At 41.6% G+C, this 71,745-nt stretch overlaps 2 protein-coding genes and 1 long non-coding RNA gene across 9 annotated transcripts in view; 2 read left to right on the top strand and 1 right to left on the bottom strand.

The window, feature by feature from the left end:
* LOC118896019 overlaps positions 1 to 8,242 on the bottom strand; it is a 9,099-nt gene extending 857 nt beyond the window's left edge. The window contains exons 1-2 of the long non-coding RNA XR_005020063.1: positions 8,006 to 8,242; positions 465 to 516 (exon numbers count right to left, since the gene is read on the bottom strand). This is a non-coding gene — a long non-coding RNA (uncharacterized LOC118896019). The remainder of the gene's footprint in view (positions 1 to 464; positions 517 to 8,005) is intronic.
* A 139-nt stretch (positions 8,243 to 8,381) lies between these two features.
* On the top strand, positions 8,382 to 17,694 carry FAM200B (family with sequence similarity 200 member B). 4 transcript variants are annotated; one of them, XM_036853997.1, is made up of 4 exons: positions 8,382 to 8,523; positions 9,332 to 9,482; positions 14,793 to 15,240; positions 15,608 to 17,694. In XM_036853997.1, the coding sequence occupies exons 3-4, from the start codon at positions 15,197 to 15,199 to the stop codon at positions 17,553 to 17,555; spliced, it is 1,992 nt and encodes a 663-aa protein (XP_036709892.1). In that variant the 5' UTR covers positions 8,382 to 8,523; positions 9,332 to 9,482; positions 14,793 to 15,196; the 3' UTR covers positions 17,556 to 17,694. The 4 variants fall into 4 exon arrangements, with proteins under 4 accessions (XP_036709892.1, XP_036709891.1, XP_036709893.1 ...); XM_036853996.1 differs by lacking the exon at positions 9,332 to 9,482; XM_036853998.1 differs by lacking the exon at positions 14,793 to 15,240.
* A 13,622-nt stretch (positions 17,695 to 31,316) lies between these two features.
* On the top strand, positions 31,317 to 60,129 carry BST1 (bone marrow stromal cell antigen 1). Of its 4 annotated transcripts, XR_005019909.1 has the most exons (11): positions 31,317 to 31,643; positions 32,785 to 32,911; positions 33,996 to 34,131; positions 37,615 to 37,697; positions 40,520 to 40,596; positions 41,331 to 41,423; positions 45,538 to 45,624; positions 48,713 to 48,772; positions 49,352 to 49,512; positions 54,212 to 54,299; positions 58,770 to 58,816. XR_005019909.1 is itself a non-coding variant. In XM_036852092.1 (9 exons), the coding sequence occupies exons 1-9, from the start codon at positions 31,441 to 31,443 to the stop codon at positions 49,413 to 49,415; spliced, it is 927 nt and encodes a 308-aa protein (XP_036707987.1). In that variant the 5' UTR covers positions 31,317 to 31,440; the 3' UTR covers positions 49,416 to 49,439. The 4 variants fall into 4 exon arrangements, 2 of the variants coding, with proteins under 2 accessions (XP_036707987.1, XP_036707985.1); XR_005019910.1 differs by lacking the exon at positions 54,212 to 54,299 and having other exon boundaries at positions 31,318 to 31,643; positions 49,441 to 49,512; positions 58,770 to 60,129; XM_036852092.1 differs by lacking the exons at positions 54,212 to 54,299; positions 58,770 to 58,816 and having other exon boundaries at positions 49,355 to 49,439.
* Positions 60,130 to 71,745: the final 11,616 nt, after the last annotated feature.

Raw genomic sequence — 71,745 nt, 5'->3', positions numbered from 1 at the left:
AAATTCAACTAGACAAATGACCCAATCTCTACAACAAATAAATGTCAAGGAAAGAGAGGGGAAGAGAGCTTGTTGAATATTAAAAGAGACATAAGAAATATCAAATGAAATGTATAGATATAGTTTAGATCCCAATTCAAAGAAACAAGCATGAAAAATAATTTTTTTGAGAAAATTAGAAAAATCTGAACACTGGATATTAGATGAAATGACAGCTAAGATTTGCTTTAAAATAATTCTGGCTGAGAGTGGGTTGGGGTGTGTGAAGTGTGTTTACTTCACACTTGTGGCCTGGGTATGTGGCCTGGGTGTGAGGAGGGGAAAGGAAGAGAAACAAAACTGGCCAAATATTCATAATGGCTGAAGTTAGGTGTTGGGTTCATTTTACTGTATTCTCTTTGAAAAATTTCATAACAGTAACAAAAAGTATGACCTTCAAATCTATTAACTTTATGTACATTTACCTGATATATCATTAGGCCTTACTGAAGAAATGGAATTCTCTGAGTACAAAATCTTAAGAAAACAAAAAGACAAAAGTAGTCATTAAAGGCCCAATATAATTATCTAGCAAGTGATACATTCTATATTTATTAAGAAAAGAAACCACTGAAACCTATAAAATTAATATACCCAACTAGCCTCAACAACTATCAACTCATGGACCACCTTTTTCCACCTAAAACCCCATCCATAATACCCCACAAACCCTGGTCTCATATTAGAAATGGCTGTTTTAAAGGCTCATTGGTTTGATTTTGAGTTGCCTTGAAAAGAATTTTTTTAGTCTTTGGAGCAAAGACCATTTCCTATGCTTAAACACACCTAGCTCTATTCTCCACATTTGACAGGTTCAAGATCATACACATATCAATTGTTAAATATACATATGTATATATATAAAATTTAAAACAAAAAAATCCACTTACTACCAGATATTAAGATTTATTATAAAACCATAGTAATTAAGACAATGTGATGCTGGTCTAGAGGTAGACAAAAATCATAATTAGAGACCAGAAAGAGAACCACATCATTGGCAGACGTGATGTATAACAGAGCTGCCAAAGACTATTCAATAAATAGGACTAAGACAACTGTTATTAGCATGGGAAAAAAATGACACTATACATCTACCTCAAACCAAACTTTAAAAAAAATCAATTCCAGGTACATTAAGGATTCAAATGTACAACATTCAGAAAAAAAATGAGAGAATATATTCTTTTACTCTGGAGGTTGGGAAGAATTTCTTAAATAAGACATAAAAGAAGACAGGTCATTAAAGGATAAATCTTACTTTCATTAAAATTAACTCCTACCCATCAGTAATAAAAAAACAAATAACAGAACAGAACAGTGGACGAAGATATAACAGGCATTTTACTGATACAGAAACAAGAAACACATGAAGATATTCAACTCTCCTTAATTATCAGGAAAATGCAATTAATATGACAATAAGATTCCATTCCTTTCCAACAGACTGGAGAAAGTAAAGTCTGACAATATCAGGTTCGGGCAAGGATGTAGAACAAGAATTCTCATACATGCCAGTAGGACTGTAAATCGGTCCAAGTACTTTAAAAATATATTGGCGTTACTAACTAAACTGAACTTGTGCATAATCCTACCATCTAGCAATTCTAACTGTATTTGTTTGCTAGGGTTGCCATAACAAAAATACTAGAGACTGGGTGGCTTAGACACCAGTTTATTTTCTGAGTTTTGGAGGCTAGAAGTCCAAGAATATAGTTTGGTTTCTTCCCAGGCATTGCAGATGTCTTCTTGCAGTGTCTTCGCCGGCCTTTCTTCTCTGCATGCACATGTCCAGCATTTCTCTGTATGTCCTAATCTCCTCTTCTTATAAGGACAACAATCAGACCAGACTAGGGCACCCCCGCCACTCCACCACCATCAAAGGTCTCATTTTAACTTAATTACCTCTTTATTAAAGACCCTATCTCCAAATGCAGTCACATTCTGAGATATTGGGAGGTATTAGGAGTAAGGGCTTCAACATTTGAATTTTGGGGAAACCCAATTCAGTCCATAACACCACCTCTAGGCATATTAGCCAGAGAAACTTTTGCACATGTTTGAGAATGCTAAGTTTAGTTCATAATAGTAAACAATATAGCAGATAACTCAAGTGTGTTGCATTTCTAATACAAAATATTATATGGTAGTGAAAAGGAATGAACTATAGCTACATGCATAAATTTGGATTACTCTTAGAAACAGTGTTAAATGGAAAAAAAAATTAGTTACAAAAGAATACATGCAAAATAACTACATTCATAATAAGGTTAAAAAAAAGCAAAGATACAGTGCATATTTTGGGGATACACCTAGGTAGCCTTATAATAAACTCAACTCTAAAGAAAAGCAAGGTAACGAATAATATAAAATTCATGATAGTGGTTTCCTCTGGGAAAGAAGGAGGGGGAATACATTAAGAAAGAGACATAAGAGACTTAAAAAGGTACCTTGGTATTCTATTTCTTAATTAGGTGTTGGGTATATGTGTTCACTTTTTTATTCTCTTGTGGTATAATAAAAAAAGTATTTGATCTTTGTCCCTGGTCCCTGGTAGAGTTCCTGAAACCTCCTGAATTTGCTGAGTGATAGAAATGTCATTTGTCATTCCTGAGTCCCTTTCAACCACACTTGAGTTTATGCTAATGAGGTGACTCTTCGTGGGTTGGGAGACGCTAGATAGCTTCAAGATAGAAGCTGGTCACCAGAAAATCCAGCCAGGTGATTATAGAGTTGTAACTTTCAGGGCCCATCCCCCAATTTCCAGGGAGGGGAGAGGGACTAAAGATTTTCAGTTAAATAGCCAATGATTTAATCAATCATGCTTACTCAATGAAATCCCATTAAAAAACCTTGAAACAACCAGGCTCAAGAAGCTTCCAGGTTGGTGAACACACCAATGTGCTGAGAGGGTGGCACACCCAGGCAGGCCATGGAAGCTCTGCACTCCCTGCGTCCCATACTTTGCCCCTTTATAATAAAACTGGAGTAGGTAGTATAGCGCTTTCCTGAGTCCAGTCAGTCATTCTAGAGAATTATCACAGCTGGGGGCGGGGGGGTGAGGAGTCATGGGAATTATCACATCTGGGGGCGGGGGGGGTGAGCAGTCATGGGAATCGCTGAATTTGGAGTCAGCTGGGTAGAAGTGTAGGTAGCTTTGGGATACTTTAAACTCCTGGCTGGCATCTGTTGTGGAGGCAGTCTTGTGGGGCTGAGCCCTTGACCTATGGGTCTGTTCTAACTCTAGGTGTCAAATTATAGGACATCCAATTGCTGTCACAGAATTGCCGTTGGAACTACATATCTTTAAATGGTGTGTGTGTGCGCGCACGCACAGAAGTGTGCATGCATCGTATACACTCTTTTCTCTTACTGTATATTATATATTTAATAAGGAAAAATTCAACTACTGTGTATTTAAAGTTAAAGAAAGAAAAAAATATGAAGTAAAAAAATAGGCATGTCATATATACCTTTAACCATAGGGAATAGTCTTAAGTACTGAAAGAGCCAGAATTGCCTGTATTTGGAAATTTATCTTTCAGTCTAATAAGAATGGCTTAATTAATTTTATACACAAAACATTATCAATCTGGGCATTTTCTGGCATATTTCCCAAGAACTTATTTAGAATCTGGCACCCTCAAAATTGAACTTCATTGCTATTTGCCTCAGTCCTTAAAGAAAACACTGATCAAACTTATCCCCAGGTGGCATTATAATGACAACCATTTGATTTCCTCAAGTTCACAATTCAAGACTTTAATAATAACTCATAAAGAAGGTACAATTCATGCAAAAAAAAAACCCAGAAGCTATAATACTAATTTCATACATACGTGTACAAAATGTACATTTAACATAGTCTCAAAATAATCCTTGTCTGAAATATTTACTAAATAATAAGAATGAAATAATTTTTGAACCAAAAAAAATGGTCTTTTAACTTCCTTGCTAAGTAGAGCACTCATTTAAATATATTTACCTGAAACTGTTCTTAAATTTTTTAAATTAAAGCTAGCATTATCTATTAAATCAGCTTTTAATCACGATCATAGTTTATCCTACAGAAAAAGGTATTATTTATAAGGTCACTTTAATATGACAAATATATGTGTATGTAGGTATGTGTGTGTGTATACTATAAATTAATTTATTTATATTATATATATATTTGGAATCCTAGCTGTTTTTTCTCTAAATTATACAAGTCCTTAAGGTTTTCAATCTGGTAAATTTTTAAATGATATACTCACTCCCTGTGAATGTTAATAAAAACTGGCAAAATTTCCGGAATACTTTCAAGAAGAAAGTAAAATAATTAAAATAACTTGAAATGTCGCTGTCTTCATCTTCCTTCTGTTTGGTTAAAGAAATAATAAACTGCTGCAAATTCTATTTCTCACTCTGCTGCAGGTTCATATTTACACAACATCATAGCATATTTAAGGCATAAACAAATGCCTCTTGAAAAAATGTTTTATTGACAACCAGAAATACAAAACAAATCCTTCACAAACTACATTGATAAAAGACTTTATTTCTAGCACTAACCTAAGACTCTCAGTAATATGAATAATTTTCATTAAACTAAAATCTTCACTCTTTAATAACTCTTAATCGTCTATCCAGAAGAATAAATTGTTGAGAATAGACTTGAGTAATCATTCACCCATGTCTCCTGTTTTTTAGTTACTGCTGTCATGGAGCAAGGCAGCATAGATTTTAAAATATCACATAAGATTCTTTTGATTCTTCTCTACATCCTTGAATCTATTGAGAAACACGTATCAAAGGCACAGTTCAGTTAAAAACAACAACAGCACTGGTCTGAATTCAACACTGCCTTTTACAATTGACCCTTCCCATCACACAGCAATTTCTTTTTTACATATATGTTATCATTCTAACTCCTATTCTCAAACTGTTCAGGATTTTACGTAGAAATTTTCTCGTCTATCAGAAAACATCCCCCCAATCACTTTCTAGTTCCTCCCAATCCACCTAAAAAAAAGCAATATCTCTCATACGCTGCTGATGGGAGTGCAGAATGGACCACTCTTTAAAGGCCAACTGTCAATATTTATCACATTTACAAAAACATTTCCTCTTTAGACCAGCAATTCTCTTCAGAGGATCTAAGAGTTACCCCTGCAAATGTAAGAAATGACATTTATTCATTAAAGCATTGTTCCTAATATCCAAAGGCTGGAAACAACACAAGTGTCCATCTATAGGAGATTGGCTACAAATCTGAGTATATCCACAAAATGGAATATATGACAGCCGAAAGAAAAAAAAAAAAGAATGCGTAAGTTTAATTAAATAGTGACAAGAAGGAATATCCAGAATATACTGTTAAGTGAAAAAAAAAACAAAGTGCAGAACAATGCAGAGCATATGGAAGAATCTTTTTGAAATCCTGCAAGTAAAAAAGGTAGTAGCTTGGGGCTTCCCTGGTGGCGCAGTGGTTAAGAATCTGTCTGCCAATGTAGGGGACACGGGTTCGATCTCTGCTCCAGGAAGATCCCACATGCTGCGGAGCAACGAAGCCCGTGCGCTACAGCTACTGAGTCTGCGCTCTAGAGCCTGTGAGCCACAACTACTGAGCCCTCGTGCCACAACTACTGAAGCCCACAGGCCTAGAGCCCATGCTCCGAAACAAGAGAAGCCACCATAATGAGAAGCACATCCACTGCAACGAAGAGTAGCTCCCGCTTGCCGCAACTAGAGAAAGCCCGCGTGCAGCAAAAAAGACCCAGTGCAGCCAAAAATAAATAAATAAATAAATAATTTTAAACAAAAAGGTAGTAGCTTGAGGTAAAGAAATGCTTTTTGATTTTGTCAAAGTCATGTAAAGTCTTAGAGTTGAAATTAAAACTATTGTATTTAACTCTTTTTCTATTTCTTAAACTAAATTATAATAAAAGGCTAGGAATACAGGTTTTCCTCCATATCTGAAAGTAGAATGTTTCTATGAAACCTTTCGTAAGCCAAAATGGTATAAAGTGAAGAAGCAATTACCATTAATTTATATGGGGAAAGTTTGAGCATTTCCAGACTCAAAAAATAACCTACCAAATCATACCAAATAACACATAAAACCTAAAATAACACTAGCATATAGTAAAAGCAGGTATGATATGATAAACACACTGCCTGGATAAAGTAGAAATAATGTCTGTACAGTATAGTTTCACTTAGCAGAATCGACAGGACAGCGAGCGGCACACTGGAAGGCTGAGAGGTGGTGATGAAAGTGTGTTAGGCTGTGGTGGGGGCGTGTGGAGACGGGGACGTAGGAGACAGAGGAAGGGGGTCACCTATTAACATCTCACCGTTGTTTGAATCCGTCAGGGCAAGCAGGTCCCTAATGTCTTCACCTTCTTCTATAACTGCCTGCCTCAGTGTCAAATGTTGAGGTTCATCAGCTGTGGCTGATGTGGAAGGCTTGAAATATGACAGTATTGCTTGACTGCTTATCCTCATGCATTTTTCTATCATGCAGTTGTTTGCAGGCACTCAAAACATCCTGCAAACTTGCCCTAAACCTACATGCCCTTTCAAAATTAGTCATACCTCCTCTGCTATCATTGCAGCACTGTCAATTACAGTGAAAATCTCATGCAAGTGCTTCATGTTGAGTTCCTGGAGGGCTTTACTTTTAGGCTGTTCACTACTGTGTTCGGTTTCAATTAGTATTCTAATAGCATCCTTTCCTCTTGCAATGGCATCACCCCTTCATCTGTCAATTCTTAGTCATGGGATGCCAAAACCTCTTCAACAACATCTTCAGGGTCAAACACTTATACAAATAACCACCTCCTGTAATTATTTTCTTCAGTTCCGGGAACTTTTTGGCAGCTTCAGTATCAGCGGAAGCACTCTCTCCAGTAACTTTTAAGCTAAGAACCTGCCCTCACCAATCAAACCATCCATGACTACCTTCAAATTCTACTGTTGCAACACTTTCATCACCGTGGTCCAAGTGCTTTCTGTTTCAGCTTATTGGAAAGACTGACCGATTTCTCCATAAGATAACTTAAATACCTCGCTTTGTACAACCATCAGTCCACTCAAGCAATAGACTTTCCAGTTTATCCACTGCTGGATGCCAACTGAGACCACTTTGCTACTAACAGAAGCAATAGTAACTTTGGCAGCTTTCAAGATTCTTTCTCTCTGCATGGAAATGGTGGACCCAATCAAGTTCAACTCACACACAATGCCCAGTTCGTTCACCCCAATCAAAACACTTAAAACTACATCTGGTTTTATGTTAAGCTTTTCTGATACTTTAGGACACTTGCTGACGGATGCACGAAATAAATCGAGATGCAGCACAGATGCTCACAGACACAGTTCCAAGCTATGGGGGCTTGATACTGAGACGCTGAGTGTATTTCCAGGGAAGGAGCCTGGCTGTGCCACTCAGGCTGCCGGGTCTGCGCGCTGCCTCGGTAAAGGATCCCTGCAAAAAAAACCGCTGAAGGCTAAGCATACCAAGTACTACCGCCTTTTGCCGTTTTTTCGTAAAAGTGAAAACCCTCCAGATTTCCTTCAGTTACGAAAACAGGTACTAATACAATACAGGTCTTTTGTAAAAGCGAAGTGGCCTAAATCGAATTTTTGAAAAGTGGGGGACACCTGTATATTAACCTGAAAAACAGTTCGTAACAAAAATGAACTTCTTTGCACTGACTTATTCTGTTCCTAAGAAACGTGTTTTGTTAAAACCATTACAGGGCAGAAATACATATATATATATTTAATATACATTTTATATCTATTTAATGAAATGCAGATTTATGTTAAAAATCGGTGAACTTCTAACCTAGAGACACAAGCCTACTATGATTACAAAGAACAATATGGTTCTCTAAATAAGTAAACAAGGTAAATGATAGCAGAATTGAAAAACATCTCTGTAATTCCCTTACAAAGACTGACAAATTAACGTGCTCACGGGTGTACCAGCGGGGCGGCGAGGGGTGGCGGGGACCGCCGAGCCGTAGGTGCGGCTCAACGCCACCACCAGCTTCGCCCGGTTCTGATGCGGCTGCTGCGCAAGCTGGGAGGCCTCCTTAATCGGCAGCAGCCTCTTGGCCCCCACGGCGCCAGAACCCGGCCGGGACGAATGCGTCCGCTCTCGGCTGTATTTGGCTCGACTGACCACAGCCAGATTTTCAGCAGACAAAATTCACACTCCGGTCAGCCGGCCGCGGACAGCCGAGGGCGTGGTTACCGCCAGAAAGCTCAAATAACTCTCGCGGGAAAAGGCAATACCGCGAGACGACCGCGAGGGCAGGGGCGACTCGTAGCTCCGCGCATGCGCAGAGGATCGAGTCAGCCCTTTCCCGGCTGGAAGTGTGATTTCTGTTGAGCGTTGAGGTTAGACTGGAAGTGGTGTTGTGTAGAGAATGGGGGGCGAGGCGCACCGCGGGTCGGCAGGCGAGGCGCGAGGCTCGCGGCGTGAGGCTGGAGGTGAGAAGGAAGAAAGGCAACCTCTGGTGGGAGTGGTCCGGCGTCCACTAAAGGGAGACATTCCGGGGTTCGTTGGCGGGAGGCACGTTTTGCTTTTGCTCAGGGGGCGAATGGACGTCTACCGGGGGAAGGGGTCAGCGATCCGCGATCCGAGGGAAGATGTTCTCGGGTCAGCTGAAGGGGTCAGGCTGAGGTTCTTAGGCCTAGTTAGGTCCCTGGAGAACTGGAGCAAACGGGAGTCTCCTGGGAAGAGGGTTACATTCTAATCTACTTAAAGCTCGTACCTGCAAGTTCCTACTCTTAAGGCCTAAGTATTACTGATGTGTGCACAATGGCAATACAGGAAACAAAGGAGAATACCAGAGACAGAAAGAACATAATTTTAAATTACTCGTTATGGGACAGGTTTGCAATGCCTTCAGGAAGGAATCACGCTTTAACCATCCCTTTTAAAAATAGAATATCTTTAGACAGACAAAAAGTAGAAATAAAACTATAACTAATACATATGTACTTGACACCCAACTGGAGAAATAGTTATTATATAACTGATGTCCTTTGTCTGCTCCACCCAATCCCGTTATGTTCCCTCTTGACCAAGGTAACCACCCTTTTAATTTTTGATTGCATATAGTGCTGTTTTGCATAGTTTTAACAATCAGAAATGTGTATATCCTTTGGCAGCTTTCTTTAACGTAATGTAAGATTTGTCAGTGTTATGTAACTCTAGTTCATTCCTTGTAACAGCTGAACAGGTGTTCCCTTATATGAATATATCACTATTCATTTTCTTGCTTTGTATCCCCAGGACCTGGCACATTGTAAATACTTGCATGTTAGTTGATTGGATGAATGCTGTAGCATTTGAGCTAAATCATGAAGAATGAATAGGATTTCAAATGACTTAAGGCAAGGGGAATACCAGCCAGAACGAAAGCAGAAGCATGAAAGTGCATGAGGTATTTCAAGAACTCCCATAGTCTTAGCGCTTAAAGTGTAGAATAGTATGGAGATATGGGATGAAGGAGAAACCTAGAGAGATAGGATGAGGCTTAGATTTAAACGACATTATCCTGAGGAAATTACACTGCTCAGAGCCGATAGAGGTTTTTGAATTATGAGGAAACTGATCAGAGCTGTATTTTTAGAAGATAATAGCACCATGGAAATATGTCTGAGAGGTAAAAATTCATGGCAGGGAATTAAAGACCACACCTATCAAGCATCATAGCAATAATGATCATTGCATTAAGCATGTAAGGCAATCATGCAGACCTGCTTAAAATCCTAACACATTTTCCTAGTCCATTCGTAGCACCACTTTTGTAAACAACTATTTCATACCTTCTTCTGTCAAGCTTGCAACATTTTCTACTTCTGATTCCCATTTAGCTGTTACCTTGCATCCTCTTTCAGTTAGAAAAGGACTTCCCCATGCTTTCATCCCCACGTCTATCAGGTCTATACCCTAATATACTATGTCTGCTATTATTGTAGGTGAATTGTCTGCTTGAGGAGAGAGAGTAAGCCCTTTAAGAATACTTTTTGGATATAACAGTCTGAAGTATAGCCGATTATGAACGCCCACAGAGAACTGGATTGAAATGAGAATAGTAAAAATGTAAAAGAACAGAATGATTTAAAGACAATTGTTTTTGTCTAAAAGAATAATTACTTATTGTAATACAAATGAGATATTAGTTTTTTTTAATGTGTTTCTTATTTTCAGGTAGATTTAAGTGTTAGGCTTTATAAGATAAATCTGAATATAGTTTACATTTATGTTTTTATAAGACCATTGTTTCTACTACTTAACATTATAAGCAGTTTATTTTGAAATAGAATATCGTTGATCCAATTTTAAAGAATAGGTCTTACTAACCTTTGTCTTACATATTACCAAATTGTTCAAATATAGTTTGGTAACTTATTTTTCATTGATTAATAAAAACAATGTACATGGTACAGTTTGCTACAGTTGTCATTCTCTCATTCAATCTTTCAAATACATTTACTGAGTACCTACCATTACAACAAACACTGTTCTAGGAATAGGTCATTATTATTGCACCTTGGTATATAAGAAACTTTCAGCTACAAGTATTTGGTCACCTTAACTGAAATTCTCTCCTAAAGAATGGCTAAGATAGATGCACACCCAATTAAAGAACATTATTGCTCTGAAATGTGGTTATATATCCACAGCAGTCAGCCTCAACACACACATCTTAAGCATCAGTGCACACATCTATAGATTTTTGAAGTTTTGGCCAGAAAGGACCTGTCCCAGCAGAACCCATCTGGGTTATGGAATCACACATGTAGTTATTCATGTTAACATATGTATATGCTCTGATTTACATTGAGTTCTAATTGAGAATATCTCTGTTTAAAGTTCCAAAACTTACGGTTAGACCAAAGCCCTCAGGTTTGAACCTGTCCCTCCAAACTCCTGTGACTTGCCATTAAGGCACCTTTCAGAGACATAGATAAAGAAAAGAGAGGGCAAACAAAAGACTTTGGAGAGCGTTTTAACACTGTTTTTCTTTAACTGTATAAGGTAAATGTCTATAAAATATCTGGGGAGAGGTGGCATACAGGATAAAATTTGAGTGGTTTGAAATTTCATGTGGAGGGAAGGAACATTAAAAACAAGTGAGCATCCTTCACTATGACAGGAAGAATCAATAAATGTTCTCTTTCAGCTATTAAGGGCAGTTATATATCTGAGTCAGATTGCTTCAAGGCTGTTGTGAATTGCTCTCCAACTCTTCTTATTCATCAAAGAGATTTAGATGCAGTTGCTTTTTCAGCAGTTTAGTTCTGATTTAATATATTGATGTTGTCCACAATGCTGTGACATCCAGTAGGCATCTGCCATAAACTCTTTAGTCCTACTAACTACCTTGGCAGACAGGACATAAGACCTCCAAAGAAAAGCTTTGCCCATTTCTCAGACCAGGCCCTGAATTCCCCCCAAATGTACTCTTTTTTAAGTATAATCAGGTACCATATACATTAGATCTCTAGCAACTGGTCCTAGTTAAAGCATTCATAATATAATAACTAATCAAGTTGATATTTTCAAGCCCCTCCTAAGGCAACCAACACCTAAAAATGCCACCATCCTAATAAACCCTGACCTTTGCCCCTATTTGTAGGTCTTCCGGTTGACACCAATGCTTTATGTTACTAAACACGGAAAACTATGCCAAGAGACTGCTAGCCTAGAGACAAGGTTATACATTTTGATCTCGTGCATATTACAACTTAACCCTACTCCCTATAGCGAAGTTTTCTCAGATGGCTCCTGCTGCCACCTTCCTGGCACATTCCTGAAGCTGCATTCCAACAGCATTGTTCTAGAATGCCCTTTAAAACTTTTAATCTCATAAAATATCTGCTACTAAATTCAAGATTTAGTATTTGTCCAATGCCAAACTGACCAAATAGTCTTATCTTGACAGCTCCCCATGTCCCTCTTTCTCACTGAATTATACTAAATTGTGTAACCCATCTCACCAGCCACCTTTACCCCTCAGTTCTGACTTGGTTCTGTTTATTGGCAGTTCATTTCAGAGACATCAACAGAATAACTCAGTACCAGAGTAGGCCATCACAACTCAGGAAATCCTAGAGCAGTCCCTTTGGCATTATTTGAAGTCTGTCAGCGTGTGTGAGTTATGTTAACAAAAGCTGGCACCATTTCAAAAAAAAAGTTGAGCAACATCTATGCTTTATCTATAAAGCATAATCTGTGCCCACAATATTGACAAGCTCCAGCAACAAAAGGATACACAACCTTTGCTGGGATCCTCTTTAAAAATGTACTTGTACATACGATGCAGCAGTCAGGTTCCTTAGTATTTACCCAAAGGAGTTGAAAACTTTTGTCCACACAAAAACCTATAACCAATGTTTATAGCAGCTTTATTCATAATTGCCAAAATTTGGAAGCAACTAAGATGTCTTTCAGTAGGTGAATGGATAAATAAACTGTTACAGCCAGACAATGAAGTATTTTTCAGTGCTAAAAAGAAATGAGCTATCAAGTCATGAAAATACATGGAGGAACCTTAAATGCGTATTACTAAGTGAAAGAAGCCAATCTGAAAAGTCTATATACATATAATTCCAACGGTATGGCACTCTGGAAAAGGCAAAACTGTGGAGCTAAGCTGGTAAAAACAAACAAACAAAAAAATTCAGTGACTATTAGAGATTGGTGGCAGAGAGAGTGGGGATAGGAAAGAAGGGAGGCAGAGGCACAGGATTTTCAGGGCAGTGAAAATACTCTATGAAACCATAATGATGGATACATGTCATTATACATTTGTCAAAATCCATGGAGTGTACAACACGAAGAGTGAACCTTAATGTAAAGGGTGGACTTCGGGTGATTATGATGTGACACTGTAGGTCTATCAGCTGTAACATGTACCACTCCGGTGGCGGGTGTTGGTGATGGCGAAGACTGTGCATAGGTGGGGGCAGGAAATATATGGGAAATCTTTATCTTTTGCTCAATTTCACTGTGAACCTAAAGTTGCTCTTAAAAAAAATAAAGCTTATTAAAATTTTAAAAAGTGCAGTATACATGACATAATGTAAGTCCCCTTCAAGTTTACTGTTAAAAATAAGTAATGAAGTCTCAGGGAAGAATCTCACTAAGGCCTTCTCCATCTGGCAACATCTTGTTTCAAGGTCACCATCTGCTCTGATGCCTCTTTCAAAGCTGGCTTTATTATTAAAAGATTAGGCCCCCACATAAATACAGTGGTGACAGGCTGGTGAAAATTGATGGCATTCAGATAATTTGTAACACATTTTGAGTGCTGCCTGGTATTCCTGAAACCTATACCTTACTTGTGTACTGTATGATACTGTTTCACTCACAGGTGAAGGATGGGTGATAGCTAGAATGACAAATATTTAGTATGTCCCCAAAACTGAAGGATTCCAATCTTCCTCTCAAGTGATTGGGGGAATCCATTCACCAGGCAAGTAATAAAAGTAATCTCGAGATACGGGTGTTTCAGCTTTAACACTATGACTTAGAAGAACTCATGGAATGCAAAATTTATGCTAAAAAATAACAGACATTATGTGGAAAATAGGATTAGGGCCAAACTATGCAACTTTGTAACTTTGTAACCAGAACAAAGATGAAGTAAAAATGATTTACCTGCGATTTGTTTTAATCAGGTATGATAAGGCAAACAGACTTGAAATGGCTGTCATGACGTAGGTAGTTTTTATACTCACGGATCCCTAGATACAGGAGGTAGGGCATGCTGTGCCATGCTATACAGGGTGGCCACATGGGAAGCACCAGGGTTGGGCAGGAGGGAGAGGAGGTGGAAGGGGAAATGTGGAAAAGCCTGTATTGTGGTTTTCTCAGGAAGGAATTGGCCAAGCAAGGTAAGCAGGTTTCAGATTGGCTTTCTTAACAGTTTCACCAGGATTCAGGGCATGGGGGCTGTCCCTAGTTCATGGTTACCTGGCCCTGGGGTAAACAGGGCAGGGGAATATCTGGAGAATAAGAACCTGATTTGGGAGGGTGGGGGAAGTGTGGGTAAGGCTGGCTCTAAAGTTGTGTTCCTGGGTTGAGCTATCAGTCAAGTTGTTTGCTATCTCTAGGAATTACCCAACCCTGGGAGGATTAGTTCCCTCTCTGATTAGTGAGAACCCAAATGCCAGAGCATCAAGAATTACAGAAAATAAAATCTAGTTAGTGCAAACAATCCTAATAAAACTATTAACACTGTTAAAATGTTTAATTTCTAATAAACACTACAGTAAATGTAAGACTTTACCCTTCCTCTCCCACCTCCCCGAAGTGGCATTATTTGATGGAGTGGTTTGTAAGGAAGTGCTGTATTGTGCTGATAAGACCCAAATATCCTAAGTTCAAAGAGAGCAGTGCGGGAAGTACTTACGAGATGGGCATGGCCAGACTGAACTAAGAGGAAGTATATATAGTGAATGAACTGTGCTCCTCCATGGTTTGCTGTGTTTAGCTTCGTCAATGTACTTTGCATCTCCTGATGCCAACTCCCAGGTCTTATATCATTTTTTCTATCTCCCAATCTTGGTTGAGGTGGTTTGCCTTACAGAAAAAGGCCTAAGCCTATATAACATTGTGTTGAGAGCTACCAGCTTTTTGCTTCAGCACCCATGACCTTGGATTCTGTAAAGGTCCCTATAGCTGGCAACACTATTTCTCTGTATTGTAATGCTTAATATCATATCTCTGGTCTTATTCCCAGGTCAAGGATGCATTCCAAGACAGTTCTAAAAATATGTCACCAACTCCAACCTTATAGTTGACCTAGCCATGGAAAACCTCATTGGAACCTCACAAGATCAGACCATACTGGCACTCTTAAAAACCCTTCCCATCAAAAAGTATCAGGAATGAAAATCAGGAATGATATATACCTACCACTTCAAGAAAGTTTCTGTATCAGCCAACAGTTTAGCAGATCAGCTAGTTTCTTTGATCATCAAGCAGACGTAGTCAAGCCACTAACACAAAAGAGGAAAACGTCTCTATATCAGTGTTTTTCACATTATGCATGTGACCCATTTAGTAGGTCATGAAATCAATTTTGTGAGTCATGACGAACATTTTTAAAAACAAAATAAAATATAAAATATCAGAGTGCTTTACATGAATCCTTTGCCAGAATTATACACCTTGCAAGGAATACTAAGGTCAGTTTCAATATGTGGAAAGATATTTGATGGAGGGGATATGATGAATAGAATGTACATTGATTGCCTAAGAAATGGTTTTTAAATCATTGTCCGCTGATGTCTTATTTGGTTTTCATAATAACAAGGTTGATCTGCAGTCTAGTTGTATATTACCATGACTTGCAAATGGATATAAAGTCTGAGATGTTCCACTGAGATTCAGTTGCAAACTGCATTTTTTGGAAAGATGTTATCTAGGCAGTAAAAAAAAAAAAAAAAAAAAAAAAAATATATATATATATATATTAGTGACAATTATAGTTAGTGGCAATTATAATATTTTATTCAAAATCGCTTTTAAAATGGATCATTTCTTTTTTAAAAGAAAGAGGAATAATGAAGCAAAGTATGCAGAAGCATGTTCAAGTTCTACTGCTGGATCTGGAAGTATGAATAGTGACAATATTGAGAAAACTATTGACTCTAATCTGCAGACATCAACTTCGTTTGAGCCACGTTTCAAAAAGAAAAAAGTAACTGCAAGGCGTTATAATGAAGATTATTTAAAATACGGTTTTATCAAATGTGAAAAACCCTTTGAAAATGACAGACCTCAGTGTGTTATTTGTAATAATATTCTTGCAAATGAAAGCTTAAAACCTTCAAAATTAAAAAGGCACTTAGAAACACAGCATGCTGAACTTATTGATAAGCCTCTTGAATATTTTCAAAGAAAGAAAATAGATGTAAAATCATCAACACAATTTCTTAGCTGCTCTACTACTGTTAGTGAGAAAACCTTATTATCATCATATTTAGTTGCATATCGTGTGGCAAAAGAGAAAATGGCTCACACAGCTGCTGAAAAAATTATTCTTCCAGCATGTTTGGATATGGTGCGTACAATTTTTGATGATAAATCTGCTGATAAATTAAAAACGATTCCTAGTGATAACACAATATCTCTTCGAATTTGTACAATTGCCGAACATTTAGAGGCAATGCTTATTACTCGGTTACAGTCGGGAATAGATTTTGCAATCCAGCTTGATGAAAGCACAGATACTGGAAGCTGCACAGCACTTTTAGTCTATGTCAGATATGCGTGGCAAGGCGATTTTATGGAGGACTTTTTGTGTTGTTTAAACTTAACCTCACACCTAGGTGGATTAGATATTTTCACAGAATTAGAAAAGTGCATTGTTGGTCAGTATAAATTAAACTGGAAAAACTGCAAAGGAATTACAAGTGATGGAACAGCAAACATCACTGGAAAACAGAGCAGAGTAATTAAAAAATTGCTAGAAGTTACTAGTGGGGCGTGGAATCATTGTTTTATACATCGTGAAGCGTTAGCATCCAGAGAGATTCCACAGAAGCTCATGGAAGTATTGAAAAAGGCAGTGAAAGTTGTTAACTTTATTAAAGGGAGCTCACTAAACAGCCGACTTCTTGAAACGTTTTGTTCGGAGATTGGAGCTAATTATACCCACTTACTGTATCACACCAAAGTTCGTTGGTTGTCTCAAGGGAAAATACTGAGCAGGGTTTACGAACTCAGGAATGAGATCCACGTTTTTCTCATTGAAAAGAAGTCTCATTTGGCAGCTATTTTTGAGGATGATATTTGGGTAACGAAACTGGCATATTTAACTGATATTTTTGGCATCCTTAATGAACTACGTTTAAAACTACAGGGGAAAAACAGTGACATATTCCAACAGGCCGAACGTATCCAAGGATTCCAGAAGGCGTTACTGTTGTGGCAAGCGAGGCTTAAAAGCAACCGTCCTAGCTACTACATGTTTCCAAGGTTTTTGCAGCACATTGAAGAGAATGTTATCAATGAAAACATTTTGGAAGAAATAAAACTAGAGATATTGTTGCACCTCACTTCTCTCTGCCAAACCTTTAACCATTTATTCCCAGAAGAGAAATTTGAAACATTAAGACAGAATTGTTGGGTAAAAGATCCGTTTGCTTTTCGAAACCCAGAATCAATAATTGAGTTAAACTTGGTGCCTGAGGAAGAAAATGAATTATTGCAGCTCAGTTCTTCATATACATCGAAGAATGATTATGAAACACTAAGTTTATCAGCATTTTGGATTAAGATAAAGGAAGACTTTCCTTTGATAAGCCGAAAGAGTATCCTGCTGCTATTACCATTCACAGCAACTAGTTTGTGTGAACTAGGGTTTTCGGTCTTAACCCAGTTAAAAGCAAAGGAAAGGAACGGATTAAATGGCGCAGCAGATATGCGAGTAGCATTATCCTCCTGTGTTCCAGACTGGAATGAACTTATGAACGGGCAAGCACACCTACCACGTTAAATAAATCTTTTTTTTTTTTTTAATTGGAGTATAGTTGCTTTACAATGTTGTGTAAACAAATCTTACCTGGTTTTTGTTTCTGCAGTTCTTATTTTGTGATTTTTTATCTGTTGTATTTAAATGTTAATACAGCAGTGTATGTGATAACTTTGTTTTTATTTTTGTTATATTTTAATACTAATAAAATCATAATGTAATTTTATGTTCATTGAACAAAAATTTAATGAACTTCTATTAGAGGTCAGGTACCGTTCTAGACACATTTGGGATACAAAATGAAGAAAACAGACAATTCTCTAGTGGAGCTTATGTTCTGTCAAGGAGAGAGAGAGAGACAATAAACATAATAAATAACCTTTATAATATTTAGAAGATAATAAGTGCTATAGAAAGTAATAAGAAAGGAGGTCAGGGAACTATTTGGGGACCAAATCATGAAGGGCTCTAGACCATAATAGGGGCTCTGGCTTTTTGTCAGTGAAATGGAGAGCAGTTGGGTTCTGTGGAGGAAAGACATGATGTGAATTAGGTTTTAAAAAACTCACTCTAAAAAAAAATAAAAAATAAAAAAAATAAAAAACTCACTCTGACTTCTATTTTGAGAGTAGATTGAATTATATGTTACTTCTTTAAAGAGGTCTTTCCTAACCACTTTAGTTTGGGTACATCCTTCTTTATTCTTCCTTTTATTTCTTTGTTTTCTTGGTAGTATGTAATTTGTAATATTTGTATTTATTTATGTGATTACTAGTTCTGTCAACCTGCCACCTTGGAATGAATGCTCCATAGGAGCAGAGATCGTGTCATCTTGCATGATACGTAGCAAATGGATATTCCATTTACCTTTGCTGGAGAAAAAAATCAATAACATCTAATACCTGTAACATGAGGTCATATTCCCAGGAATAATAATTAAATGTATGGCAAATTTCTTCGCCGTTTTTACGTGTTAAAATCTGATTTTGTCAGATAATCTCTATAAGCATCCCAAAACGGCATTGATTGATGTTGCTTCCTCACATCATTGCTGAAAATTAAGCAATTTAATTGCTTAATATGTCTTCCTCAAACTAATTTCAACTTCTGCCTCTCTTTACATATTTCCTGACCCCACTGGGTGATGTTTCTTTGGGTGTGGTCTTTCTCTAAAATCATATAGGTTAGCAGAAATATTTGATTTTTCAGATTTTCTATTCTATTAAAGGTAATAGATTTTCCCCCCTTCTTGGTGCTTAAAATACAGTTGGAAGACAATTTTCCATGAATAGCTCACATTTCTGCACAGTCTGGATCCTCTGATTGAAAGTACTTGCATTTAAGTTAAGAACACTTGTGTAAGGGGACATTCCAGAATGGTGAAACTAGAGACATTTTCCCAAGAAACATCCCAGGGAAATAAAGCCTTTTCCTACCTCCCTGGAGACATTTGCGTGCATTCCAGGAGTAATGAGTAATCTCCCTGTAGGGAAGGGTGAGAGGATGTACCAGCAGCCCCCACTGTGTGCAGAGCTAACACCTGTGGGAATTGGGGCATGGGAAACCAACCCACAATGCTGCTCTGGCTCCTTTTTTTTTTTTTTTTTTTTGGCTACGAGTAATAAATTGTATCTCTGACCCAAAGGTCTTGTGTCTTTATGTCAGTATATGTCACTTCTACAAAATCCCTTTTACTATGTACAACATATTCACAGGTTCCAGGGATTAAGACTTGGCTATCTTTATGGGGGACCATTATTCAGCCTATCACAGTCCACTGCCAGTCCTCAAAGACTCATACATCCCACATGAGAAATACCTTCACCCATTCCAAGGCCCCCCAGAGTCTCAGCCCATTACAGTATCAACTTAAGTCTAAAATCTCATATCCAATCATCTAAATTATGGGTGCAGTTCTGGATATAATGTGTCCTGGGGCAAAATCCTCTACCTGTGGAGCTGTGAAACTAGAAAGCAAGTTTGTGCTCTAGAAATACAGTGGTGGGACAGGCATAGCGTAACAGATCCATTCTCATTCAAGAAGGGAGAAAATGAAGAAAAAGAGTCAGTTAATCACTTTTGAAGTCCACCTAGGCAAACTCCATTAAGTTTCAAAGCCTGGAAATAACTTACATGGCTCATGCCTCTGCCTTCTGGACCCCTGACTCCACTCTTTGGAGCTCTCCACCCTTGGAATCATCCTTTTTCATGAAGAGTAACACATGTCTGCCACTGAGTAGTTTTTCTCAGCATGTTTTCTGCCTGTAAAATTTTGAGAGTCTTTTCATTTTTGTCCTCTGTCCCTTTTAGTCCAACTTGACAATGTTTTTGTTGGTATAGCATTCTCAAAAACTTTGTGGGTCACGGAGATTCACTTTATTAAAAAACAGGCTACTCCTCAGATCTTTCCTGAATAATTTCATCTGTTTTTGGCTTCTGAGTCTTACACCCCTTCAAAGAGCCCTCTATATACTTGAATGTGCTAACCTTTTGTACTTTCCAAGTACGAGCAAAAGTCTATCCACACTTAAAAATGGTTAAGATGATAACTTTTATGTATATTTTACTACAATTTAAAACATTTTTGGGCTTCCCTGGTGGCGCAGTGGTTGAGAATCTGCCTGCCAATGCAGGGGACACAGGTTCGAGCCCTGGTCTGGGAAGATCCCACGTGCCGCGGAGCAACTAGGCCCGTGAGCCACAATTACTGAGCCTGCGCGTCTGGAGCCTGTGCTCCGCAACAAGAGAGGCCGCGATAGTGAGAGGCCCGCGCACCGCGATGAAGAGTGGCCCCCACTTGCCGCAACTAGAGAAAGCCCTCGCACAGAAACGAAGACCCAACACAGCCATTAATTAATTAATTAATTAATCAATAATAATTAAAAAAAAAAAAAAACAAAAACATTTTTAATCAAAAAGAAGCTGTGCAACTACATCATTGGTTTACTCTCCAGAGCATGCTTTCCTGGCAGTGGATCTCTTAACTTCAGCATTGTTTGCAATCTGTGTAGGCTGAGAATTTCCCAAATCAAATTCTGCTTCCTTTTTGTAACAGTTCTCTCCGTTCCTCTCTCACATTTTACTAAAAGCAACCAAGAAGAAACCAGGTCACACCTTCAATATTTTGCTTGGAAATCTCAACCAAATACCCAAATTCATTGCTTACAAGTTCTGTTTTCTGTGTAATTATAGGACACAATCTAAGCTTTGTACCATTATATAACAGAACCCCCTTCTCTCCAGTTTCCCAAATCACGTTCCTCATTTCCTCTGAGACCACACCAGCAGTCTTTAACACCCATATTTCTACTAACAGTCTGTTCAAGGCAATCTAGGACTTTTCCATCATGTTCCTCAAAATTCTTCCAACTTCTACCCATTACCCACTTCCAAACCACTTTCATATTTTTAGTATTTGTTACAGTAGAGTTGCCATAGTTTGGAGCTAGAAAAACATCTTTCTTCTGATGACTGAACTCACCTCACTCCTTCTCCAATCTCACTTCTTCTTTGGGGCAACCTCCTTGCAGACTCTGGCCAAGATTAGCGAAGAGTAATAATCCTGTGCTAATGATGTCCCAAGCTCAGTCTTGGAACTGAGGACAAAGGGAGGCAGAAAGAGGGATACTTTCAGATACCAAAATCTGTACTTATTTCCTACGGCTGCTGTAACAAATTACCACAATATTAATGGCTTAAAACAACATGAATTTATTCTCTTTTGGAGGTCAGAAGTCCAATGATAGTCTCATTGGGCGAAAGTCAAGGTGTCAGCAGGGTTTGTTCCTTCTGGAGACTCCGGGGAAGAATCTGTTTCCATACTTTTCAAGCTTCTAGAGTCTGCCTGCATTCCCTGCCTCACATCTTCAAAGCCAGCAGCAAATCACCTTCAAATATCTCTCTGCTTCCATCATCACATTGCCTTCTCTGTACGATCACCTCTCTGGGTGATTGCCTTTCTCTTATGATTACATTGGACCCATCCAGACAATCCACTGTAATCTCTCCATCTCAAGATCCTTAAATTAATCACATTTGCAAAGTCCCTTTTACTATGTAAGGTAATGTATTCACAGGTTCTAGGGGACTAGGACATGGACATCTTTGTGGGGCCATTACTCAGCTTACCACAACCCAAAATAAGCACAAGGAACAAATAAGCTGATGATAAGTATTTGAAACATTCATTGAGAGGACACTACGAAACACTGTTTAGGAACTTCAAATTCATGATCTCTCTTGCTTCATCCTCAAGCAAGCAAAAATGCCAACCAACAAACAAGACAAAATTTTCGATAAGGAAGTTCAGAAAGTATTGAAAGCTCTTGATGTTCAAGAGCATAAATTTTGGAGAGCACCAAAATCACAACTAACTGCTGAACAGTCATCAACAGGAAGACACTGGAACTCACCAAAAAAGATACCCCACATCCAAAGACAAAGGAGAAGCCACAAAGAGATGGTAGGAGGGGTGCAATCACAATAAAATCAAATCCCATAACTGCTGGGTGGGTGACTCACAAATTGGAGAAAACTTACACCACATAAGTCCACCCACTGGACTGAAGGTTCTGAGCCCCACGTCAGGCTTCCCAACCTGGCGGTCTGGCAATGGGAGGAGGAATTCCTAGAGAATCAGACTTTGAAGGCTAGCAGGATTTGATTGCAGGACATTGACAGGACTGGGAGAAACAGACACTGCACTCTTGGAGGGCACACACAAAGTAGTGTGTGCATCGGGACACAAGGGAAGGAGCAGTGACCCCATAGGAGACTGAACTATACCTACCTGCTAGTGTTGGAGGGTCTTCTGCAGAGGCAGGGGTGGCTGTGGCTCACTCTGGGAACAAGGACACTGGCAGCAGAAGTTCTGGGAAGTACTCCTCTGTGTGAGCCCTCCCAGAGTCTGCCATTAGCCCCACCAAAGAGCCAGGTAGGCTCCAGTGTTGGGTCACCTCAGGCCAAACAACCAACAGGGAGGGAACCCAGCCCCACCCATCCACAGACAAGCAGATTAAAGTTTTACTGAGCTCTGCCCACCACAGCAACAGCCAGCTCTACCCACCACCAGTTCCTCCCATCAGGAAGCTTGCACAAGCCTCTTAGATAGCCTCATCCATCAGAGGGCAGACAGCAGAAGCAAGAAGGACTACAATCCTGCAGCCTGTGGAAGGAAAACCACATTCACAGAAATATACACAAAATGAAAAGGCAGAGGACTTTGTACCAGATGAAGGAACAAGATAAAACCCCAGAAAAACAACTAAATGAAGTGGAGATAGGCAACCTTCCAGAAAAATAATTCAGAATAATCATAGTGAAGATGATCCAGGACCTCGGAAAAAGAATGGAGGCAAAGTTTGAGAAGATGCAAGAAATGTTTAACAAACATATTAGAAGAATTGAAGAACAAACACCTAGAAGATTTAAAGAACAAACAAACAGAGATGAACAATACAATAACTGCAATGAAAAATACACTAGAAGGAATCAATAGCAGAATAACTGAGGCAGAAGAACGCATAAATGACCTGGAAGACAGAATGGTGGAATTCACTGCCATGGAACAGAATAAAGAAAAAGAATGAAAAGAAATGAAAACAGCCTAAGAGACCACTGGGACAACATTAAATGCAACAACATTCACATTATAGGGGTCCCAGAAGGAGAAGGGAGAGAGAAAGGACCCGAGAAAATATTTGAAGAGATTATAGTCAAAAACTTCCCTAACATGGGAAAGGAAATAGCCACCCAAGTCCAGGAAGTGCAGAAACTCCCAGGCAGGATAAACCCAAGGAGAAACATGCCAAGACACATAGTAATCAAATTGACAAAAATTAAAGACAAAGAAAAATTATTGAAAGCAACAAGGGAAAAATGACAAATAACATACAAGGGAACTCCGATAAGGTTAACAGCTGCTTTCTCAGCAGAAACTCTACAAGCCAGAAGGGAGTGGCATGATATATTTAAAGTGGTGAAATGGAAGAACCTACAACCAAGATTACTCTACCCAGCAAGGATCTCATTCAGATTCGACAGAGAAATCAAAAGGTATACAGACAAGCAAATGCTAAGAGAATTCAGCACCACCAAAGCAGCTCTACAACAAATGCTAAAGGAACTTCTCTACATGGGAAACACAAGAGAAGAAAAGGACCTACAAAAACAAACTGAAAACAATTAAGAAAATGGTAATAGGAACATACATATTGATAAGTACCTTAAACGTGAATGGATTAAATGCTACAACCAAAAGTCACAGGCTCGCTGAATGGATACAAAACCAAGATCCATATATATGCTGTCTACAAGAGACCCACTTCAGACCTAGGGACACATACAGACTGAAAGTGAGGGGATGGAAAAAGATTTTCCATGCAAATGGAAATCAAAAGAGAGCCAGAGTAGCAATATTCTTATCAGATAAAGGAGACTTTAAAATAAAGAATGTTACAAGAGACAAGGAAGGACACTACATAATGATCAAGGGATCAATCCAAGAAGAAGATATAACAATTATAAATATATATGCACCCAACATAGGAGCACCTCAATACATAAGGCAAATGCTAACAGCTATAAAAAAGGAAATCAACAGTAACACAATAATAGTGAGGGACTTTAACACCTCACTTACACAAATGGACAGATCATCCAGACAGAAAATTAATAAGGAAACACAAGCTTTAAATGACACAATAGACCAGATAGATTTAAATGATATTTATACGATATTCCATTCAAAAACAACAGATTACACTTTCTTCTCAAGTGCACATAGAACATTCTCCAGGATAGATCACATCTTGGGTCACAAATCAGGCCTCAGTAAATTTTAGAAAATTGAAATTATATCAAGCATGTCTTCTGACCACAATGCTATGAGATTAGAAATCAATTACAGGGAAAAAAACGTAAAAAACACAAACACCTGGAGGCTAAACAATACGTTACTAAGTAACCAAGAGATCACTGAAGAAATCAAAGAGGAAATCAAAAAATGCCTAGAGACAAATTACAATGAAAACACGATGATCCAAAACCTATGGGATGCAGCAAAAGCAGTTCTAAGAGGGAAGTTTATAGCAATACAAGCCTACCTCAAGAAACAAGGAAAATCTCAAATAAACAATCTAACCTTACACCTAAAGGAACTAGAGAAAGAAGAACAAACAAAACCCAAAGTTAGTAGAAGGAAAGAAATCACAGACATCAGAGCAGAAATAAATGAAATAGAAACAAAGAAAACAATAGCAAAGATCAATAAAACTAATAGCTGGTTCTTTGAGAAGGTAAACAAAATTGATAAACCATTAGCCAGACTCATCAAGAAAAAGAGGGAGAGGACACAAATCAATAAAATTAGAAATGAAAAAGGAAAAGTTACAACAGACACCGCAGAAATACAAAGCATCCTAAGAGACTACTACAAGCAACTCTATGCCAATAAAATGGACAACCTGGAAGAAATGGACAAATTCTTAGGAAGGTATAACCTTCCAAGACTGAACCAGGAAGAAATAGAAAATATGAACAGACCAATCACAAGTAATGAAATTGAAACTGTGATTTAAAATCTTCCAACAAACAAAAGTCCAGGACCAGATGGCTTCACAAGTGAATTCTATCAAACATGTAGAGAAGAGCTAACACCCATCCTTCTCAAACTCTTCCAAAAAATTGCAAAGGAAGGAACACTCCCAAACTCATTCTACGAGGCCATCTTCACCCTGATATCAAAACCAGACAAAGATACAACAAAAAAAGAAAATTACAGAAAAATATCACTGATGAATATAAATGCAAAAATCCTCAAAAAATACTAGTGAACAGAATCCAACAACACATTAAAAAGATCATACACCATGATCAAGTGGGATTTATCCCAGGGATGCAAGGATTCTTCAATATACGCAAATCAGTCTATGTGATACACCATATTAACAAATTGAAGAAGAAAAAGCATATGATCATCTCAACAGATGAAGAAAAAGCTTTTGACAAAATTCAACACTCATTTATGATAAAAACTCTCCAGAAAGTTGGCATAGAGGGAACTTACCTCAACATAATAAAGGCCATATACGACAAACCCATAGCAAACATTGTTCTCAATGGTGAAAAACTGAAAGCACTTCCTCTAAGATCAGGAACAAGACAAGGATGTCCACTCTCACCAGTATTAGTCAACATAACTTTGGAAGTCCTAGCCACGGCAATCAGAGAAGAAAAAGAAATAAAAGGAATCCAAATTGGAAAAGAAGCAGTAAAACTGTCACTGTTTGCAGATGACATTATACTATACATAGAGAATCCTAAAGATGCCACCAGAAAACTATTAGAACTAATCAATGAATTTGGTAAATTTGCAGGATACAAAATTAATGCACAGAAATCTCTTGCATTCCTATACACTAATGATGAAAAGAGAAAGAGAAATTAAGGCAACACTCCCATTTACCACTGCAACAAAAAGAATAAAATACCTAGGAATAAACCTACCTAAGGAGACAAATGACCTGTATGCAGAAAACTATAAGACACTGATGAAAGAAATTAAAGATGATACAAACAGATGGAGAGATATACCATGTTCTTGGATTGGAAGAACCAATATTGTGAAAATGACTATAGTACCCAAAGCAATCTACAGATTCAATGCAATCCCTATCAAATTACTAATGGCATTTTTTACAGAACTAGAAAAAAAAATCTTAAAATTTTTATGGAGACACAAAAGACCCCGAATAGCCAAAGTAGTCTTGAGGGGAAAAAACAGAGCTGGAGGAATCAGACTCCGTGACTTCAGACTATACTACAAAGCTACAGGAAACAAGACAATATGGTACTGGCAAAAAACCAGAACTATAGATCAATGGAACAGGATAGAAAGCCCAGAGATAAACCCACGCACCTATGGTCAGCTTAGCTATGACAAGGGAGGCAAGAATATACAATGGAGAAAAGACAGTCTCTTCAATAAGTGGTGCCGGGAAAACTGGACAGCTACATGTAAAAGAATGAAATTAGAACATTCCCTAACACCATACACAAAAATAAACTCAAAATGGATTAGAGACCTAAATGTAAGACTGCACACTATAAAACTCTTAAAGGAAAACATAGGAAGAACACACTCTGACATAAATCACAGCAAGATCTTTTTTTGATCCACCTCCTAGAGTAATGGAAATAAAAACAAAAATAAACAAATGGGACCTAACGAAACTTAAAAGCTTTTGCAGAGCAAAAGAAACTACAAACAAGATGAAAAGACAACCCTCAGAATGGGAGAAAATATTTGCAAACGAATCAACGGACAAAGGATTAATCTCCAAAATATATAAACAGCTCATGCAGCTCAATATTAATCAAACAAACAACCCAATCAAACAATGGGCAGAAGACCTAAATAGACATTTCTCCAAAGAAGACATACAGATGGCCAAGAAGCACATGAAAAGGTGGTCAACATCACTAATTATTAGAGAAATGCGAATCAAAACTACAATGAGGTGTCACCTCACACCAGTTAGATTGGCCATCATCAGAAAATCTACAAACAGCAAATGCTGGAGTGGGTGTGAAGAAAAGGGAACCCTCTTGCAATGTTGGTGGGAATGTGAATTGATACAGCCACTATGGAGAACAGTATGGAGGGTCCTTAAAGAACTAAAAATAGAATTACTATATGACCAGCAATCCCACTACTGGGCATATACCCAGAGAAAACCATAATTCAAAAAGACACGTGCACCCCAATATTCATTGTAGCACTATTTACAATAGCCAGGTCATGGAAGCAACCTAAATGCCCATCGACAGACGAATGGATAAAGAAGTTGTGGTATATAGATACAATGGAATATTACTCAGCCATAAAAAGGAACGAAATTGGGTCATTTGTAGAGACATGGATGGATCCAGAGACTGTCATACAGAGTGAAGTAAGTCAGAAAGAGAAAAACAAATATCGTATATTAACACATATATGTGGAACCTTGAAAAATGGTACAGAAATAGGGTTTTCAGGGCAGAAATAGTGACACAGATGTAGAGAACCAATGTATGGACACCAAGGGGGGAAAGTGGCTGGGCGAGGGGGTGGTGGTGTGATGAACTGCAAGATTGGGATTGACATGTATACACTAATATGTATAAAATGGATAACTAATAAGAACCTGCTGTATAAAAAAATATATAAAATAAAATTCAAAAAAAAAGAAAAAGAGCACAAAGTTCAAATTATTACTGTGTCCAAGGTCTTTAGGATATAATATATAGGGGTGGGATAGGGAAGGTGGGAGGGAGACGGAAGAGGGAGGAGATATGGGGATATATGTATATGTATAGCTGATTCACTTTGTTATAAAGCAGAAACTAACACACCATTGCAAAGCAATTATACTCCAATGAAGATGTTAAAAAAAAAAAAAAGAAAAAGAAAAAAAGATATATGACCCTAGGAATTCCCTGGAGGTCCATTGGTTAGGACTCCATGCTTTCACTGCCAATGGTATGGGTTCAATCCCGTGTCAGGGAACTAAGATCCTGCAAGCTGCGAGGCATAGCAAAAAAAAAAAGGTATGACCCTAACTTATTTTGTCAAGTCTCAACCTGTACCCTATTTATCAGTCAAAATAAAATTGTACGTTTTTCAGGAGAAGCCCCATGCTTTCCCATTATTCTGTCTTTGCTCAGGCAATTGGTTCCATCTGAAATCTCTTTTCCCCCAATTCTGTATATCAGCATCCTATTCCTTCTAGAACTTCATGTAAGGAGAATAATAAAGTGTGTATTATTTTACATCTAGCTTCTTTCATTTAGCATATACATTTTTCTTACATTCTTCAGTGTATCAGTAGTTCATTCCTTTGCACTGCTTAGTAGTATTTTATTGTAGACTATATCACAATTTGTTTATTCTTCTCTTGTTGGGTATTTGCATTGTTTAGGGGTTACTATGAATTAAGCTGCTATGAACATTTCATGTATAAATCTTTGGGTAGACATATTTTCATTTTCTCTTTGGAAAATACCCAGTAGTGGAATGTCTTTTTTGGTGAGGTACCTGCTCAACTATTTTAAAAGCAGATACCATTTTAAAATTTGGGTTGTTTTTCTTATTTTTGAGTTGTTGAATTCTTTCTATTTTCTGGATATAAATGTTAAAGCAGTAATTGAAACTGTGAACCTCAGACTGCGACTCGAACCCACGCGGCTGGGACTTGAACATGGCCAAAACCCTGCTTGGGACTCGGACTCACGGTGTTTTAATTAGAATCACTCACCAGGTGTCTGGACTTACTGAGGCTCATGTTCTTTGTGTCTCAGGTGGAAAGAATCCAGTGAGAGACAAAGTGATAGGTAAGAAGCAGATTTATTTAGAGTGAAACACACTCCACAGACAGAGTGTGGGCCGTCTCAGAAGGTGAGAAAGGCACCAGGGTATGAGGTTGTCAGTTTTTATAGGGTGGGTAATTTCATAGGCTAATGAGTGGGAGGAGTATTCCAACTGTTTCAGGAAGGGGCAGTGATTTCCAGGAATTGGGCCACCGCCCACTTTTTGATCCTTATCGTTGGCCTTGGAACTGTCATGGCACCTGTGGGTGTGTCATTTAGCTTGCTGATATGTTACAGTGAGCATATACTGAGGCTCAGGGTCTAGTGGAATTTGACTTATCCGCCATCTTGGACCCATTTGGTTCTAATCAGTTTATGTCATGTCCTCTGGCTATGTCATTGTTTCAAAGGTTGTGCCCTGCCGCCTTCCCTCCTGTTTCATAATCAGCATTTACTTTATTATGACTTGTGAATATTATTCATGGCTGAGCTTAGAGTATTATATGACTATATATATTTTTCTTATAAACTTGCTTAACTAGAGGTAGTAATCGCCTCCCTCCCCCTCCCCCCCCAGCTTATTTGTTTGATTGGTATTCTACATACATTTATGATTATGGTTAAATTCTCTGCAAGACATATAAATCTCACAATGCATTCAAAAGCATCAGTCAATACTTCAGGTGGTGTGTGTGTGATTTCTTTCTCTCTGTCTCTCTCTCTCTCTTTTTTTTTTTGTTTCTTGGAAGCATCCTTCCTAGAGCTGTCAGCACAATGAATGGAAACTACTTGCTCTCAAGTTCATCTCTGAAATTTCATACTCTTGAGATTTATCCTAAAAACTTCCAGAGAGAAGGTCCAATAAACAGGATTAGGAAAAGGGCTCTAGATTTTTCAATAGTAACATAGAAATCAGAGAACAGTGGAGCACTGCCTTCAAAATTGTGAGGGAAAATGATTTGCAACTTAAAATTCTCTCTAACCAAACTTTCAATCAAGCATGAGGGTAGAATAATGACATTTTACATTATTATGCAAAAGTCAAAAAATTTAGCCCCTATGGCATCTTCTCAAGGAGCTATTGGAAGGTGTGCTCTAGACATGGGATCTAGGAAACAGGGCATCAATCCAGGAGAGACAAGAACAGGCATCTTCCTGGGTCACTGCAAGACAACTACGCAGCAAGTTGAGAGTAGACTGGGACAGTAAACTGGACAAAAAAGGGTGTTTCCAAGAAACAAAAAGAAAAGAGAGAGAGAGAAAGAAATCACACACACCACCTGAAATATTGACTGATGCTTTTAAATGCATTGAAAGATTTACATGCCTTGTAGAGAATTTGACCATAATCATAAGTGTACATATAATATCACAAACAAACAAATAAGCCAGTGGTAGGGGATGGTGGGAGGGAGACTATTATTACCTCTAGGGTAAGCGTGAAGTTCACAAGAAAGGAAACAGAATCATAGAATACTACAACTCAGCCATGAATAATATTCACAAGTCATAATAACGTAAATGCTGATTACTGAGTTAAAGCTTTTGATAAAGAGACTTGGACAATGAAGGGTGCAGAAGGATGCCTTTTGAGGATGTGTGGGGTTAAAGATAAAATTTCCTTTGACGTGGTGGGAAGTCAAAGAATACTATCCAAAATGGAAACATCAAGAAACAGCATACAGGCATATTATTTGGAAATGTGGAAGTAAATGCCAGGAAAACAAAAACAAAAAACCTGTTGAAATAATTTAAAATGCTTATTTCTGGAAAGTGGACTCGAGTTAGGGAGGGGCTGGACAGGACAATGAGAGTTTTGGTTATAAACTTTAAAAATAGAAAAGAGAGATTAAAATAAAATATTCCAGAACCCTCCACCCTACCTCCCACAGGCCTCCCACATTTATCACGTCTGCCAGGCACATAGCTATCACTACCGTAGAAATTGACGACTTGACCCTCCAGTGAGTTCTGTTAATCTCAGATCTCTACACTGATTGTCTCTGGAATTTTGCATCTATCTGGAAGGGAGATTGTGACCTCCGACAACCTACTTAACTTCCCTGAATTCACTCACCTGTAAATGGGAGTGATAAACCTAGCTCGGAGGGATATTGTGAAAAGGCAATGAAAATTATGCTTGTAAAGCGGTTGGCACATAGTAACAGCTCAATACACATTAACTTTTGTGGTTATTATTTCCTGAAAACAAACACCGTCCACTCATCATTAGCCAGTGAGAAAGAGGGTGGGTGTCTGTTAAAGTTGTCATAGTTTGAAGCCAGAAAAATCTTCCTTCGGGGGACTGAACTCGCCTCACCCCTTCTCCAACCTCGCTTCTTCTTTGGGCCTCCCACCTCGTGGACTCCGGCCGTGATTAGCCGAGGGCAATAGTCCTGCCCCCGGTAATGTCCCAACTCAGTCCCGGAGCTGAAGCAGAAAGAGAGACAGGAAGTGAGCGCAGGTTCCGGTAGGGCGAGAATCTTGCCCAGCGGCAGCTCGGGGAGCCACCTCAGCGCGACGGGAGGAGGCGAGTCCGGGAGGCACCCCCAAAGTGCCTGCGATGGAAGCCCGGGGGTGCGCGCGGTCCCGGCGGCCGCTGCCGGCGCTGCTGCTGTTCGTGCTGCTGCCGCCGGCCGCGGGCGCTGCAGGCGCTGCAGGCGCTGCGGACGCGCGCTGGAGCGGGCAGGGCACCACCCCGCACCTGCAAAGCATCTTCCTGGGCCGCTGCGCGGAGTACATTGCGGTGCTGAGCCCCGAGCTGCGGTGAGCGCGGCGGCTGGGGAGGGAGCCCGAGAGGGAGAGGAACGGAGGGGGAGAGGAAAGGGAGGGGGAGGGGAAGAGGGAAGGAGGATGGGGAATCTACTGGGGAGGGTGCACTGGGTGGGATCTGGAGGTGAAGGGTGTGTGTGTGTGTGCGTGTGTGTGTGTAAAAATGCAGCAGGTGTTGCGGGGGGAGTGGATGAGGATTAGGTAGCGGTGAGTTTGGACGACAGCCAGCGTAAGGTTAACCAGAACCCATCAGACCCAGGAATATGGTCTCCAGCTGCAATTCCCCAGGTACTTTGGGAATTCAAATTTCCAGCTGCAATTCCCCAGGTACTTTGGGAATTCAAATTTCAGGTCTTCTAATTTAGAGGACTTTTAAAGTTTGAGTCTCTCTTGCCAGCACTGTGCTTCTTACTAATTTTTGTTCCTTCCTTGGACACATTTTTTCTGTTTTCATAAAGTCCCTCTCTTGTGCCAGTTGTTTTTATTGTGACAGATTTTAGGCCAATAAAAAAGAACGGAAAATAATACAGGGAACACCCATGTTACCACCCAGCATAAGAAATAAGTTACAAATGGGGTGGGAAATGGTTTTAGAAAGCTAGGTTGGACTTAAGGAGTTGCAGCAGACCCTGGAAGTCATACTTTCTGCCTTAGCAGGAGGTGGAACAGTCTTTTTCCACACTCTGTGCTCACTCCTGATTTTACAGGGTCTTGCATGTCCACTTGATCTCACCTGGCCCCCAACCCCAGGATGGACCTGTGTCTAAATGAAGGGGCACCTGAAGCTGGCAGCCCATGTGGTTTATTGGAATTGTCACCGTCTAGCTCTGTGCATTTTCTGCTGTCTCTGTGAGCCTGTTCTAAGTTCTAAGAAATGTGTGTTGCACCTCTGAAAGACACTTCCACTGTCAGATTTCTAAATCCATCACCAAAGTTATTTTTCTTCCTCTTCTGAATTGGGGTTAATGCAAGAGTTATGACAATTTCTTGTCTTTTTTGTATGCCCAGTTCTGAAGAGTTGATATTTGACAAAATCACTAGTAAAAAACTTGGAGAAACGGAAATATATCACACTGGAATGTGGTCTTTTTTTTTTTCTTTTCTTTTTCTCTTTTAAACTTGTACTTTTCCGCAGGGACAAGAACTGCACAGCCATCTGGGAAGCCTTTAAACTGGTGCTGGATAAGGATCCCTGTTCCGTGCTTCCCTCAGATTACGACCTTTTTATTAACCTCTCCAGGCACTCCATTCCCAGAGACAAGGTAACTCTACCTTCGCCTCGGTAAAACGTTGCTCTGTCTCTATAGAGACAGACAGTGTCCAGGCCAAGCAACCAACTCACAATGTGCGCCAGGCTCTCTGGTGGGAAAGTGGCTCTGTCTTCAACGGTGCTCCTGGGTCTCCTGCCAGTCCTGGGCAGAAGGAACTTTCGTAAGTCAAGAAGTCAGTGCAGAAACCACAAGAACATCAGTGAGTCACCACACCTTTCCCACGGGGCCTCTGCACCTGGCCAGTTCTGAACAATCTCCATCCTAACTGGCTCCAAAGGCCTGAACCTTGAGTACTTCAGAAAACCCTCTATGTCAGTAGCCTCCCAGGAGACCAATACCTCCTCTTAACAGGTCTTAAGATTATATCCATTCAGGACCAGTTTCTTGAAGAAACTGGTTAACATATAATCATGTGGTTTACATGTCTGTATTCTGTCTGCACTCTAAGCACTAATACAGTGAAAGTAAATGAGAACATCTACGTAAATTGCTTGTTTAGAACAGTACCTTGAGTTATTATTATTATGTGAAAACATTGTAACTTCATAGTGGAAACTATAAAGTATAATATAAAGGTAATGTATTTTTGAGACACTTTACCCTTTAGGAATTCATTTTGTGATTGCATATCATCCTAACCACAGCTCTGGGAGAAGAGAAAGGGGTCATACTCCCCATTTTCCACATGTGGAAACTGAGGCACAGGGAGATTACATGCCTTGGTCAAGATCACACATTTAGTATATGACAGACCCAGAATTTGAACCCAGGTCCATTGATTTAAAAAAAAAAAACTATCTATCTATAACTACTAGAAAAAATATACATGTATGTATGTATTATATTTTTTCTCTGCTGGGAAAATATTTCATTAACATTTGCATGATACCCTTGGAATAAAGAAAAGAGCGCTGGTAGCACTCTCTGAGTGGGTAACTAAAGACAAAGACAAAGAAGGTTCAGTTGTTGTGAGGCAAGTCCCAGGTGAATGAGAAATGGTTGGCCTGACTTGTCTTGATGATACTGTGCCTGAAGAAATCAGTTTTGATTTCATTTTGTGTTGGTTTTTCCTTAGTCCCTGTTCTGGGAAAACAACCACCTCCTTGTCACCAGCTATGCGGAGAACGGCCGCCGCTTTATGCCACTGTGCAATGTTCTGTATGGCATGGTTGGAGATTTCTTGAGCTGGTGTCGACAGAAAAATGCCTCTGGTAAGACTTCTGCATGAATCACAAGAAAAGTCAGGGTTCCTATTTACTATGCATTTGCCATTTGTGCTAAGTGCTTTCATATGCATTTTTATCTCTTTGGATTCCGCCCCCCTCAAATCCTCTCAGGTAAAGTGGTCATAATAATAATTAAATAATAACAATGATAATAGAGAAAGAGAATCTATCTTTTGCTAGGTACTGTTCTAAGCACTTTATGGATATTAACTCATTTAATCCCTGCAACAGCCCCATGGCATAGGTCCTATCCTGATTCCTGTTTTGACAAACGAGGAAAGTGAGGCACAGCAAGATTGAGAAACTTGCTCAGGAGTGCACAGCGCGTAAACAGCAAAGTCAGACAGTCTGACTCCAGGGTCCTGCATGACTCTGTCTCACTATCCTCATTTTCCAGAGGGGAAAACTGAGGCTTTGGGAGGTTAAATGACTTGAAGAACTAGGGCCAGGATTCTCCCCTCTTCTCACTGATTCTGAAGCTGCTCCAGGCCACCAGCAGATATTTTGAGATTCAAATTATTGACTTAAAAAAAAAAAGCACAACGTGAAAGCTGAGAGTTAAGCTTTATTTAGGGCAAAATGAGGACTATAGCCCGGGAGACGACACTTCAGATAGCTCTGAGAACTGCTCCAGAGAGGTAGGGGGAAAGTCACTGTTATGTATGATTTTAGTGAAGGGGGTGGGTGTGTGCGGTCAGGTACACATTTTGGCAGAGACCTGCTGCTAGTCAAAAGGAACAGATGTCACCATTAGTGATTTTAGTACTTTCCTAGATATGAGGAGATGCAAGACTTGGGCTCATAAAATCTCCTGAAAATATCTTAACTATCTAAAGACCCGTTTTGCCAGTTCTTCCCAGAGCACAGAGTGCCTCATGCTTGATCTCCACCCTGAACTCCTTTCAGGGGGTGTTGAAGGTCAGCGGCTGCAGCGGCTCATGATTTGATCCTTGTAGAGGTAGATGGCAAGTGCCAATTTTGTAGTTGGCAAAATCACAGTGAAAGTTAAAGTCACAGGGGCTGGCCTGATGGTAAGGAAAACGCTCCTCATTCATCAGCTCCCACGCTAGGAGCTGGTGATACAGCGGTCTCTGCCCTCAGGAAACATGTAGCTTTGTGAGTGTGGAGAGGTGTGCTCTGAGGCGGGAACGACCCAGAGCTAGGGAGTAGCAGAGGGAGACACCGGCATAGACCAGAGCCTCGGGAAGCTTCCTGGCGGCTCTAGCTCTTGATGAGCCTGAAGGCTGAGCAGGACGAAGGCCAGCAAGGAAAGCGGGTCGGGGGAGGTGGTCCCTTCGTGAAGACTGGAGGTTCTTCCTCCCTGGGTATTGGAGTCACTTAGATCCCACATGCCGTGCAGCATGGCCAAAAAAAAAAAAAAAAGTTAACCTAAGCTCAGTTTTGTTTCTTGCTCCTCCATTCATTCATCCATCTATAAAGTGTGTAGAGTGCCTCCTCCGTGCCAGTCCTTGCTCTTCTAGGCAGCAAGAGAATAGACCAGGAAAATAATACCTCATCCTTACGTTATAGGGGCAGGGGTGGAGATAAGACCATCAGCAGGCAAGTAAAAACATATGTATACAGTTCGCCATAAGATTATAAAGGTTACAGAGAAAAACAAAACAGGGAAAAGAGGGTAGGGAGTGCTGGCTGGTGAGGAGGGGAGAGGGAAGCATTGCAGTTTTACACAGGCCCAGGGAAGGCCTCACTGAGAAGCTGATGTTTGAGCAAAGACCTAAAGGACTTGAGGAAGAGCATTTCCTGACAGAAGGAACAGCACGTGCAAAGGCCTTGAGGTGGGAGTGTGTGTGGCATATTTAAGGAACAGAAAGGCAGGCAATAAGTGAAGAGGCAAGTAGTAGACTGTGAGGCTAGAGGAACGAAGGAGGGCCAGACAGCACAGGACATCTTGAGGATGCTGACTTTCACTCTGCGTGAGATGGGAAGCATGGCAGGGTGCAGATCAAATGGACATGGCCGTTCTTCCAATGGACTGAGACCAGGAAGCCTCAGCTTGATGATCCTACAGAGGGTGAGGGAGAATGGAGGAGGGGTGAGATGGAAAGATCATGAAGGGAGGGAGACTGCAAATTAATATTTGGTCTTGGTCCCCCTGGTTCCTGGCACACAGCTCCTGAAACCCTTGGACTCTGAGGAGCGATGAGTGTCTTTTGTATGGTAATGGGATGACTGGTGGTTGGGAGCCCCTAGATAGCTTCAGATGCGGGCTGGTCACCAAAAAGACAGAGGCATCATTAGAGAGTTGGGACTTTCAGCCCCATCCTCTGTCCTCTGGGAAGGGGAGGGGGACTGGAGATTGAGTTAATCACCAATGATTTAATCAATCATGTCTACATAATGAAATCTCCATAAAAACCCCTCTCTGATGGGGTTTAGGGAGCCTCCAAGTTGGGGAGCACATCGAGATGCTGGTGCACCCAGAGGGAGCAAGGAAGCTCCATGTGTTTCCCTTCAAGAAGTTCACATTTTGCCCTGCTTGGTTCTCCCTGGAACGAATTGTCAATTAACACTTTCTCCTTTTCTTATAGAGTAAATGGGGAACAAATCCCATTATATATCTGCTGAATTTTTTTTTTTAAACTTTGGGTTTATTTATTTAATTAATTAATTTATTTATGGCTGTGTTGGGTCTTCGTTTCTGTGCGAGGGCTTTCTCTAGTTGTGGCAAGCGGGGGCCACTCTTCATCGCGGTGCACGGGCCTCTCACTATCGCGGCCTCTCTTGTTGCGGAGCACAGGCTCCAGACGCGCAGGCTCAGTAATTGTGGCTCATGGGCCTAGTTGCTCCGCGGCATGTGGGATCTTCCCAGACCAGGGCTCGAACCCGTGTCCCCTGCATTGGCAGGCAGATTCTCAACCACTGCGCCACCAGGGAAGCCCTATCTGCTGAATTTTGTCCTTAAAATTTTTTAAAATGTAATACATTTTAACATTTTCTATATTTTAAATGTTATAAAATTTCTGTTTTCTGGTTAAGGACTGTTACTTTCTTGGTCTATTTTTCTTGTATTTACTTCTAAGACCTGGGTTAATTGGAGAAGGCATTTCTCCCAACAATGCAAAAAAAAAAAGTTATATATGTAATAAATATCAATTTTTTAATATATAATTTTTAATATGGATACAATGTATAATATAATATTATATATAATTTTTGGATATATATATATCACTTGCTAGCGCTCCAGTAGAGAATTCACCCAGCTGTTTAGTTCTCCGCCTTCCTCACGTTTGTGCCGAGCACAGTGACAAATGTCTTTGTATCGGGGGTTGGGTGCTTCCTCACCAGGCTCCTTGTAGACTGGGTGGGCAGAACTATGAATGTTAAGCCCATACACATTATGTAGAATGAGGTTCAGTATATTTTGCGGAGCCAACGAATATTTTCAATTAATTCTTCCTTGATATAATCTTTGAAATAAAATGTGTTTGTCTGTTTTCCCTGTAGGACTCGACTACCAATCCTGCCCTACATCAGAAGATTGTGAAAACAATCCTGTGGATTCTTACTGGAAAAGTGCATCCATCCAGGTAATCCTGGGATGGCTGGCTGGGCGGCTGAGCAGGTGTGGGATCTGTGAACAGGGGACAGGAGGGTTCAGAGGCTGGGCCATTGGGTCATTACTAAACTTCTCTGAGTCTCAGTTTCTACCTTTGCAACATTCTGATTCACGCTCTCTGTTCCATAAAGGGGTGAGGATTTAAGAAGCTAAAATGCTTAATGCAATGCCTGGTACAGAGAAAAATACTGAATGTTAGCTCCCGAAGAAGGTATTAAACAGTCATTATTACTCTGGGGTTGTGGTTGTTGTTAGTAGTTCAAATCAATGTGATTTTGATTGAGGTGTGAAGTGGGGTAACCCCTGCTTTATAGGAGAGCCTGGGACCCCTAAGATCTAGAAGTGGGCATCAGAGATGTGCACAAGGTTGATATTAACTGAAGAGGAGGCAATAGGAGACCAGGGATAAACTGGAGACGAAGAAATGGTCCCCTAAATGTGGGTCTGTTTCTCGGAGGATATTGTCACCAGAGTTGATGATAGCTATCGGTAGCTATAACATGCCAGTGACGACAGCTTACATTTTCTGTCACCAGCGTTAGACCAAAGATTCCAAATAAAGAGGGTGCAGTCCTTAGCTCAACTACTGAGCAAAGCAGTCAACTATGAACTGTTAGCTGTACTGACTAGGAGGCTGGTGAATGTCAGGTCCTTCTACCCACTGCCACCAAGCTCCTTTCAGGGCTATCTGTGTCTCTTCTGGTCCTACTTCCTGCTCTGGATCACCAGGTGTCCACTGGGTCCACTGTTAATCAGGGTGAGAGAGACTTTGGTCAAATCCTCCACCACAGCTGCAGTTTGGATCTGAGCAGAGGACCCGCTCCAGACAGAAGCATTCTTATTCCTGTGCTCTCCTGCCAGCTCCGGTCGGAGCGCTCCGTCCATGCCCACTCCCCACAGGTTCTGCTGGGGTGCAGGCTCCAGGCAGCTGGCAGTGAGCTGCCCGAGCCCCTCAGTGAGGAGTGGGAGGCGGTGGATGCATCATCACTTGAACATGGGATCATAACGACAACTTGGGGGTGATGTCAACATTATATGTTAAAAAAAAAACCCCATATTCTCCCCAGCAGATCTGCCCAACTTCAAAGTGTGCTCCAAACCACCATCTTATATTTCCTTCAACTCTAGAATGGGAATCTAATAATCTAATAACCATGCCCACATTTTATGAGCCCTTAGAATATGCTGGATAGTCTGAACATGAGAGATACTTTAGTATAGTGATGAGGAGAGGGTCTGAACTATAGCAAAGAAGTATTCAATAAATGTTAAGCATTATTTTAAGTGATTTGATGTTTACAATCCTATGGGGTAGGGACTCTTATTACCCTTGTTTTACAGATAGGAAAAATGAGGCAGAGAGAGGCCAAGAAACTTGATCAGACTTATTACCCAGCTGCTAAGGGCAGCAGCCAGAAACCAAATTTTCGACCATGACTTCATAGAGCCTCACTGTATCTGCATGCATTTTTTTAATGAAAAAAATTTTTATCATCAATGTAATAACTGCTCAGGATAGAGAATGACAAATTATAGAAAGTATAAATAAGAAAACTAATCATCCATATTCATGCTACCTAAGGGCAAAATAGTGGTCATCAGACCTTGACATTTGCAGATTTAACTGAGACTGTTAGCCTCCTTGGAAGCAATCTGAGACAGGAGTGGCATGGAGTACATTGTTGCTTTGTTGCGGCTGGCATTTGGCGTGGCTCTGCTGGGCACGTGTCACGGAGCTGCGTGATACCCCCTGCCGTCCCCCCAACCCGGCTTCACACTAGAATAAACGTTTTATCAGGGAAATTATATGCTCCAGTAGTGTTCTCAGCTGGAGATTTGGGAACTTCTCTGGACCTGTCTGTCCCTTGGGAATTTCAGGGGTTGACTAATAGTCCCAGACTTCTGCCTATTTATTTTTAACACAGTGGAGCACATGCTCTGTCCACCTAGTCTTGCTTTTTGCTTTGAATGTAAGCACTTTCTATGTTATTGCATATTTTTGTAGACTTTTATTAATGGCTGGGTAATATTTCAGACATGAAAGTGCCATAATTGACTTATCCTTCCCTGTTGTTGACTGTTTTAGACTGGTTACAAACCATGCTGCAATATACATCTTTGCCCACATCTCTGTGCACCAGGTGATCCTTTGTGCTGTTTACCAAGTATTTCTGGCTCATCTTCTGAGCATGTGGTTTGCACTCATTCTGTCTCTTGAAGTTACTTATGTGTGACTTACACTGGCCAATAGGATGTGAGTAGGAATGACTGTGTGACATCTGGTTGGAAGCTTTTAAGAACTGGTCTGTGATTTGCCACTTTCTTCTCCCTTTCCTGATAACCAGTGACTCTGCAGTTGTGGAGACTTCATCAGCTTGGGTCCCAGAGCAAGGACATATGGAGCAAAACCCAAACCCCAAATCCAAACACTTGTGATAAACATGTAGTGTGTGCATGAAATAAATCTTTCTTGTTTAAAGCCACTGTGATTTTGAGGTTGTTTGTAATGGCAGCATAAGTTAGTGTACACCAGCTGATACAATGCTGGAATCTGATACTAGTTTGCATTATTTTATAATGGTAGATTCCCAGGCATGGATTTACTGTGTTTTTGACATTTCAAAGCAATTTGCTTTCCAAGATAAGCCAGTTTGCATCCCTCTGGCTCTATGAAATACCAAATTTATCACATTCTTGCCAGTATTGAAAATTGTCAATCTAAAAAACAATTGACCATTTCATAGCTTAAAAATGACATCTTAGCTTACTCAAAATGCTTGCTTCTTTTCGCAGTATGCAAAGGATAGTTCTGGGGTGATCTATGTCATGCTGAATGGTTCAGAGCCAACAGGAGCCTATCCTGTAAAAGGGTAAGAATGCAGCACCAACATGTAAGACAAAGATGCCAAAATGTGTTTTTAGTTGTTTTTTTGTTTTTAATTTTTTTTTAAATTAAAAAAAAATTTTTTTTAATGATATTCTTGTCTGCTTACATTCTTTTTATGTATGTATGTATGTATGTATGGCTGTGTTGGGTCTTTGTTTCTGTGCAAGGGCTTTCTCTAGTTGTGGCAAGCGGGGGCCACTCGTCATCGCGGTGCGGGGGCCACTCTTCATCGCGGTGCGCGGGCCTCTCACTATCGCGGCCTCTCGTTGCCAAGCACAGGCTCCAGACGCGCAGGCTCAGTAATTGTGGCTCACGGGCCGAGTTGCTCCGCGGCATGTGGGATCTTCCCAGACCAGGGCTCGAACCCGCGTCCCCTGCATTGGCAGGCAGATTCTCAACCACTGCGCCACCAGGGAAGCCCTTTTTGGTTGTTTTTAATGGAGGCTTAAGAGAATCATCCACATCCCCAGTCTAATGCTTGCTTCTATAAGATCAGGTAGAGAAAAACAATTGAATGACCTGGAGATCAGAACCATGTCCATACATTTATACCACTAACAGCTGATGAATGCCTGAATGAAATAAGTAACCTAAAAATTAAAGCTAAAAAGTACCACCCCCAAAGCTTTAAAACAAATGTGTAAGTCTACTAACATTGATATGGGAACAGTATCATATTGCTTTAGGACTTTAAGAAATGTCTTTCCTGTTTCTCAGGTTTTTTGCAGATTTTGAAATTCCTCACTTACAGAAGGATAAAATCACACGCATTGAGATCTGGGTTATGCATGAAATCGGCGGATCCAATGTGTAAGTTATGGTGCTGCTGGTAACGATCTTTGTGCAAACATGCTTTTCTTGGATGTGATATGATCCAGTCTGATTTACATTTACATTTCTGGGGAATCAACAGTCTTCTCTGTTTCTAATGTGGTGGACAGAGAAAGGCAAAGGCTTGACTTTCTGGAAATGCCATGAGTCAGTCCTGAGCCCAGAGAGAAAATCTCCTTTATCCAGATATTCCTCTCAGCCTTTCTGAGTAGGTCATTTGTGTAGGTCAAAGCCAGTTTTTCTCCCTGGTCATTTAAAGCTCAAAAGCTTCACTGGGAGTTCACAGAATGGACTCATGGACCATGTAATGAAGACGTTCTTCTCAGAGAACAACCAGTTTCGCAGCTGGGTCTCAGGTAACTGGCTAAGGAAACTTTTATGATCCATATTTTTCTGGGAAGCCACTAACTCAAGTGGTTATATCAGCTCAGATATCAGTGCAAACTTGAACTCATCCTTCTCATCAACAAAGGGCACTGCTGGCAAAACTAAAGATAAAAAACGTAAACCCAGTTGGCTCAGAGACAAGCCAATAAGGCCAAGCCTGGTAAAAGCTGTGCAGCCGTGATGGTGCTTCAGAAGCAGCTGGGGCCCTGTCCTTCAGAACATTGAAGCTACATTGGGGAAAGCATTGAAGGGACGTGTTACTGAAAGAATGTTCTGGAAGAATCTTAGCAAATTCCCCATTTCAGGCCGCCAGGACCCCCTAAGACTCACCATATAATGAGTGATATTTTTTTTCTGTCTCTTGGGCAGTAGATTAAATTTGCAAATGACTTATTACATAGTCATACCAGAATCTGCTTTTCTCTTCCCAGAAGACAAATTATACTTATTGTTGCATGAAAAACAATGTGTATTGTTTTTCTTGTTTCTGTGAGAAGTTGCTTTTTGTCTAGATATTATGCTTGCTTGTTGTTTTAATGTATCTATCAGAGAAAGATCGTCCTTTGAATCTTTTTTTTTTTAAACATCTTTATTGGAGTATAATTGCTTTACATTGTTGTGTTAGTTTCTGCTGTATAACAAAGTGAATCAGCTATATGTATACATATATCCCCATATCCCCTCCCTCTTGCGTCTCCCTCCCACCCTCCCTATTCCACCCCCTTAGGTGGTCACAAAGCACCGAGCTGATCTCCCTGTGCTATGCGGCTGCTTCCCACTAGCTATCTATTTTACATTTGGTAGTGTATATATGTCAATACCACTCTCTCACTTCTTCCCAGCTTATCCTTCCCCCTCTCTGTGTCCTCAAGGCCATTCTCTATGTCTGCGTCTTTATTCCTGTGCTGCCCCTAGGTTCTTCAGAACCATTTTTTTTTAGATTCCATATATACGTGTTTGCATACGGTACTTGTTTTTCTCTTTCTGACTTACTTCACTCTGTATGACAGACTCTAGGTCCATCCACCTCACTACAAATAACTCAGTTTCGTTTCTCTTTATGGCTGAGTAATATTCCATTGTATATATGTGCCACATCTTCTTTATCCATTCATCTGTCAATGGACACTTAGGTTACTTCCATGTCCTGGCTATTATAAATAGTGCTGCAATGAACATTGTGGTACATGACTCTTTTTTGAATTATGGTTTTCTCAGGGTATATGCCCAGTAGTGGGATTGCTGGGTCATGTGGTAGTTCTTTTTTTAGCTTTTTAAGGAACCTCCATACTGTTCTCCATAGTGGCTGTATCAATTTACATTCCCACCAACAGTGCAAGAGGGTTCCCTTTTCTCCACACCCACTTCAGCATTTATTGTTTGTAGATTTTTTGATGACGGCCATTCTGACCTCGTTGTAGTTTTGATTTGCATTTCTCTGTTGATTAGTGATGTTGAACATCCTTTCATGTGTTTGTTGGCAATCTGTATATCTTCTTTGGAGAAATGTCTATTTAGGTCTTCTGCCCATTTTTGGATTGGGTTTTTTGTTTTTTTTGATATTGAGCTGCATGAGCTGCTTGTATATTTTGGAGATTAATCCTTTGTAGTTGCTTCGTTTGCAAATATTTTCTCCCATTCTGAGGGTTGTCTTTTTGTCTTGCTTATGGTTTCCTTTGCTGTGCAAAAGCTTTTAAGTTTCATTAGGTCACATTTGTTTATTTTTGTTTTCTTTGAATCTGTTTTTAATGAGATAAGGAAATTGCAATTCATTGTCATCTCAGCCCATTATTTCTGTGTCAGGAGAGATGATAAAGGGGTCAGAACACCTGGTTGTCCACATCTGTGCCACAGGATGGAGGTGCAGGTCATGAGCTAAGAAAATGAGGGTCCCAAACTGCTCAGATTTTAGGGGAAAAAAATCGTAGAGAGTGAAAAATCACATGGCTGATAGCTAATTGTGTTTAGCACTGCTTTGATTGCTTTTATTTAAAAAAAAAAAAAAAGGTAAAATAACCCATTGACTGAGCTCTGTGTCTAGGTGTCCTGAAACCTCCATGTCATTGCTTACCAAAAAATTCTAAGTAGTGAACTTGGCCCAGAGAAGGACATAGTCCCAGATTTTGGCAAGGTTTTAAAACACGATGTCACTCAACACCTTCCCCTCTTCATTCCCGTAATGCCTAGAATTCCACTTCTGTGAAAACTTCCTCCAATGGCTCATTTCCTCCCTGCACACTCCCTCTCTGTTCATTTTATAGTGGGGAAGCTGTTCACCTTCCCACTCCAGGTAAACTGAGGCCGGATCCTGTCTGCAACGTGAATAACATACCTACTCATCACAGCTGACAGTGCTGTACCCACCTCTGTTTGCCTTTATCAATCCCCCTACGTAACTATGACCATCGGGAGGGCACGAATCCCTGTTGATGAGAATGTGGGGAGATAGACATCTTATACTCTGTTGGGGTGGTCAACATGGGGCTCAGTGTGGCAGTGCCATCAAAAGCCTTAAAATGCATTCAGAACCTCGGTGACAGAAAACCTACTTTCAGGAATGTATGCTAAGGAAACAAATAATTAAGCCTGTGTATGAAAATGCAACTCCAACAAGGTTTTTTTGTAGTGTCAGTGACATTGAAATATAGGAATGAAACTTGGTCTTTAACAAGAGGCGACTGCTTTTATGAATTGTGTTCTGATTATGTAAGGTAGACCAGGCAGGAATTAAAAATGATGGCAGACACCTGCATGGCATGCAGGATCTTAGTTCCCCGACCAGGGATTGAACCTGCACCCCCTGCAGTGGAAGCATTGGAGTCAACCACTGGATGGTCAAGGAAGTCCTTGATTTCTTTTTCGACTGGCTTCTTTCACCATAATTATTTTGAAATTCACCCAGTTGTGTATAACCAGGGTTCGTTCCTTTATATTACTGTGTAGTATTCCATTGTATGGATGTACCACATGTATTTATCTATTCACCTGTCGATGGACATTTGAAGCGTTCCACTTTGGGGCTATTATGAATAAAGCTGCTACAAACATTCACGTAAAAAAAAAAAAAAAAAAAGATGGCAGAGAAGTATATATGTATATACACAGACATGGGCAAACGCATATTACAAAATGCGTTGGGCAGCACAATCACATTGTAATATTTTAAAAGTCTTGTGGGAATAAATATATTGTAAAAGTCTAGAATGATGTACACCAAAATGTTAGCAGCAGTTATCTCTAGTGATGTGAGATTTGGGTTTTTTTCCCTTTTGTTTATTTGCGTTTTCTAATATTTTTTGACATGTATGTTTTTGTTTCCATTTGAGGCTTAACTTAATACACTCTGGGCTGAACAGGTTGGCCCTCAGCTTTGGTCAGGCTCGGTGCACAAGCACGGCGCTGCGTTGGCGGGTGGGGCTATGATGAGCCCTGTGGCGCACCGCGCATGCGCCGGCAGAAGCCCTCCGAAGGCGTGTGACTTGCAAAACTTCGGGCAGTTTTGAAGGTTCAGAGCCCCCCCCGTCCTGGGCACCCACGGCTTGACTGCTGGCAGCCCTTTTGGGTCCAGAGAATTTGCCACGTATTTCTCCAGAGAGGAGAACATCTAGGGAGCACACGGTCAAAATATTTTTTAATTAACATAGAAACAGCTCCCCCCATCCTCTTCTTCTTTTATTTTGATAGTTTTTATGTTTTTGTGTTCCAGAGAATCCTGTGGAGAAGGCAGTGTGAAAATCCTGGAAGAGAGACTGCAGAAAATGGGTTTCCAGTATAGCTGTATCAACGACTACAAGTAGGTGGCATATTATAGTCAGTGTATATCTTCAAAGGTGGAGCAGAGCGTTGCCGAAAAGGTTTTTCAGAGATCAGCTCCAAAGGCCACGGAACTGTGCCGTCTGGGTTGTCACTGGGTGTGGGGACTGGGAGTGCCTTCTGGCCAGGGTTCCACCTGGCCCCCTCCCACTTCTGTCCAGAGTCCTTTTCAATGACGCTGAAAGGACAGACAGCAGCCATTTGTCATTTGTGTATGTCTAGTTTTCTCTTCACTCGCTTACGGCATGTGCGTCACCTGAGAACAGGGACTGTGGTCCCTGCATCTCTGGATGCCACGCTGCCCATGACATGTGCCAAGGTGGAGTTTGAGATACTTACAGAGAGATGCATGGTGGCTGTGGACCAACAGGAAAATCATCATAGCTACCATTTATTGAGCACGCTATGGGACAGACACTTTATATACGTACAATCAGAGATCATTTCAGGGCGTTCCTGATACTTGGAAATGTAGGTAAATTTGGCTCAAACCCTGCAACGGTTGAAAGCCCTCCCCTGGACTGGGAATTACTCACCTTGCTGCTTCCTTCTTCTCTCTGTGTCGGCACCTGAGTCTGCAGGCCTGTTTGTCTCCTTAGGGGCTGGAGTCCAACACTGCAAGGACAGTGGCTTTCCCGAACGTTTGTGGGTATGGCAGGGTGCACGTTACATCTGCAGTCTTTGCCAGTGCCCGTGACCGTCCAGGTGGCCCTGCTGCCCTCTGCTGTCTCAAAAGTTCCATGGACCTGGTAATCGTCCCACCTGAGCAAAGCCCCTGAAGTGTGGGTCTCCCCCTACTCTGGACTCCCCAGGAGAACAAGCCCCTCAAAGCTGTTCTTTTTCCACAGCTTGGAGCTGTACCATTTTACTCATCTATTATTGCTAACACTCTCAGGAATCTCTCAAGTTAGGTGTTGTTATCACCCTCTTTTGAAAACAAAGTGAAGCACATACTCTTTTTTGGAAATATAATCTGTGTACAGAAACCATAAGTATACAGGTGGATGAATTTTCTCAAGTTCAACATACACATGTACCCAGCATGTAGATCAAGAAACAGAGCACAACCAGCACCCCTAGTCTCCCCTTGGCTTCCCTTTCAGGCTCCCCGCCTGCCCACAATAGTAACCACTCTCTAGACTTGTAAGAGCATAGGTTAGTTTTGTCTGTTTTTTTTTTTTTTAATTTTATTTTTATTTATTTTTGACTGTGTTGGGTCTTCGTTGCTATGCGTGGGCTTCCTCTAGTTGAGGCAAGCGGGAGCTATTCTTTGTTGCGGTGCACAGGCTTCTCATTGAGGTGGCTTCTCTTGTTGTGGAGCATGGGCTCTAGGCGTGTGGGCTTCAGTAGTTGTGGCACGCGGGCTCAGTAGTTGTGGCTCGTGGGCTCTAGAGCGCAGGCTCAGTAGTTGTGGCGCACGGACTTAGTTGTTCCGCGGCATGTGGGATCTTCCCGGACCAGGCCTTGAACCCGTGTCCCCTGCATTGGCAGGTGGATTCTTAACCACTGTGCCACCAGGGAAGCCCTAGTTTTGTCTGTTTTTAAGGTTTATATAAATATTCCCTTTTCATGGATGGGTAAATTAAGTGTCAAGAGAGGTTGAGCAAGTTCCCAAAGGTCACCACTCATGACAGAGCTAAATTTTGAACCCAGCATTGTGTGGCCCTGAAGATTCCTCTTTTCTTTCTACTATAGAATTCTAATTCTTAACCAAGGCATCAGATTTTAGTAAATTAAATAAAAGGTAATTCTTATTCTAAAACAGCTCAATGATAGAGAAAACCATGGCTAAAAACTCCACAGTTATGACCCCTTTGCTTCGGTCCAGGACCTCCCCCGAGGAGGCTAGGCTGTCTTTTCATAAGTCATCAGGTCAAGTGTGGGAGCCCAGCCAGGGTCTCCTTCCTGACTCACGGCTGTGAGCCTCAGGATCTCAGCCTGCTTTTACTGGCTCGAGTTTCCCCCACCAAAGCTGGTTTCAGGGCTCCTCCCTTGCCTGGCTCAGCCTCCCAGCTCCCATTTTTGTACTGCTCGTGGGCTCTCTCTGTGTTAAGGTAGGGTTTTTATTGCTCCTGGGAGCCCAGAGGCGATAACAACAGGCTTAACATGGGAGAGCAAACAAGGTTAACAAATCAAACTCAAGCCAGATGCCTCTCAAAATTCAGGTGACATTGACCTCTGTCCTGTGGCAGTCGAAAGTTCTCCCCAGGATTCCTGCAAATTTCGGCGAGGTCTTTCTTCAAAGCCTCTCTTGTCTCTTGATTGTTTTCTGCTTAGCGCTGTATTGATCCAGACTCAGTGAAACTCAATGCATCTTTTTGGGGGAGCGTAACACAGCAATAACAAACTACTCTTGTAAAAAATATCTGAATAGTGTAGACTGAGAAGTAGGGAGTCCTACGGAGGGGTCACATAGCATGCCATAGGCCAAACGTGTTTCCTGTTCTTCCAGGGTCCCCTCTGGTCCCCCTACCCAGAGATCCTCCCTTGGCCTTCCTCCCCCTGTTACCTGGCTCCTGTCTTCACTGCTGCTTTCCCTTCCCTCCTGGCTGCCTGGACCCCACATCTTCTACCTCTACTGTACAGAGCAATTTAACTTTCTTCGCTGAAGCCTCGGCACCAGCCGTCACCCGTGTGCTTCAAGTCCAACCTGCCCACAGTTCTTACCAAGAGGTTTTTCCAAGCAAAATCGTACATCCTTACAGAAGTGGTTCCATGCTCGGGCTCTGGAGTGGAGGTTCAAGTTCAGCTCCACAGCTTGCTACTGTGAGAACTTGGGCAAGTTCCTCTGGACAGCTTTCTCAACTGTAGATTGGAGATGATAATAGTACCTGCTCTGTTTGGCTGTTGTGAGGATTAGATGACATAATCTATGTAAAATATGTAATCAGATTTCTTGGTACATAGTAAGTGCTCAATAAATGCTGGCTAATATTTTTAAAAAGAAACTATGTTCTTCGAGGTCAAAGACTTTGTATCTCCAGTACCTTGCAGGCCCCCCCATAAACGTTTGATGAATGAAAGTCATTTAAATAATCCCTTCAATATTACTTCTTTTCATTTTATAGACCAGTGAAGCTCTTGCAGTGTGTGCAGCACAGCACTCATCCCGACTGTGCCTTAAATTCGTAAGTGAATGTCTTAACCCAACTTCCTTGCTTCCCCAAAATAATCAGTCCGTACTATTTATAGAACGCTGGTGGATTGCAATATCATTTTACACCCACCCCCTAAAACGTCTGGCTGCAGAGTAAGACTGGTACTTCTGCACTGCACTTCTCTCCATCTCTGAGCTGCTGGGTTGGTGCAGGTTTGCTGAACATCTGTGCAGCTGAGCTGAATGAACCCCTGCCATGTACACAGAGCAGAGGCTGCCCTGATGCCTCAGCTTCAGCACAAAGGCTGGGAATGGGGTGGCAGGAGGACCTATTAAAACTTATTTCTGTTGCCCTTAGAGCTGACAGTTATTTTACCAGCAAAATGGGTTTATTTGGGAATAGCAGAGGAATTACAGTTCGGGACAAGCAGACTATAGCAAAAGCCATAGACAAGTCCAATAAATGAAGGAGATGAACTTTATTTTATAGAAAAAAAGGAGGAAGTTGGGAAGGGGTGTTTTGAATGAAGGTCCGTCAGAGAAAAGTGAGAATTCAAGATGATGACAGTTTCTCATTGGCTGAGTTGCTGGGGTAGTCAATTTCTTACAGAAGATGCAGTGTACATCTCTCCTGCTGTGGCCTGTTGATGATTGATGATTGTTCCTGTGGATGATTCTGTTGGGGTCTGTAATCAACAGTTCTTCCTGTAATTGATGTGAGTGGCACTGCGTGAGAGCTCCCCTTTCTGACCTCCTGACTCCATTTAAGTGGTGAGGTTTACATTTCTCAATCCTAATGTATATATTGTTTTAAATTAATTAATTTATTTGTTTTTATTTTTGGCTGTATTGGGTCTTTGTTGCTGCGCGCGGGCTTTCTCTGGTTGCAGCGAGCGGGGGGGGGCTACTCTTCGTTGCAGTGGGCGGGCTTCTCATTGTCGTGGCTTCTCTTGTTGCAGAGCACGGGCTCTAGAGCGCAGGCTCAGTAGTTGTGGTGCATGGGCTTAGTTGCTTCGCAGCATGTGGGATCTTCCCGGGGTTCAGGGATCGAACCCGTGTCCCCTGCATTGGCAGGCGGATTCTTAACCACTGTGCCACCAGGGAAGCCCTATACTATTAGTATAAATGATACTATACATAGGATTCTGCAACGTGCTTTTTTCGCTTAATAGTGTCTTGGTGTTGTATTCCTATCTGTGGTGTTCTGTTGTGTGCACACATCATGATTTATTTAACCCATTGCCCATAGGTGGACATTTAGATTGTTTCCAGTATTTAGCTATTATCATCAACAGTGAATAAGATGAAGACTTTTCCCTCTACTTCCATTTCCTGAAAGTAATTTCTTTCAACATTTTGGTCCATCTCCTCCCATACATCCCAGTACACACACATACACATATGTTACCAGGCAGAGATGTAAGTTTGTTCATCTATTTGTTTCTGGTTTGGTCTTATTTTCATTTATTTACTTGCCTTTGTTTTCATACAAAAAGCAGTCATACTGGACAGACTGTTCTGCTGTGGCCCTTTTTCACTTAACGATATAAGGCCGTCATCCTTTTCTGTCTGTGCGTACTTTCTGGCTCTGTCTTTTAGTGGCTGCGGAGTACTCTGTAGGATGGCCACTCGTCATTTATTTAACCATTTTTCAGTCATAGGCTGACTTAGTTGTAGATTGTGGTTGTAGTTGTTTATTATTATAAACAATGCTGAAATATAATCCTTGATTCCATACCTTGAGCTCTTGTTCAAGTGTCTGTGTAGGAAAGATTACCAGAAAGGGAGTTGCTGGGTCAAAGGATGTATTTGCAGTTTGAATTTTGATATGTTTCAACAAAGCTGCCCCAGTGTGCGCTCCCACCAACAGTATGTGGCAGGTGCCCCTTTCTCCCCTTCTTCACTAACCCTGGGTATTATCTGTACTTGTACCTGTATCTATACCTAATTTTGGTCAGTCTTATGGATAAAACATGATGCTTTATTTTTGTTTTGATTTGTGTTGGCAGGAAGATTTCTGATGCTAGTGCCTGAGTTCTCTTCCCTTCCTTTCCTATCTGCTAAAATTTTATGTACCTTTGAGGACCCAACTCCAAATGTCCCTTTGTCTGTAAGGCTTTCCTGATTCTGCAGGTGGATGTAAGAACTCCCTTCTCTGTGCTCCACTGACTTTGTACACAACCCAACTACAGCACTTCCCTCTTTCCAGTCATGTTGTAATTCATTCCTCACCATCTGTCTCCAACACTCGACTTAGAGATTGCATGAACTCCCTCTTTGTGTGTCTCATCACAATTGCACAGAGTAGGTGCTCCATAAATGTCTGTAGGATCCATTTTTCCATCTAGAAGGAGAAGAGAACTAACCTGGGCTGGATATCAACTGTTTGCCAGACGCTGTGCTGTGTGCATTGTATAGAACATTCTGTTCATCCTTCTAACTGGTCCATTAGGTAGACACAGAGAGGGGAGAGAGAGAGAGACAGACAGACAGACAGACAGGCAGAGAGACTGCTCATCATGCCCATATAGCTCCTCTTCCCATCTTCATTTAGTAATAGAACCCTTGAATGTTAGTTGGCCTCATGGTTGCCAAGAATAACAATTGTACTTCCCAGCCTCTCTTTCCTCTGTGGCCGAGTGATGTGGGTGACTTGAAAGGAAAGAACATTCATTCCCTCCCCCTTTGTTGGCTGGTGTATGGACCCAGAAGGTGTGGCGATGAGCCACCTTCGCTGGGCATGGCAGAGCATGCCATAGAGGGAGGCTGGGTGCCCCCTACCATGGAAACACAGTATCAGCCTGCACAGTTACGGAGAGAGAGATAAACATCTGTCTTGTCTAAGCCCCTGGGATTTGGGGTCATTTCAACAGCAACCAAACCTATATCTGAACCGATATGGATAGGTTCTGTTACCCTCATTTCAGGGGTGTAGAAACTCTGGCTTAGAGAAGATAATGAAGGATTTGCCCAAGAAAAGACTACCCAGCCAGTGAGTGGGTCTGAAGCGAGTCTATGAGGTTTCCAGAATTCACCCTGGTGACTGTTAGGCTCTTTTGACTAGAAATTGGGATAAGAGATCCACCGACACCAGCATGTGTCCCAGGGTGGCTGGCGAGGTTGAGTCCTCTCCCACTCTCTGCTGTTCACTGTCTGTGAATTAGGCACGCGTGTTTTTGAGTCCTCTCACAGGAAGTAAAGAACAGTCTGTGTACCTGGGCTTTCACTTTCCTCACCTGAGAATGAAATCCACTCCCCTGTCCCTTCTGCTCAAAAACCTTCAACGTTCCCTGCTACCGAGTCTAGACTTCTAGCCTGGCCTTCCTGGTTCGTATCCTCCTTCTAGACACACCACCCCCTGCTCCCCACCAGAAACTTTCACTGCAGGCTTGGATCCACTTCCCTGAAGACACCCTGTGCTTCCCTGCCCACAATCCTGTGGACACTGACCCTTTTGGCCATGGTGAGAGCAATGCAGTTGGAGTCAGATGACCTGAATTTGACATCTACAAAACTGAAATAATGGAAACTGCCACATGGGTTTGTTGTGAAGACGGCGCCCAACCTCCCTTCTAGACAGGATCCTAGAAAGACTCCCCAGAGCCTGGACCAGGCGCAGGCTTCAGGTTCCTACAGTTCAAGTAAGGAGCACATGGGTCGAAACTCATAATCGCAAAGCATCTCACACCAGATCCAGGTAGCTCAGCAGAAATGGGATGTGTTGAAGGATATTGGGTCACTCAGAGTCTTCCTCAGAGTCTTCCTGGGAAGCAGGGCTGGAGGCTATGCCAAAGTCCCCCCCAGAACTGCCCTAGGGGAGATCCCCCTGCGGCCTGTTGGGCACAGACACCGCAGAGAGTTCCTATGATGCTCGTGTCTGGATGCTCCTTCTAGAATCTCTGCCACGCCTGCCTCGGAGAGCTGGTGCCAGGGCACCCCCGGCTAGAATGAACCCTCGGTGGCATATGCTGTTTTAGTCTACTATGCCCACAGCTGTACCCAGATGTGGGTACATCTGGTTGGCAGAGTTCTGGTCACGTGTTTGTGCTCTAACTCCTGGGAGGCTGGGAAATTGAATCTCTGCTTTAAATCCAGTCTCACGGCTTTAAATCTCATCTGTATGCTGGTGACTCCAAAATGAGTATTTCTAGTCCAGGCCCTGTACTGAGCACCACACTTGTATATTCAGCAGTTTACTCTGATGTCTAATAGATATTTCAAATGCAACACATCCCAAACCGGACTCCTGAATTTACCCACGGTGGTAGGCTGAGTCATGGCATCCAAAGATATGCATGCAGTTCCTAATTCCTGGAATGAGTGGATTTTACTTTATATTACACAAGGGGCTTTGCAGATATGATGAAGGTAACGATCTTGAGGTGGGGAGATTATTCTGGACTATCCTGGTGGGCCCTGCATGTAACGTAAGTGTCCTTATAAGAGCGAGGCAGAGGGAGATTTGGTTCAAGAGGAGGGGAAGGCAGTGTGGTTATGGAAGCAGAGATTAGAATGATATACTTTGAAGGTAGATAAAGGTCAAGGACACAGATTCTCCCCTCAGGAGATTTTCCAAAAGGAACCAGCTCCAATGACACCTTGACTAACCTGGGAAACTGGTTTCAGAGTCTTGACCTCCAGAACTGTAAGAGAATAAGTAAAGCTGTGGTGTTTTGAGCCACTGAGTTTATTACAGCAGCAACGGGAAACTAATACACTCCTCAGTTGGTCTACCCATACATCCCTGTCTCAATTGATGGTAACACCCACCTTTCCAAAAATCTCCAAACGCCTGTTCCTAAAATCTTAGTGCCATTCTTGATGCCTTCCCTTCTTTCACCCTTCAGCAAAAAATCCTGTTGATTCAACTTACAAAATTAATGGAAAATCCCATCATCTACTGTGACCAACCTGGTCTGAACCACTGGGCCTCTTTGAAACCCAGCTACTAAGAAGTTAGCCTTTTATTTTTATTGTTTATTAGGGAAATTTCAAACATGCACATAGTATAAGGAATAGTCCTTTAAAAATTCAGTCATGTCACTCATCTCCTAACAGCCCTGCAGTCAGTCCCACATCACTCAGAGTAAGAGCCAAACAGCCTTCCCAGGACCCCCAGCCCCACTTCTCTCCGGCTTTTTTCTTCCTCCCCTTCCCTCACTGGGCCTCAGCCGCAGTGACCTCCTGGGACTTGACAGCACATTCCCACCACAGGGCCTTGGTCACTGTTTTCTCTGCCCGGAAGTCCTTCCCCATGTGGCCAACTCACTCACTGACTGTGTTTGCTCACATCTCAGCTCCCTGAGGCAACCTTGACCTCCATGTTTAAAACTGCAGCCTGCACCATCAACTCTGGCTCTGCAAACCCCCTCGTGTTGCTCTGCTTTTCTTTTCTATAGTGTTTGTTTATCATCTTCTGACTTATTTGTTTGTTAAGTGTGTTTTTTATTACCTGTTTCCCACCTGTTAGAACATCAGCTCCAGGAGGACAGGGGCTTTTCCTTGTTCTGTTCACTGATGAATGTGACTCAAGAACCTAGGAGGGAGCCTGCAGCCTGGTAGGCACTGAGGAATGAATGAATGAGTGAACAAATGATTGATTTTTCTACCCTGGGGAGGCATAGATTTGAGACAAAGGATGTTGAAAGGGGCTGGGCAACTGAAGGGCATGACACGGGTCCTGTGAGAGTTTGTCCTATAAGAAGTGACCAGGGGCAGCATGTGTAGAAGTTCCAGATTTTGATTGTAAGAAACAGAATCCAGCTGTGGCTCATGTAGGTGGAAAAAAGGGGAATAAAGTTGTTGGGAGGATTTAATAGAATAGACTCTCCAGTGAGCAGGGGGCCTCATAAGGTCTGGAGAGGTAAGTGTCCTTATTGTCACCGTGTAACTTAGGTCTTTCTGGTTTTACTCTGTCTCCTTAAACAGACTGTAAACTTTATGCAGATACAGATCATGTAAAATTCCTTCCTGTAAAACCTGTTGCCCCCTACGCTGCCGTTCCCAAAATAGGCAAGTGGGGCCACCCTGGCAGCGGTGCCTGCTTTTGCCTCCCCTGCTGCACGCTCTGTACGGCGAATGAGGGCAGCTCTCCTCACCAGTCTTCAGGTCTTTCTGAGCACTTTGCACATGTCAGCCTGTCAACGTGGTCTTTGGAGTCATCATCTCATTGCATTCCAACCACATTCTTGGAAGGTGGGCAGTTTGATCGCCATTAGTGATGCTGAGGCTCAGAGAGGTTAAGTGACCCCTTAAAGTCACTCAGGACTGGCTGGAGGCAGAAGTGGAAGCCAGGTCTGTCTGTGTGTAAAGTCCTTGCTCTTCCCACTGAACCACACTGCCTCCAGATGTTTCTGGGGTTCACACAACAGCAGAGAAGTAAGAGGTTTATAGTTCCTGACCTGTTCTTCTTTCCTTCTTTGGGCATTCTTTCAGTGACTGTTGAACAGTTTTATTTATGACAGTTCTTTCCCAAGTCCATTGAACGTCAAGAATAAAACCCTCTTTCACGCTTTGCCGAGGTTTTCTCCACTTTCATTACTTTGGAAGGAATTTTACTAATCTCCTTTAAAAATGATTTAGCAAAGAATACTGGTAGATAATTTACAGAAGAGGAACCACCAGTGGCAAATATGAAACGTTATTTTATTGATCTAATAATAATGAACTACACATTCAATAAGGGGCAATTTCCACCTCAACTTCTTTGACATACCGCAACAAAAAATAGCAGAAAAATATTTTAAAGATGTTATTCAATGCTTGATGGCATTGTAAGTTGCTAAAATGCTTTGGGAGAACAACTTGATAATATGTATCAAGAATTATAGGTGTCGCGCTTCGGGGGTTGCGGTCGGGGTCGAGGAAAAAAAAAAAGTAAAAAAAAAAAAAAGAACTATAAAAATATTCATAATCTTTGACCTAAGTCAGACTTTAGGTACTCTATTCTAAAGACATGATTCAAAATATAGATTCAATCTACATGCTCACAGATGTTCACAAACAATTCTTTTTAATGCAGTATCAGAAGTGCAAACATTGGGAGCTGGAGCTAAATATTCAAGGGTAAGGGAATGGTTACATCAAAGGGTTATACTTACTACATGGAATAGAATGTAGCCATTCAAAACAATGGTAGGTGGTTTATGTCAGTTATATCTCCATAAAGCTGGGGGTGAAGGTGAAACAACCGTAATCATGATAATCATGCAGCAATATGGACAAATTCTCACAAACAAAGTGAAAAACATGTAGAAAACAACTTTATACGCTTATAGGTTATAATATTGGCCCAAAATTCAGTAGATGGATAATCTACAGGATTGGTGAGGATATGAGAAAACAGACGTACTCATGTTACTGACATAGGGTTCGCTGTGTCAGTCAGGGTTAAGGGAAAACGTCAGATTTCCCATCTTGGCCTGAATTCTCTCTCCAAAATGTGTCCCCCCCCCCCCGCCCCCCACTCTGCCCTGGCCCTAGGCCACGGAAGTGGGATGGCAAATTTCACTTGCTTAGGAATAGTGGGGTAAAAGACTTTGAATCTGCAAAAGTTTAGAATCCAGCTCACATTTTTGTGGTAAGTTTAGGAACAATCTTTTTTTTTTTTGATATTTAATTTATTTACATCATTTTAATTTATTTACAACATTTTAGAGAGTTTAGCATTTAAGAATAGCTCTTGGAATAGCCCTGTGATAAGTGTAACTATTAAATAACTGATTTAAAAAAAAATAACAAAACTGATTTTAGACTTAGGATTTTTAGTTGAAAATGATAAGAGAATTTTACTAAGTTTTCAATCAGTACTGGAATGCTTAAGAGAATTAAGATTAAATTTTATACATTTATTAGATTTATTAGAATTAAGTATTCGAGAAGGTTTTGCTCACTTAAAGTCATTTAAAATATTTTATAAAGAAAATGTAATGTTTTAAAATGTAAGTTTAAAATAATTTAACCTAAAATAACTTGAGTTTAAAATATTCAGGAAGTTGGAATAATTGTGAAGCCCCCTTAAAAGTTATTATCAGAGTTGACTAGGCTTTTATTTTTTTTATTTTTTATTTTTTTTATGAAACCTTCTTTCTTTCTTTCTTTCTTTTTGGCTGTGTTGGGTCTTCGTTTCTGTGCGAGGGCTTTCTCTAGTTGCGGCAAGCGGGGGCCACTCTTCATCGCAGTGCGCGGGCCTCTCACTATCGCGGCCTCTCTTGTTGCGGAGCACAGGCTCCAGACGCGCAGGCTCAGTAGTTGTGGCTCACGGGCCTAGTTGCTCCGCGGCATGTGGGATCTTCCCAGACCAGGGCTCGAACCCGTGTCCCCTGCATTAGCAGGCAGATTCTCAACCACTGCGCCACCAGGGAAGCCCGACTAGGCTTTTAAATTAGAAGAATACTATTCATAAATTAACTAGAAAAGTGTATGGGAAAGTCGAGCTTTTGAATTTATAAATTTAATAGTTAGAATTAATTTTTGAAACCAAAGTAACTGCAAATAATGTGCTTTTTCTCTGCATAAACACCACCCTCAAGCACAGCCTCACAGTGACATGAAAAGCTTAAGCTAAAATGTGACAAGTGGACCCAGGCATCTAAAGTGAAAAAAAAACAAAACTATATTCTGTTTGTGCATGATAATAGGCGTAAATGTTAGAAATAGATCTAAGATAAATTCCCAATGGCTAGGGAAGGGAGTGAGAACTGGAAAAAGATGAAGGGAGACTCATTATTACTGTGTTTAGTTCTGTATTATTTTATTTTCTTAAAAAGTAAAAGTAAATTTGTCTTTGTCTTAATTGGGGTTAATTATTTAACAGCAAAAACACTAATCAATTTTGGATGAACTGTCTGGAACATTAACTGAATTAGAAGTGCAATTATACAAAATGTCCAGCAGGAGGAGCCCTAGTACAAATTTGTGGGCTGCTGGAGATTCCTTTAGCAAAAAAGGGGCGAACAGCACTCATAGGGAGTAAGCAACTTTCAAGGACCCCAGCCACTAGTCAGGATCCAGGGGATAAAAACCTCAGATTGTTTCATAATTTTAAAAGTTTATTTTTTAATTGGTTTCAAAGAATTCAGTAATTTCTGTTTTTAAAAATCTGGTGGTCAGACCCTATTTGCTATGACCAGAGTCCCTATTTTGGCCAGATCCTCTCTCAGTGTCTGTATGTCATGACTAGTTTTTCCTCACCAGTTAAACTGTGATGATGTAATGTCCATCAATAGGGAACTTGGCGAACTTTATGGTACATCCATACAATCAGAATTCACCCATGAGGAAGAATGAATAAACTCCATATGTACCGATATGGAAGTATGTCCAAGATGTGCTGTTGGGTGAAAAAACAAGTTGTAGATTCCATCTGTGCTTAGATAAAAGGATATGTGAATCTCTGTGTGTGTGTGTGTGCGTGGGAGTGTGTGTGCACACACGTGTGTCTGTGTAGGGAGTGTGTATCGCATTTCTGGAAGGACAAATCAAAACTATCAAGGATGATTCTCTATGGAAAGTGGGAATAGGGAAGCTAAGCAGCTTTTACTTTTCACTTTGTAACTTTCTGTACTATTTATTTATATTTATTTATTTATTTATTTATTTATTTATGGCTGCATTGGGTCTTCACTGCTGCACGTGGGCTTTTCTCTAGCTGTGGCGAGCCGGGGCTACTCTTTGTTGCAGTGCGTGGGCTTCTCACTGCAGTGGCTTCTCTTGTTGCAGAGCATGGACTCTAGGCGCGTGGGCTTCAGTGGTTGTGGCATGCGGGCTCAGTAGTTGTGGCTCGCGGGCTCTAGAGCGCAGGCTCAGTAGTTGTGGTGCATGGGCTTAGTTGCTCCGCAGCATGTGGGACCTTCCAGGACCAGGGATCGAACCTGTGTCAACTGCACTGGCAGGAAGATTCTTAACCACTGCGCTGCCAGGGAAGTCCCATGTACTATTTAAATTTTCCGCAGTGTGCATATATGTTTTTGAAAGTAGGTGTCATCCACCAATACTGACATTTTTTCTATTTCCTTTTTAATTTGCAGGGCAGCAACATCTACTCAAAGAGAAGCCCTGTCCCTTTATGCAGAACAAAGTGCCAGCTTTGTCTTTCCTCTCTTAGTGGCTTTGGCTTCAGTTGCTCAGATGTAACTAGGAACTCAGCTGTGTTGCCCTAAGCAGCCTGGAGTCCTGAAACCTGCCCTTGCCCAGTCATCCTTCTTGTTCTGTGTACACCAGGTGACTCCATTGTCTAAAGAAGCTTCCTGCTGGGAAAACAATGTCCTGAAATGGGTTTTGAATGATATACATGGTCAGGATTTCAGAAATTAAGCTAGTTCTATTTAACCGGTTAAAACTACTGCATTAACAATTTGATTGACATATATACACTACTATGTATAAAATAGATAACTAATGAGAACCTATTGTACAGCACAGGGAAAAAAAACTACTGCATTAGAATTAAAGCTAGTTATTATTTTCTTATTTTCATAATGATACAACATATTGAGACAGACTGTTAGTTATATAAGCAAACGTTTTAAGAAAATTTTGGTAGAACTGTATATATATATTTTTATATTTTCTTATACAACAGCAGGGCACACTGCATGTTTGTTGATAGCTTCAAATATATGTATACTATATAAGTGTATTCATACATGTTTGGTAGGCAAAGAGCTATGTATAATGATGTCCATTTAAGGGTTATTTATAATGAGGGGGAACTAAACATTCTACTAATAGGGAACTCTTTGCATATGTTTTGGTATATCTGTAGGATGGAATATCATTCAAATAGGAAAAGTTATGTTTACCAGCCCAAATGTCCTTCATCTGGTGAATGGATAAACTAACCTTGGTATATCTATACAGTGGAATACTACCCAGCAATAAAAAGTAACTAGCTATGGGTAAATGCAGCAGTGTGGGTGAGACTCAGCTGCAGCATGCCAAGTGAAAGAAGCCAGACCAAAAGGCTGCATACAGTATAATTCTGTTTACAGGACATTCTGGAAAAGGTGAAACTGTGGGAATGGATAACTTTTTGGTGTCAGGGTTAAGACTAGGGGTAGGGGCTAACTGAAAAGGAGCAGCCTGAGGGAATTTGAGGGGAGTGACAAGTCTGTTCTGGATCAATGGCTATGATGGTGGTGACAGGAATCTATATTTGCCAGCACTCAGAACTGTATGCCATAAAGTCATTTCACTGTTTGTAAATTAAAAATTTTCAAAAAACATTTTGTGACGTAGAAAAATGCCAGCGATCAGTGTAAGACATAGGACATAAAACTGTTTATATGATCGAATTGTCTAAAGTATAATACAAATGTAACATTATGGATGTATGTTTGTATTATACGCATATTGTAAATGAAGTAAAGGAAAAGAAATAAACCCGAAAGCGGAGCAGTGATCTCTGGAGAATGTTCTTATTAGTGATCCCTATTCTTGACTTTTCACTTTTTGTGTTTTCCCAATTTTCTCTAATGAGCATGCATTACTTTTCTAATCAGAAAAAGAGAAATAAGCACATCATCTATGTGTGGTAATTTGACACAACACAAAACATTTCCAGACGAGGAAAAGAAAACCAAAACTCCTCACAGACACTTCCTGTTCTTACTCCTTTTTTCACCTCAAGTGAGCGTGGGAGGTTTAGACGTGAGAACTCGCAGATTCTGGTGCCCCAGCGGCCAGCAACTGGGAGTGAGAGCTCTCACTTTCTGTCGTTTCCTGTAAATCTCTGGAGAGAAAAAGAATTGCCCATTGCGGCAGAGCCATTCCTCAAACCTGCTGCCCTGACTGCAGAGCTCTGTCTTCCTCCTGACAGAGCCTCTACTGCATTTTATGTAACCACTTGCCCAAGTGTTCACTGTAAAGCTGGGAATCCTCACAGCTTGATGATTGTTTTATATAACACACATTTACAATTCAATCTCATGCGTATTTAGAGATCACTTCAGACACTGTGCTGGGCAGGGAATCTCACTGGGAATGATTGCACAGGTCTCCCAACTAGCTCCCTGTGTCTCCCATCTCTTTCTCTCTTGGTTCCTTCTCATCTCCCATCACTACCCATCTCTTGTGGGGTCTACACACTCATCCACCCCACGCCATGGTGCTCATTCCAGGGTTCGGGAGAGGCCAGGTCCCTTGACCATCACCATCAGTCACCATCATCTCCATCATCATCTTCACCATCATCATAACAGCCATCATCACCACCATCATTATCACCATCATCATCACCATGCCTAGTATTTATTGAGTTCTTACCATGAACCAGTCACTGTTGTCAATTTTTAATCATTCTTTTAATTCTCATTACTATCCTCATTTTGCAGATGAGAAAACTGAGGCTTGACAAGGTTAAATCACTTCTGCAAGGTCACGCAGTTAGTAACGGAGGAGAAGTGTTACAACCAGGTGGACTGACTCCATCATTGGGGTGCTTTTCCATCTGCTGCACTAAATACGGACCCAGGAATGTTAACAACACTTGGATTCTGCTCCAGAACCCTCTGAACTCACTTCCCCCTTCCTCTTTCTATTTCCTCAGTCTTCTTAGATCTCCAACCCCACACTCCACCTACCATTTATGTTTTTGCTTTTCTTTTGCACTTTGACACCAGAAATAGTCTCTCTTGTCCCAAACTGAACTCCCATCTTTTCTACACCTGCATCTCTCCTCCTCACCTCAGCACATTTAAGGACACTTGTCAGGGTAACATGCCTTCTATCTCACCTTCCCAGAGCTGACACTGTCACATCCCTATTCAGACCGCCTGAGCATTGTAGGTGGGCATTAGACGTACAACTAGAATCCTTCCAGGTGTGCAGATGAGCATGAGGTATTACCAGTGTCAAGATTTTTTCTTTCGTAGCTGAGGCCCCATGGGTTTTGGAGAAGCCTGGTATGGATGGTTGAAATGGGATTTTTTTTTTTTCTTTTTATATAAATGTTGAACACATGTATCCTTTGTCATGAAATACCAGGTTATGGATGTCTTACATTAGCTTCAGAGAATACATTTGACCAAGGTTTATAGAAGAAAGAAAGAAAGAAGGAAAGGAGGAAAGAAAGAAAAGAAAGAAAGAAAAAGAAAAAGAAAGAGAAAGAAAGAAAGAAAAAGAAAAAGAAAGAAAGAAAGAAAGAAAAGAAAGAAAAGAAAGAGAGAAAGAGAAGAAAAACCTTCTCTGTAATGTTTCACAATGCTGTCCCAGTTCACTCACCATAACAACCTATACGCCATGACAAGAAGTAGAGCATTATAAAGAGAGGCAGCTGAACAAGCTTGCCAAAGCAACTTTTGTTCTCAATTCAGCCTTGGATTCATCATTTCTTCTTCTTGTGTAGGTTTCCAGAATTTTATGATACCTCTCCCCCCCTACCCAATGAGCTTTAATAGGTTTCCAGAGGGATCCAGACCTTACCATGTATCTTATTATTGAGGATATCACTTGAGTTACCACCTCTTCCCACCACGTCTAGCAACAGTAGATTAGACAGTGTCCAAACCACATAAATCCTACTGGCCAACCAGAAGAAAAAGGAGGTAGGGGCGGCTTCAAGGGTTGTGATCTGTGGCAGTTACAACCGGGAACCCATGCTCAGAGGGGCCCATGCTTGGTTTAAATGTTCTTCTGTCTCTGTCTTTAGAGTCTTAATTTTGAACACGGAGCAACAGCATTTCGTTTTCACTGGGACCTGTAAATTATGTAGCTGGTCCTGAGTGGAAGTAAAGCGTTCCAAAACAAAGGGAGCCTTATTCTGTCTAAGGTGGCCCTGTTTAATATATAAGAAATAGGTGATGGAGGCTCTGTGCCCATCTTGATCACGGGCTTTCAGTGCTTTATGGGAGCTGAAAACACCCTGTTGGCTCCTCTTCAGCGTATTTCATATACCTGGGGAATTTTTTATCTTCTAAGTCCCACTTCCCCAAGAAGGAAGCTAGCAGCATGCTTTCCCAGTCTTCCTTGAGACTAGGGTGCAGACATGTGACTTGTACTTCGCTGGTCAGGTGCTCATGCAGGAGACTTCCCTTCAGGGGAAAGAGAGGTGAACATGGAGATGCATCAAGGATTTGGCCTGATCAGAGGGGAAAGGCATGAAGAGTGGGGTGTTATTGGTGTCTTGACTGGTGCAGGCTGAGGCGACCGTGCCCAGCGGTCCCTGGGCTCAGAATCTCTGCTGGGTGGATGGACACTGGTAATTTGGGTGTGGTTTCAGGTTTCATAGTCCTGAAAGTTTCATTCCTGACTCTCCTGGAGATTCTATGAGTGCTTTCTGCTTACACTGGCTGGAGTGGATTCTGTTGTTTGCAACTGATAAGCTTCTGACTCTAACTGAAGCCCTCCCCAGCCCAAGGTGAAGGTTAGAGATGACTTGCTCAGCCATGTCTCCACATTTTGGGAGCTTATGAGGTTTTTCACTGATGAAGAGGAGCATCCCTATGTGAAATGGCAGTGTTTGCCAGTGTGGACAGAGCTGGAGGGACTGGCTTGTCTGGGCTTGCCAGTTTCCTGTGGTTTCTGGTGTCCTCGTGGTATACTTTCTTTCTAACCTGCAGTGGTGGACAGAAGTGCTGAGTGTCCATCACTTTACACTTCAGCTGCTGAGGTTTGAGCCACCATCTCTTCTTGTATGAATCTCAACAACTCCCCTGCTGCCCCCCTCCCCCCAAAAAAAGGATACTGTCTTAGTCCACTTGGGCTGCTGCTATAACAAAATACTACAGACTGGGTAGCTTAAAAACAGTAGACATTTATTTCTCACAGTTCTAGTGGCTGAGAAGTCCAAGATCAAGTTACCAGCAAGGTCATGTTCTGGTGAGGACCCTCCTCTTGATACATAAGCCAGAGCATTCTTGCTGTGTCCTTACATGGAAGAACGAACTAGGGATCTCTCTGGAGCCTCTTTTTAAAGACACTCATCTCATTCATGAGGGCTCCACCTTCAAGGCTTAAGCACCTCCCGAAACCATCACTTCAGGCATTAGGATTTCAACATTTTGCGGATGAGTTTTGGGAGGAACACAAACATTTAGACCATAACAAGTACCGATGCCCAAGCCAACTCAGAACTCTTCACAGCTCGTCCATCTTGCACTCCATCCCTTCACCTTAGAGGGTGCACCCAAACTCTATCCACAAAGCCATCTGGCTCTCCCTATGTGCTCAGAATGCTCTAACCTTCTGCCCCACCCCCTACATCTCTGCCAGTTATCTCCTGCTCATCATTTGGATCTCAGCTCAAGGGTCTCTTCCTCCATGAAGCTTTCCCTGACCACCATTCCCACTCTAGGTCAGATTCAAAGTTCTTTTCCTTATTGCAGTTTGTAATTGTACATTTGTTAATATGAATATTGATTAACATCTGTACCTGCCCACTAACAACCAGGCCAGGGACCAGAGGTAGCATTAAAAATAATCAACCATCACTGTGGCACAGGCCTGACCAATCATAGCAGACACTAAATGTCCTAATCAGGAAGGCCACTCGCTTTAGCAACTGGCCAGCCATGGTGAGGGTACCAGTAGCAGCCACAGCAGGGATGGGATTAACTCTCCTCATTGTATCTTCAGCCCCTGGCCCAGTGCATGGCACATAAAAAATGCTCAATAAATATCCCCGTGAATAAATGATTGTTCTCTGTTGTTGATCCTAGATTTGCTCCAAAGCAGTCCTGGGACCTAATGTGTTGGACCTTTTGTGACTTCCTAGCCTGCCCTTACTCAGGACGTGGACACCAGTTAGCCCTGCTCCCTGAAGCTACTGGTCATGCTTTCCAGCTTCCATGTAGAGCAGACACTCAGGTACCTGGTAGAAGAGTGGATTCCTCCCTCCAAGCCAGGACACTCTGGGGACCACAGTGTGGTAGGACACTGGCTACACAGGGAGTGGATGGGGCTGGGAACCAGGTCAAGCTCAGAATGGGCTAAGTAAACAGAGTATGGGAAGAAAGACGGTAGAGCAACGAAATCCAAGAGGAACTGGCATGATGTAGAATGTTCATTGGTGTGGCTACTGCTATGAATTGTGAGTGGTGTCAGCATCTTAGAGAGGCTGTACCCAGCTGGGCACTATCAAACCAAGTAGCTTGCCATAACCCAGATGTGTCCTGCTTTCTCACTCCTTGGGGTCCTGAATGTGCTGGTCTCTCTGCACTGATTTCCCTTCCTGCTCTGCCATCCATTTGTCAGATTTTAAGGCCCATCTTAAGCATCACCTTGTAGGGGAGCAAAATTTTCCACCCCAAAATATCTCTTTGACATGTGGATTATCTTGAGCTGAAAATAACCAAGGCCCAAACGACTCAGGAAGAAACTTTGAAATTCCCCCTAACTGCCTAAAAGAATTAAGAAAGAGGGCCAGTTCCCTAGAATAGAGCTATCGCCAGAGATACCTGCAAAGATATGGGCTCAGTGTGGAGGGGGAAACTCAGCAGGACTTACAGATCATACAATGGGTCTTTACATTTTGCTTTACTATCTTCTTGTGAATTGCATTTTTTACCCTTTGAAGTCCCCAACCACTACCCTCAACGTCCTCTTTCATCTTTAGCTGAAGATAGTATTTAAGGTGAAGGCTTCAGTCATTTTGGTGAGTTACTCAGTTTATCTTGGTCTCTCCCATGTATACGTTATTAAACTCCTTTTTGATTTCTCCTGCTAATCCATCTCATGTCAATTCAGTTCTTAGGCCAGAAGCACCTAGAAGGGTAGAGGAAAATTTCTTCCTCCCCGACAGCCTCCTGAGTCCTCTGGTACCTCTACCACCAGAGCCTTGGTTGTTCTTTGCTCCTTTGCTGCCTCAGCCCCTGTGCATTCCCCTAAGGTGGTCCATCTTCACTGTCTTGTCATCGTTGGGACTGTGGTTTTTTGAAGACTTACTCATCATTTCCTCCCTGGCCTGACCTTTCCTGGATAAAGTGGACATTCCATATGTGGCTTTAATGAGAGAATGGATATGTGAATGAACTGGGTTTCAGAGAAGAAAACACAGGGTGGGTGATTCTTTAATTTTCTTTTAATGTAAGTTTTGTTGAAGGAGGTCAGGGGTGGTACAAGGAAAGATTAAAAGCATCACATGTCATACTTTTCTGTATTTATGCTATACTTCAATAAAACACGTGAAATATTTGATATATTCTAGTGTGGGTGAGGGGAGTAGAAGGGGGGATGACAAGTGGCATAAGAACTTGGGATTCCTAGAAAGGAAGAGAAAGGCCGCTACTGACTTCCAGTTCAGCTTGTCTCAGGGTCAGCTGGCTCCTCAGGCTAATCCCATGGAAGCCCCAGCCAAGGGCATCTCTCAGGCCAGGCTTGGAGAACACAGTGTCCACTGCCTTTGGGTTGCCTGGGTTACCAGTGGATTTACACAGTCACTCACAGCACACCGGCCTGTGACTTAATTAGATGCTGTCATTTTGAGCTCCGTGGAAAAGAAAGTGTTTTATTTTTAAAAAAATAAAAATTACTTTTTTAATGACAGCTGATCACTTGGAAAACTTTAAACAATACAGAAAAATTAAGGAAGAAGGCGATAAATATCTTCTGTCATACTATATGCAACGTAGCAGATTTTTCTCTCTATACATTCAAACACATACTCGTGTTTTTTGAACACATGAAGCTATGTTTGATATCAGGAATACAAGTGAGAGCAGAATCATTCAACTGCAAGTTCTAGGCTTTTTACACATTAACATGTTGATTTCAAACATTTCCTGATCTGTTTCCTCTCCAGCCTAACTTCTACAGTGCTGCCAGAGCAAGCACCCTAAGTGAGGGTCCTGACCGCATGATCTGATCCCCTACTTAAGATGCCGTAGGAAAATGGGGTGCGAGAGGATGGTCACATCCCAGGTCTCTAGTGAGTCCCTGGGACTGGCCACCAAATGAGGGTCCTTGGCTTCATGCAGGAAAGGATTCCAGAGCGAGCTGAAGTAGAGTGAAAGCAGATTTAAAACAGAAATACACACTCTACAGACAGAGTGTGGGCCATCTCAGAAGATGAGAGGCCCTGAAATATGGGGTTGTTAGTGTTTATGGGCTGGGTATTTTCATAGGCTAACAAGTGGGAGGATTATTCCAACTATTTTGGAGAAGGGGCAGGGATTTCAAGGAATTGGGCCACTGCTCACTTTTGGCCTTTTATGGTCAGCCTCAGAACTGTCATGGCACCTGTGGGTGTGTCATTTAGATGCTAATGCATTACAATGAGCATATGATGAGGCTCAAGGTCCACTGGAAGTTGAATCTCCTGCCATCTTGGGCCTAGTTGGTCTAACCAGTTTATGTCATGTCCTCAGCGGCTGAGTCCTTCTTTTAAAGGTTGTGCCATGCCCCCTTCCCTCCTGTCTCACAAACTCATCAGTGCAAAATAAAATCCATAGTTTCAAATCTAGCATTCAAGATCTTTCCATTTGCCCCCAAACTGCCTTCCTCACCTTGTGTCCCCAGAGACCCTCCATGCTCTGCAGCCGCCTATTCTCAGTTCCCCATTCTCAACAAAACCCTCACATCTGGACCCTTCACTCACCTCCTCCTTGAAGCCTCACTTTGTTCCAGTTTCAGATGCATTTGTTTTTAATGTCTCTCTGAAGGACAGTGACTTCATCCATTGTCTTTGTGTCTGTCAGAAGGCTCCACCCTGAACTACCATGACCCAGTGAGCATTTGCTATGTGAAGGAATCAATACTGAATTTGCGTTTAAGATTGAGCAAGATGATCAGGTTTGGGGAATATGAAGAAAAATCCTACACTACTCTTGTTGACCGCAAGTTCATGTGTCCGAAGCACAGTGAGGCCAAACGAAAGGAAACATCGGAGTTTGGAGCAGGGAAAGGTTTATTGCAGGACAAAGCAAGGAGAATGGGTGACTCATGCTCAAAAACCCCAGACTCCTCAATGGGTTTGGGGGAATAAGTTTTATAGGCAAAATCTGGGGTGAGGGATGCAGGGTGTGTGACCTTCCTCTGATTGGTTGGTGATGAAATAACAGGATGGTGTTCCAAGAATCTCAATCATCAGCCTTCTGGCTCCAACCTTCTGCGGTCTCAGTGTGTAGTTACTAGCCAAGTGGAGGGTTCCTGTAGAAGAACTCAAAGATGTATTGTCATGTGTGTCCCTTGAGGAGGAACTAGGTCTCTGCTTTATTGCCAAACTATTGTTTCTTAACTGACTTTCCTTTGTTTCTATAATACATTCTCTCACTTCCCTGGTTAGCAACTGTTGGAATCTGCCCTTTGGTTCAGGGAAGGTCTAGGAGGCTGAAGCCTTTTTCCTGCAAATAAGAAACAGGGACACAGAAAGGATTTTGTACCCAGGAGGGCCCCACAGTGTCCTGCTCCATTTCACTACTCCTCCTGGGTTTCCCCTTTACTAGCCACACAGAACACCTCACTCCTGACACTTCTGGTTGCCAGATATGTGGGTTTTTTCCCACATCAAGCAATTCTCTGACACCAGCCGCATGTCCTACATTTCAGCTTGATTCAGGTGCTATCTACCTGGAGACAGCGTTAGATTCCACAGGTAAGGGCTCAGTCCCACAAGACTGCCCCTCCCCCCCTCCACCAAGCCAGTTGTCAGCCCATGTTTGTTACTGAACCAGACTTGGGTCTGCTGGTCCATGCACAGTAAAGCCAATCTACTGACACTGGGTCGTGGTAAAGGAAAGTGCAGCGTGTATTGTAAGATGCCATACAAGGAGTCCAGAACAGCTAGTGCTCAAAAAAGCCTGAACTCCCTGATGCGGTTCAGCAAAGCAGTTTTAAAGGCCAGGTAAGGGAGGGGAGTTGCAGGGTATATGGTCAGCTCGAGCACAATTCTCTGATTGGTTGATGGTGAGGTAACAGGGCAGTGTCATAATGATAACTAACATTATCAATCCTCAGGCTCCAGGAAGTCTGGGGGCTACGTGCTCGTGCTCATCAAGTAGTCAACATCTTCCATTTGCTGGGGGTTTTAGCATCTGAAAAAACAACTCAAGAGATGTGCATCAGATACTGTTAACTAGGTACTTCAGAGAGGAGCTACAGCAGAGGATATGGGGGTGGGGTCTGTCCTGGGAAAGCCCCATAGTGTCCTGCTCCGTTACAGGTTGACACCTGTGCTTCTGACTGACCAGCTATAGATCAGAGGTTCCTACGACCTCCTCTTTGTGTTTGATTCCTTTGCTGAAGTGGGTCACACGACTCAAGTCACATAACTCTAGTGTTCACTCACTAGGTTACCAGTTAATACAAAGTATGTAACTTAGGAACAGCCAGATGGAAGAGATGCAGAGGACGAGGTATGGGGAAAGGGCACAGAGCTTCCACACCCTCTGCCAGCCACTTCTGCCACACCCCCGTGGATTCACAAACCTGGACGCTATCCTTTGGGGTTTCTATGGAGGCTTCCTTACACAGGCATGATTGATTAAATCATTGGCCATTGGTGATTGGACTCAAACTCCAGCCCTTCTTCCCTCCCCTGTGGTCAAGGGGGTGAAATCGAAAGTTCCAATCCTCTGGTCATGTGGTTGGTTCCCCTGACAAGCAACCTCCATTCTTACCTGTGGGCTTTCCAAAATTTCACTCATTAAGGTAACAAAAGACACATTTACTGCCCTCCTCAGGAAATTCCAAGGTTTTTAGGAGCTCTGTGCCAGGAGCAGGGATGAAGACCAAACCTATATTTCTTATTATGAATCACAATATTACAGGGAACCAAGTGGGGTTGCAGCCCAACATTGCGGCTAAGAGCAGGTTCTGTTAGGTGTGAATGAAAAGTATTGCCTGCCGTGTCAGTAAACAAAGGATGGTGCAGCCATTGAGCCATCAGCCACTGCAGCCGCCTTCCAATGGGGCACCTTGAGGAGACTCAGGACGAGACAGCACAAGATACTGGCCGCGGATAGCTGAGGTGCAGAGCAAAAGAATGATTTCAGTGAGCCCAGACTCTTGCATCTTCCCATGTATAGAAAAGCGCTAAATTCCTTAACTCAAGATATCTGGATTTTTTAAATTAACAGTCATCTTTTGATGTTCCACTACCTGGTCTTTGTTGCAAAAGCTCCTCTATATCCTGGCTCCTCCCTTTCCTCTTTGGAGCACTCCCTCAGAGCTATTTGAGATGCTGTATTCTGGGCTTAAGTCCTCAGTTTTGCCTGCCGAATGAAACATAATTCTCAACTTTTAGGTTGTGCATTTTTTTCAGTCGACATAGGTCTGGCCAGTCCTGCCTTTATCACTTGCTAGCTGTGTGGCCCTGGGCAGATCATGTATGTCTCCAAGTTGCATCACCTTGTTGTAAATAGGGATTACAAGTACTCAGAATGAAATTGGTCCATGTGCATAAAGAACCCAGGACAGTGCCAGGCCCGTGATAAGTGAGCAGTGTTTAAGTGTTAGTTGCTAATACTGTTATTGAGACAGGAGGGGAGGGGGCAGGGCACAACCTTTTAAAAGAATGACATAGCCATTGAGGCTATGACATAAACTGGTTAGAACCAATTATGCCCACGACAGTGGGAGATTCGACTTCCAGTAGAAATTGAGCCTCATTATATGCTCATTGTAATGCAGTAGCATGCTAAATGACACACCTACAAGCGCCATGACAGTTTCGAGGCCAACCATGAAAGGCCAAAAAGGGGGCTGTGGCCCAATTCCTGGAAATCTCTGCCCCTTCCCCAAATAGTTGGAATAAACCTCCCACTTATTAGCTTATAGAATTGCCCAGCCCGTAGAAACTAACCACCCCATATTTCAGGGCTTCTCGCCTTCTAAGATGGCCAACACTCTGTCTATGGAGTGTGTATCTCCCTAAATAAACCTGCTTTCCCACTTAATTCTTGGGGCAGAGTCCCCCTGCCTGCCCTCTTGTATCTCTCACAAGGGTCCTGTATTAATAAATCTACTTCTTGCCTATCCCTCTGCCTCTCTCAGAATTCCTTCTGCGTTGAGACATAAAGAACCTGAGCTTCAGTAAGTCCTGATACCAGGTGAGTGATTTTAATTAAAAGACAGAGGGTTCGAGACCCAGCCTGTGGGTTCAAGTTCTAATCTGAGTTTTGTCTGGTTTCGAGTGCCAGTCTGAGGTGTGCACTTTCATTATTACTACTAGAGATGTTTCATACTTATCTAAACACTATCTACAAATACAGTACTTTCTAGTGCAGTCCAGAGATTACTGTGCAGCAGGCACTGTGCCAAGTCCTTTCATAGGTGCCCTTTTTAGTCCTCACCACCCCATGAGATCAATTCTATTATATCCTGTTTTGCGAGGAGAAACTGTAGAAGTAGAGAGTTTCGTTACATGGCTAAGATCACACAACTCCAGCATCTCTGAGAGTTCCTCCTGCCCTGGGCAGGGATGGTAGCAGCTAGCCTTAGCAGAAGTAGTGATACACCAGCTCTGCTCCTTCATGAACTGTCATCCAGTGCCAGCACCAAGCCTGGCACTTAGTAGGTACTTAATGCATATCTTCTGAGTGAGTGAATAATGATTGGCATTTGACCACAAACGAAATGCTCATGAAAGGCCCCAGAGCACAAGAGAGAGAACTAGGCAGGCATGTTGAGGAACTGAGTACTAGTCTATTCTGTTCTGTTCTGGGTCTCCTTGGTAGCCACCCTAAAAATTGGTCATTTTCCCTCTAGCACGACATACTTGATAACAAGTGACTTTCGGAACCTGAAGAGGAATGGTAGAAACTATGATGGTGAAGATGGTTAACTTAAAATGATAAAAGATGCAGTTACTTTACCAGCAAAATGGGTTTATCTGGGAGGAGCAAAGAATTGCAATTCAGGACAGGCAACTATGGCAACCATATGCAAGTCCAGTAGAGCAAAGGAGAGGGAACTATTTTATAGAGGAATAGGGGAAGTTAAGACGGGCTGTTATAAACAAAAAGTCCACTGGAGGAAACTGGGAGTTCGAAGTATGGTAGCTTTTCATTGGCTGAGTTGTGACAGTCTCTCATTGGCTGAGTTGTTGCCAGGCAAGGAGAACAATTTTCT

Source organism: Balaenoptera musculus, chromosome 5 (assembly GCF_009873245.2).
Source record: "Balaenoptera musculus isolate JJ_BM4_2016_0621 chromosome 5, mBalMus1.pri.v3, whole genome shotgun sequence".
NCBI lineage: Eukaryota > Metazoa > Chordata > Mammalia > Artiodactyla > Balaenopteridae > Balaenoptera > Balaenoptera musculus.
The sequence above is the reverse complement of the archived record's forward strand: the minus strand, read 5'-3'. Positions and strand labels throughout refer to the sequence as shown.

Coding starts and splice junctions, on each gene's coding strand:
- FAM200B (XM_036853996.1), top strand. CDS start 15,197: ATGAATCCTTTGCCAGAATTATACACCTTGCAAGGAATACTAAG. Junction 15,241..15,607: donor ACCTTGCAAGGAATACTAAG/GTCAGTTTCAAT, acceptor CTTTTTTAAAAG/AAAGAGGAATAATGAAGCAA.
- BST1 (XM_036852090.1), top strand. CDS start 31,441: ATGGAAGCCCGGGGGTGCGCGCGGTCCCGGCGGCCGCTGCCGGCGCTG. Junction 45,625..48,712: donor AGCTGTATCAACGACTACAA/GTAGGTGGCATA, acceptor TTCATTTTATAG/ACCAGTGAAGCTCTTGCAGT. Junction 48,773..58,769: donor CCCGACTGTGCCTTAAATTC/GTAAGTGAATGT, acceptor TTTAATTTGCAG/GGCAGCAACATCTACTCAAA.